Here is a 72,089-nt window from a genome sequence, read left to right as displayed (position 1 = left end):
ATTCTTTCAGACATGGCTCATGATGAGAGGGACCACTCTCATTTCACCCTCAGAAGCAGACAAGAGCACTGCAAAGGACTCAGGTGTCGTCCCTGCTGACTGAAGAGGACTCCCATTTCCCCACGAACCCAAAGACACAGCAAAAGTAGCTTTCTCTTTGAAGAGCACACAACTTTTTCAAAATACACAGCTAAAACATGTCTAGCATTCAAAGCACGGACAGTTTTAGCTGTGTATTTTCAAAAAGTTGTCTCTAACTGCCATAGCTCATGAAGTCAAAACGAGTGAGCTGTGTCCCCTTGATTTGAGCATTCTTTTAGTAAGAAAGGATTAAGTTCAATTTGAATTTTGGAAAACTGCTTCTCATCTTGTCAATCAGCTCTCAGTTTTGTGTGTTAATTTCTAGGAGAGGTAATAGAGTCAATCCAAAACCAAAGGTGTATTCAAGTCCAGATTTACAAGTCAAACCAAGAAAGCAGGCACTGAGCTGGCAGAGGGATCTTTTCCCAGTGGGCGTTAAGGCCCACATAAATCCCTGTAAAGGAATCGGTAATCAGAGACAGAAAGGGACTCGCCTAAGGCTTGTCACATGAAAGTGCCTGGCAGACTGACTGGCAGAGGGCTGGAAATCAAATCCAAATCTTCGGACGTGTAATTTCACAGGGTGCACCGCCTCCCCCAGGCCCAATGTGACACTTCAATGGCTTAACGAGGGCTTGACGGGATGGATGTCAACATGAAAAGACATTCGATTCCATCGGACCTGTCTTTGGCCCATTGTCTCTAAGGAGAATGTGCCTGGTTCAAATTCTCACTTTGCTTCTCACCTGAGAGATGTGACCTCAGTGGTCAATGGGAAATGAGCTGGTTTCAGTCACCAACCTCTCACTCATCGCCAAGAAAATTTCCTTCAACCATGCATGGATTGTGTTTTGAGGAGTGCTGGGCTTCATCCACAGTTGTGAGTAACAGGCTAAAAGAGGAAAAAAGATTTGCTGCTCAGGAATGGAGACAGAAATACAGACACACACACACACAGACACACACACACACACACACACACACACACACATGACACAAAAATCACCCAAACACAGGCCGCACACACAACTGCTCGTGTTCAGCAAAATACTTAGTGATATGAGGTGGGCTTTGAACCCGTCCATGCTCCAAGGGAAGACACACCTTTTGCTATTTCACCCGTCTATTCTCGTAGGGAATGTGAATAATTCTTTCAGACATGGCTCATCATGACAGGGACCACTCTCATTTCACCCTCAGAGGCAGACAAGAGGACTGCAAAGGACTCAGGTGTCGTCCCTGCTGACTGAAGAGGACTCCCATTTCCCCTCGAACCCAAAGACACAGCAAAAGTAGCTTTCTCTTTGAAGAGCACACAAGTTTTTCAAAATACACAGCTAAAACGGTCCCCGCTTTAAGTGCTTTAGCACTTAAAGCGGGGACCGTTGTAGCTGTGTATTCTGAAAAACATGTCTAGCATTCAAAGCACGGACAGTTTTAGCTGTGTATTTTCAGAAAGTTGTCTCTACCTGCCATAGCTCATGAAGTCAAAACGAGTGAGCTGTGTCCCCTTGATTTGAGCATTCTTTTAGTAAGAACGGATTAAGTTCAATTTGAATTTTGGAAAACTGCTTCTCATCTTGTCAATCAGCTGTCAGTTTTGTGTGTTAATTTCTAGGAGAGGTAATAGAGTCAATCCAAAACCAAAGGTGTATTCAAGTCCAGATTGACAAGTCAAACCAAGAAAGCAGGCACTGAGCTGGCAGAGGGATCTTTTCCCAGTGGGCGTTAAGGCCCACATAAATCCCTGTGAAGGAATCGGGAATCAGAGACAGAAAGGGACTCGCCTAAGGCTTGTCACATGAAAGTGCCTGGCAGACTGACTGGCAGAGGGCTGGAAATCAAATCCAAATCTTCGGACGTGTAATTTCACAGGGTGCACCGCCTCCCCCAGGCCCAATGTGACACTTCAATGGCTTAACGAGGGCTTGAAGGGATGGATGTCAACATGAAAAGACATTCGATTCCATCGGACCTGTCTTTGGCCCATTGTCTCAAAGGAGAATGTGCCTGGTTCAAATTCTCACTTTGCTTCTCACCTGAGAGATGTGACCTCAGTGGTCAATGGGAAATGAGCTGGTTTCAGTCACCAACCTCTCACTCATCACCAAGAAAATTTCCTTCAACCATACATGGATTGTGTTTTCAGGAGTCCTGGGCTTCATCCACAGTTGTGAGTAACATGCTAAAAGAGGAAAAAAGATTTGCTGCTCAGGAATGGAGACAGAAATACAGACACACACACACACACACACACACACACACACACACACACACAAACACACGACACAAAAATCACCCAAACACAGGCCGCACACACAACTGCTCGTGTTCAGCAAAATACTTAGTGGTATGAGGTGTGCTTTGAACCCGTTCATGCTCCAAAGGAAGACACACCTTTTGCTATTTCACCTGTCTATTCTCGTAGGGAATGTGAATAATTCTTTCAGACATGGCTCATGATGACAGGGACCACTCTCATTTCACCCTCAGAGGCAGACAAGAGGACTGCAAAGGACTCAGGTGTCGTCCCTGCTGACTGAAGAGGACTCCCATTTCCCCTCGAACCCAAAGACACAGCAAAAGTAGCTTTCTCTTTGAAGAGCACACAACTTTTTCAAAATACACAGCTAAAACGGTCCCCGCTTTAAGTGCTTTAGCACTTAAAGCGGGGACCGTTTTAGCTGTGTATTCTGAAAAACATGTCTAGCATTCAAAGCACGGACAGTTTTACCTGTGTATTTTCAAAAAGTTGTCTCTACCTGCCAGAGCTCATGAAGTCAAAACGAGTGAGCTGTGTCCCCTTGATTTGAGCATTCTTTTAGTCAGAAAGGATTAAGTTCAATTTGAATTTTGGAAAACTGCTTCTCATCTTGTCAATCAGCTGTCAGTTTTGTGTGTTAATTTCTCGGAGAGGTAATAGAGTCAATCCAAAACCAAAGGTGTATTCAAGTCCAGATTGACAAGTCAAACCAAGAAAGCAGGCACTGAGCTGGCTGAGGGATCTTTTCCAAGTGGGCGTTAAGGCCCACATAAATCCCTGTGAAGGAATCGGGAATCAGAGACAGAAAGGGACTCGCCTAAGGCTTGTCACATGAAAGTGCCTGGCAGACTGACTGGCAGAGGGCTGGAAATCAAATCCAAATCTTCGGACGTGTAATTTCACAGGGTGCACCGCCTCCCCCAGGCCCAATGTGACACTTCAATGGCTTAACGAGGGCTTGACTGGATGGATGTCAACATGAAAAGACACTCGATTCCATCGGACCTGTCTTTGGCCCATTGTCTCTAAGGAGAATGTGCCTGGTTCTAATTCTGACTTTGCTTCTCACCTGAGAGATGTGTCCTCAGTGGTCAATGGGAAATGAGCTGGTTTCAGTCACCAACCTCTCACTCATCACCAAGAAAATTTCCTTCAACAATACATGGATTGTGTTTTCAGGAGTGCTGGGCTTCATCCACAGTTGTGAGTAACATGCTAAAAGAGAAAAAAAGATTTGAGTCTCAGGAATGGAGACAGAAATACAGACACACACACACACACACACACACACACACACACACAAACACACATGACACAAAAATCACCCAAACACAGGCCGCACACACAACTGCTCGTTTTCAGCAAAATACTTAGTGGTATGAGGTGGGCTTTGAACCCGTCCATGCTCCAAAGGAAGACACACCTTTTGCTATTTCACCCGTCTGTTCTCATAGGGAATGTGAATAATTCTTTCAGACATGGCTCATGATGACAGGGACCACTCTCATTTCACCCTCAGAGGCAGACAAGACGACTGCAAAGGACTCAGGTGTCATCCCTGCTGACTGAAGAGGACTCCCATTTCCCCTCGAACCCAAAGACACAGCAAAAGTAGCTTTCTCTTTGAAGAGCACACAACTTTTTCAAAATACACAGCTAAAACGGTCTTCGCTTTAAGTGCTTTAGCCCTTAAAGCGGGGACCGTTTTAGCTGTGTATTCTGAAAAACATGTCTAGCATTCAAAGCACGGACAGTTTTAGCTGTGTATTTTCAAAAAGTTGTCTCTACCTGCCATAGCTCATGAAGTCAAAACGAGTGAGCTGTGTCCCCTTGATTTGAGCATTCTTTTAGTAAGAAACGATTAAGTTCAATTTGAATTTTGGAAAACTGCTTCTCATCTTGTCAATCAGCGGTCAGTTTTGTGTGTTAATTTCTAGGAGAGGTAATAGAGTCAATCCAAAACCAAAGGTGTATTCAAGTCCAGAGTGACAAGTCAAACCAAGAAAGCAGGCACTGAGCTGGCAGAGGGATCTTTTCCCAGTGGGCGTTAAGGCCCACATAAATCCCTGTGAAGGAATCGGGAATCAGAGACAGAAAGGGACTCGCCTAAGGCTTGTCACATGAAAGTGCCTGGCAGACTGACTGGCAGAGGGCTGGAAATCAAATCCAAATCTTCGGACGTGTAATTTCACAGGGTGCACCGCCTCCCCCAGGCCCAATGAGACACTTCAATGGCTTAACGAGGGCTTGACGGGATGGATGTCAACATGAAAAGACATTCGATTCCATCGGACCTGTCTTTGGCCCATTGTCTTTAAGGAGTATGTGCCTGGTTCAAATTCTCACTTTGCTTCTCACCTGGAGATGTGACCTCAGTGGTCAATGGGAAATGAGCTGGTTTCATTCACCAAACTCTCACTCATCACCAAGAAAATTTCCTCCAACCATACATGGATTGTGTTTTCAGGAGTGCTGGGCTTCATCCACAGTTGTGAGTAACATGCTAAAAGAGGAAAAAAGATTTGCTGCTCAGGAATGGAGACAGAAATACAGACACACACACACAGACACACACACACACAAACACACACACACACACGCACATGACACAAAAATCACCCAAACACAGGCCGCACACACAAATGCTCGTGTTCAGCAAAATATTTAGTGGTATGAGGTGGGCTTTGAACCCGTCCATGCTCCAAAGGAAGACACACCTTTTGCTATTTCACCCGTCTATTCTCGTAGGGAATGTGAATAATTCTTTCAGACATGGCTCATGATGACAGGGACCACTCTCATTTCACCCTCAGAGGCAGATAGGAGGACTGCAAAGGACTCAGGTGTCGTCCCTGCTGACTGAAGAGGACTCCCATTTCCCCTCGAACCGAAAGACACAGCAAAAGTAGCTTTCTCCTTGAAGAGCACACAACTTTTTCAAAATACACAGCTAATAAAGCACTTAAAGCGGGGACCGTTTTAGCTTTGTATTCTGAAAAACATGTCTAGCATTCAAAGCACGGACAGTTTTAGCTGTGTATTTTCAAAAAGTTGTCTCTACCTGCCATAGCTCATGAAGTCAAAACGAGTGAGCTGTGTCCCCTTGATTTGAGCATTCTTTTAGTAAGAAAGGATTAAGTTCAATTTGAATTTTGGAAAACTGCTTCTCATCTTGTCAATCAGCTGTCAGTTTTGTGTGTTAATTTCTAGGAGAGGTAATAGAGTCAATCCAAAACCAAAGGTGTATTCAAGTCCAGATTGACAAGTCAAACCAAGAAAGCAGGCACTGAGCTGGCAGAGGGATCTTTTCCCAGTGGGCGTTAAGGCCCACATAAATCCCTGTGAAGGAATCGGTAATCAGAGACAGAAAGGGACTCGCCTAAGGCTTGTCACATGAAAGTGCCTGGCAGACTGACTGGCAGAGGGCTGGAAATCAAATCCAAATCTTCGGACGTGTAATTTCACAGGGTGCACCGCCTCCCCCAGGCCCAATGTGACACTTCAATGGCTTAACGAGGGCTTGACGGGATGGATGTCAACATGAAAAGACATTCGATTCCATCGGACCTTTCTTTGGCCCATTGTCTCTAAGGAGAATGTGCCTGGTTCAAATTCCCACTTTGCTTCTCACCTGAGAGATGTGACCTCAGTGGTCAATGGGAAATGAGCTGGTTTCAGTCACCAACCTCTTACTCATCACCAAGAAAATTTCCTTCAACCATACATGGATTGTGTTTTCAGGAGTGCTGGGCTTCATCCACAGTTGTGAGTAACATGCTAAAAGAGGAAAAAAGATTTGCTGCTCAGGAATGGAGACAGAAATACAGACACACACACACAGACACACACACACACACACACACACATGACACAAAAATCACCCAAACACAGGCCGCACACACAACTGCTCGTATTCAGCAAAATACTTAGTGGTATGAGGTGGGCTTTGAACCCGTCCATGCTCCAAAGGAAGACACACCTTTTGCTATTTCACCCGTCTATTCTCGTAGGGAATGTGAATAATTCTTTCAGACATGGCTCATGATGACAGGGACCACTCTCATTTCACCCTCAGAGGCAGACAAGAGGACTGCAGAGGACTCAGGTGTCGTCCCTGCTGACTGAAGAGGACTCCCATTTCCCCTCGAACCCAAAGACACAGCAAAAGTAGCTTTCTCTTTGAAGAGCACACAACTTTTTCAAAATACACAGCTAATAAAGCACTTAAAGCGGGGACCATTTTAGCTGTGTATTCTGAAAAACATGTCTAGCATTCAAAGCACGGACAGTTTTAGCTGTGTATTTTCAAAAACTTGTCTCTACCTGCCATAGCTCATGAAGTCAAAACGAGTTAGCTGTGTCCCCTTGATTTGAGCATTCTTTTAGGAAGAAAGGATTAAGTTCAATTTGAATTTTGGAAAACTGCTTCTCATCTTGTCAATCAGCGGTCAGTTTTGTGTGTTAATTTCTAGGAGAGGTAATAGAGTCAATCCAAAACCAAAGGTGTATTCAAGTCCAGAGTGACAAGTCAAACCAAGAAAGCAGGCACTGAGCTGGCAGAGGGATCTTTTCCCAGTGGGCGTTAAGGCCCACATAAATCCCTGTGAAGGAATCGGGAATCAGAGACAGAAAGGGACTCGCCTAAGGCTTGTCCCATGAAAGTGCCTGGCAGACTGACTGGCAGAGGGCTGGAAATCAAATCCAAATCTTCGGACGTGTAATTTCACAGGGTGCACCGCCTCCCCCATGCCCAATGTGTCACTTCAATGGCTTAACGAGGGCTTGACGGGATGGATGTCAACATGAAAAGACATTCGATTCCATCGGACCTGTCTTTGGCCCATTGTCTCTAAGGAGAATGTGCCTGGTTCAAATTCTCACTTTGCTTCTCACCTGGAGATGTGACCTCAGTGGTCAATGGGAAATGAGCTGGTTTCATTCACCAACCTCTCACTCATCACCAAGAAACTTTCCTCCAACCATACATGGATTGTGTTTTCAGGAGTGCTGGGCTTCATCCACAGTTGTGAGTAACATGCTAAAAGAGGAAAAAAGATTTGCTGCTCAGGAATGGAGACAGAAATACAGACACACACACACAGACACACACACACACAAACACACACACACACACGCACATGACACAAAAATCACCCAAACACAGGCCGCACACACAACTGCTCGTGTTCAGCAATATATTTAGTGGTATGAGGTGGGCTTTGAACCCGTCCATGCTCCAAAGGAAGACACACCTTTTGCTATTTCACCCGTCTATTCTCGTAGGGAATGTGAATAATTCTTTCAGACATGGCTCATGATGACAGGGACCACTCTCATTTCACCCTCAGAGGCAGATAGGAGGACTGCAAAGGACTCAGGTGTCGTCCCTGCTGACTGAAGAGGACTCCCATTTCCCCTCGAACCGAAAGACACAGCAAAAGTAGCTTTCTCCTTGAAGAGCACACAACTTTTTCAAAATACACAGCTAATAAAGCACTTAAAGCGGGGACCGTTTTAGCTTTGTATTCTGAAAAACATGTCTAGCATTCAAAGCACGGACAGTTTTAGCTGTGTATTTTCAAAAAGTTGTCTCTACCTGCCATAGCTCATGAAGTCAAAACGAGTGAGCTGTGTCCCCTTGATTTGAGCATTCTTTTAGTAAGAAAGGATTAAGTTCAATTTGAATTTTGGAAAACTGCTTCTCATCTTGTCAATCAGCTGTCAGTTTTGTGTGTTAATTTCTAGGAGAGGTAATAGAGTCAATCCAAAACCAAAGGTGTATTCAAGTCCAGATTGACAAGTCAAACCAAGAAAGCAGGCACTGAGCTGGCAGAGGGATCTTTTCCCAGTGGGCGTTAAGGCCCACATAAATCCCTGTGAAGGAATCGGTAATCAGAGACAGAAAGGGACTCGCCTAAGGCTTGTCACATGAAAGTGCCTGGCAGACTGACTGGCAGAGGGCTGGAAATCAAATCCAAATCTTCGGACGTGTAATTTCACAGGGTGCACCGCCTCCCCCAGGCCCAATGTGACACTTCAATGGCTTAACGAGGGCTTGACGGGATGGATGTCAACATGAAAAGACATTCGATTCCATCGGACCTTTCTTTGGCCCATTGTCTCTAAGGAGAATGTGCCTGGTTCAAATTCCCACTTTGCTTCTCACCTGAGAGATGTGACCTCAGTGGTCAATGGGAAATGAGCTGGTTTCAGTCACCAACCTCTTACTCATCACCAAGAAAATTTCCTTCAACCATACATGGATTGTGTTTTCAGGAGTGCTGGGCTTCATCCACAGTTGTGAGTAACATGCTAAAAGAGGAAAAAAGATTTGCTGCTCAGGAATGGAGACAGAAATACAGACACACACACACAGACACACACACACACACACACACACATGACACAAAAATCACCCAAACACAGGCCGCACACACAACTGCTCGTATTCAGCAAAATACTTAGTGGTATGAGGTGGGCTTTGAACCCGTCCATGCTCCAAAGGAAGACACACCTTTTGCTATTTCACCCGTCTATTCTCGTAGGGAATGTGAATAATTCTTTCAGACATGGCTCATGATGACAGGGACCACTCTCATTTCACCCTCAGAGGCAGACAAGAGGACTGCAAAGGACTCAGGTGTCGTCCCTGCTGACTGAAGAGGACTCCCATTTCCCCTCGAACCCAAAGACACAGCAAAAGTAGCTTTCTCTTTGAAGAGCACACAACTTTTTCAAAATACACAGCTAATAAAGCACTTAAAGCGGGGACCATTTTAGCTGTGTATTCTGAAAAACATGTCTAGCATTCAAAGCACGGACAGTTTTAGCTGTGTATTTTCAAAAACTTGTCTCTACCTGCCATAGCTCATGAAGTCAAAACGAGTTAGCTGTGTCCCCTTGATTTGAGCATTCTTTTAGTAAGAAAGGATTAAGTTCAATTTGAATTTTGGAAAACTGCTTCTCATCTTGTCAATCAGCGGTCAGTTTTGTGTGTTAATTTCTAGGAGAGGTAATAGAGTCAATCCAAAACCAAAGGTGTATTCAAGTCCAGAGTGACAAGTCAAACCAAGAAAGCAGGCACTGAGCTGGCAGAGGGATCTTTTCCCAGTGGGCGTTAAGGCCCACATAAATCCCTGTGAAGGAATCGGGAATCAGAGACAGAAAGGGACTCGCCTAAGGCTTGTCCCATGAAAGTGCCTGGCAGACTGACTGGCAGAGGGCTGGAAATCAAATCCAAATCTTCGGACGTGTAATTTCACAGGGTGCACCGCCTCCCCCAGGCCCAATGTGACACTTCAATGGCTTAACGAGGGCTTGACGGGATGGATGTCAACATGAAAAGACATTCGATTCCATCGGACCTGTCTTTGGCCCATTGTCTCTAAGGAGAATGTGCCTGGTTCAAATTCTCACTTTGCTTCTCACCTGGAGATGTGACCTCAGTGGTCAATGGGAAATGAGCTGGTTTCATTCACCAACCTCTCACTCATCACCAAGAAACTTTCCTCCAACCATACATGGATTGTGTTTTCAGGAGTGCTGGGCTTCATCCACAGTTGTGAGTAACATGCTAAAAGAGGAAAAAAGATTTGCTGCTCAGGAATGGAGACAGAAATACAGACACACACACACAGACACACACACACACAAACACACACACACACACGCACATGACACAAAAATCACCCAAACACAGGCCGCACACACAACTGCTCGTGTTCAGCAATATATTTAGTGGTATGAGGTGGGCTTTGAACCCGTCCATGCTCCAAAGGAAGACACACCTTTTGCTATTTCACCCGTCTATTCTCGTAGGGAATGTGAATAATTCTTTCAGACATGGCTCATGATGACAGGGACCACTCTCATTTCACCCTCAGAGGCAGATAGGAGGACTGCAAAGGACTCAGGTGTCGTCCCTGCTGACTGAAGAGGACTCCCATTTCCCCTCGAACCGAAAGACACAGCAAAAGTAGCTTTCTCCTTGAAGAGCACACAACTTTTTCAAAATACACAGCTAATAAAGCCCTTAAAGCGGGGACCGTTTTAGCTTTGTATTCTGAAAAACATGTCTAGCATTCAAAGCACGGACAGTTTTAGCTGTGTATTTTCAAAAAGTTGTCTCTACCTGAAATAGCTCATGAAGTCAAAACGAGTGAGCTGTGTCCCCTTGATTTGAGCATTCTTTTAGTAAGAAAGGATTAAGTTCAATTTGAATTTTGGAAAACTGCTTCTCATCTTGTCAATCAGCTGTCAGTTTTGTGTGTTAATTTCTAGGAGAGGTAATAGAGTCAATCCAAAACCAAAGGTGTATTCAAGTCCAGATTGACAAGTCAAACCAAGAAAGCAGGCACTGAGCTGGCAGAGGGATCTTTTCCCAGTGGGCGTTAAGGCCCACCTAAATCCCTGTGAAGGAATCGGGAATCAGAGACAGAAAGGGACTCGCCTAAGGCTTGTCACATGAAAGTGCCTGGCAGACTGACTGGCAGAGGGCTGGAAATCAAATCCAAATCTTCGGACGTGTAATTTCACAGGGTGCACCGCCTCCCCCAGGTCCAATGTGACACTTCAATGGCTTAACGAGGGCTTGACGGGATGGATGTCAACATGAAAAGACATTCGATTCCATCGGACCTTTCTTTGGCCCATTGTCTCTAAGGAGAATATACCTGGTTCAAATTCCCACTTTGCTTCTCACCTGAGAGATGTGACCTCAGTGGTCAATGGGAAATGAGCTGGTTTCAGTCACCAACCTCTCACTCATCACCAAGAAAATTTCCTTCAACCATACATGGATTGTGTTTTCAGGAGTGCTGGGCTTCATCCACAGTTGTGAGTAACATGCTAAAAGAGGAAAAAAGATTTGCTGCTCAGGAATGGAGACAGAAATAAAGACACACACACACAGACACACACACACACACACACACACACACACGCACATGACACAAAAATCACCCAAACACAGGCCGAACACACAACTGCTCGTGTTCAGCAAAATACTTAGTGGTATGAGGTGGGCTTTGAACCCGTCCATGCTCCAAAGGAAGACACACCTTTTGCTATTTCACCCGTCTATTCTCGTAGGGAATGTGAATAATTCTTTCAGACATGGCTCATGATGACAGGGACCACTCACATTTCACCCTCAGAGGCAGACAAGAGGACTGCAAAGGACTCAGGTGTTGTCCCTGCTGACTGAAGAGGACTCCCATTTCCCCTCGAACCCAAAGACACAGCAAAAGTAGCTTTCTCTTTGAAGAGCACACAACTTTTTCAAAATACACAGCTAAAACGGTCCCCGCTTTAGCTCCGTATCCTGAAAAACATGTCTAGCATTCAAAGCACGGACAGTTTTAGCTGTGTATTTTCAAAAAGTTGTCTCTACCTGCCATAGCTCATGAAGTCAAAACGAGTGAGTTGTGTCCCCTTGATTTGAGCATTCTTTTAGTAAGAAAGGATTAAGTTCAATTTGAATTTTGGAAAACTGCTTCTCATCTTGTCAATCAGCTGTCAGTTTTGTGTGTTAATTTCTAGGAGAGGTAATAGAGTCAATCCAAAACCAAAGGTGTATTCAAGTCCAGAGTGACAAATCAAACCAAGAAAGCAGGCACTGAGCTGGCAGAGGGATCTTTTCCCAGTGGGCGTTAAGGCCCACATAAATCCCTGTGAAGGAATCGGGAATCAGAGACAGAAAGGGACTCGCCTAAGGCTTGTCACATGAAAGTGCCTGGCAGACTGACTGGCAGAGGGCTGGAAATCAAATCCAAATCTTCGGACGTGTAATTTCACAGGGTGCACCGCCTCCCCCAGGCCCAATGTGACACTTCAATGGCTTAACGAGGGCTTGACGGGATGGATGTCAACATGAAAAGACATTCGATTCCATCGGACCAGTCTTTGGCCCATTGTCTCTAAGGAGAATGTGCCTGGTTCAAATTCTCACTTTGCTTCTCACCTGGAGATGTGACCTCAGTGGTCAATGGGAAACGAGCTGGTTTCAGTCACCAACCTCTCACTCATCACCAAGAAAATTTCCTTCAACCATACATGGATTGTGTTTTCAGGAGTGCTGGGCTTCATTCACAGTTGTGAGTAACATGCTAAAAGAGGAAAAAAGATTTGCTGCTCAGGAATGGAGACAGAAATACAGACACACACACACAGACACACACACACACACACACACACACACACACACACGTCACAAAAATCACCCAAACACAGGCCGCACACACAACTGCTCGTGTTCAGCAAAATACTTAGTGGTATGAGGTGGGCTTTGAACCCGTCCATGCTCCAAAGGAAGACACACCTTTTGCTATTTCACCCGTCTATTCTCGTAGGGAATGTGAATAATTCTTTCAGACATGGCTCATGATGACAGGGACCACTCTCATTTCACCCTCAGAGGCAGACAAGAGGACTGCAGAGGACTCAGGTGTCGTCCCTGCTGACTGAAGAGGACTCTCATTTCCCCTCGAACCCAAAGACACAGCAAAAGTAGCTTTCTCTTTGAAGAGCACACAACTTTTTCAAAATACACAGCTAAAACGGTCCCCTCTTTAGCTGTGTATTCTGAAAAACATGTCTAGCATTCAAAGCACGGACAGTTTTAGCTGTGTATTTTCAAAAAGTTGTCTCTACCTTCCATAGCTCTTGAAGTCAAAACGAGTGAGCTGTGTCGCCTTGATTTGAGCATTCTTTTAGTAAGAAAGGATTAAGTTCAATTTTAATTTTGGAAAACTGCTTCTCATCTTGTCAATCAGCTGTCAGTTTTGTGTCTTAATTTCTAGGAGAGGTAATAGAGTCAATATAAAACCAAAGTTGTATTCAAGTCCAGATTGACAAGTCAAACCAAGAAATCAGGCACTGAGCTGGCAGAGGGATCTTTCCCCAGTGGGCGTTAAGGCCCACGTAAATCCCTGTGAAGGAATCGGGAATCAGAGACAGAAAGGGACTCGCCTAAGGCTTGTCACATGAAAGTGCCTGGCAGACTGACTGGCAGAGGGCTGGAAATCAAATCCAAATCTTCGGACGTGTAATTTCACAGGGTGCACCGCCTCCCCCAGGCCCAATGTGACACTTCAATGGCTTAACGAGGGCTTGACGGGATGGATGTCAACATGAAAAGACATTCGATTCCATCGGACCTGTTTTTGGCCCATTGTCTCCAAGGAGAATGTGCCTGATTCAAATTCTCACTTTGCTTCTCACCTGAGAGATGTGACCTCAGTGGTCAATGGGAAATGAGCTGGTTTCAGTCACCAACCTCTCACTCATCGCCAAGAAAATTTCCTTCAACCATACATGGATTGTGTTTTCAGGAGTGCTGGGCTTCATCCACAGTTGTGAGTAACATGCTAAAAGAGGAAAAAAGATTTGCTGCTCAGGAATGGAGACAGAAATACAGACACACACACAAACACACACACACACACACACACACACACACACATGACACAAAAATCACCCAAACACAGGCCGCACACACAACAGCTCCTGTTCAGCAAAATACTTAGTGGTATGAGGTGGGCTTTGAACCCGTCCGTGCTCCAAAGGAAGACACACCTTTTGCTATTTCACCCGTCTATTCTCGTAGGGAATGTGAATAATTCTTTCAGACCTGGCTCATGATGACAGGGACCACTCTCATTTCACCCTCAGAGGCAGACAAGAGGACTGCAAAGGACTCAGGTGTCGTCCCTGCTGACTGAAGAGGACTCCCATTTCCCCTCGAACCCAAAGACACAGCAAAAGTAGCTTTCTCTTTGAAGAGCACACAACTTTTTCAAAATACACAGCTAAAACGGTCCACGCTTTAGCTGTGTATTCTGAAAAACATGTCTAGCATTCAAAGCACGGACAGTTTTAGCTGTGTATTTTCACAAAGTTGTCTCTACCTGCCATAGCTCTTGAAGTCACAACGAGTGAGCTGTGTCCCCTTGATTTGAGCATTCTTTTCAGAAGAAAGGATTAAGTTCAATTTGAATTTTGGAAAACTGCTTCTCATCTTGTCAATCAGCTCTCAGTTTTGTGTGTTAATTTCTAGGAGAGGTAATAGAGTCAATCCAAAACCAAAGGTGTATTCAAGTCCAGATTGACAAGTCAAACCAAGAAAGCAGGCACTGAGCTGGCAGAGGGATCTTTTCCCAGTGGGCGTTAAGGCCCACATAAATCCCTGTGAAGGAATCGGGAATCAGAGACAGAAAGGGACTCGCCTAAGGCTTGTCACATGAAAGTGCCTGGCAGACTGACTGGCAGAGGGCTGGAAATCAAATCCAAATCTTCGGACGTGTAATTTCACAGGGTGCACCGCCTCCCCCAGGCCCAATGTGACACTTCAATGGCTTAACGAGGGCTTGACGGGATGGATGTCAACATGAAAAGACATTCGATTCCATCGGACCTGTCTTTGGCCCATTGTCTCTAAGGAGAATGTGCCTGGTTCAAATTCTCACTTTTCTTCTCACCTGGAGATGTGACCTCAGTGGTCAATGGGAAACGAGCTGGTTTCAGTCACCAACCTCTCACTCATCACCAAGAAAATTTCCTTCAACCATACATGGATTGTGTTTTCAGGAGTGCTGGGCTTCATTCACAGTTGTGAGTAACATGCTAAAAGAGGAAAAAAGATTTGCTGCTCAGGAATGGAGACAGAAATACAGACACACACACACAGACACACACACACACACACACACACACACACACGTCACAAAAATCACCCAAACACAGGCCGCACACACAACTGCTCGTGTTCAGCAAAATACTTAGTGGTATGAGGTGGGCTTTGAAACCGTCCATGCTCCAAAGGAAGACACACCTTTTGCTATTTCACCCGTCTATTCTCGTAGGGAATGTGAATAATTCTTTCAGACATGGCTCATGATGACAGGGACCACTCTCATTTCACCCTCAGAGGCAGACAAGAGGACTGCAGAGGACTCAGGTGTCGTCCCTGCTGACTGAAGAGGACTCCCATTTCCCCTCGAACCCAAAGACACAGCAAAAGTAGCTTTCTCTTTGAAGAGCACACAACTTTTTCAAAATACACAGCTAAAACGGTCCCCTCTTTAGCTGTGTATTCTGAAAAACATGTCTAGCGTTCAAAGCACGGACAGTTTTAGCTGTGTATTTTCAAAAAGTTGTCTCTACCTGCCATAGCTCATGAAGTCAAAACGAGTGAGCTGTGTCCCCTTGATTTGAGCATTCTTTTAGTAAGAAAGGATTAAGTTCAATTTGAATTTTGGAAAACTGCTTCTCATCTTGTCAATCAGCTGTCAGTTTTGTGTGTTAATTTCTAGGAGAGGTAATAGAGTCAATCCAAAACCAAAGGTGTATTCAAGTCCAGATTGACAAGTCAAACCAAGAAAGCAGGCACTGAGCTGGCAGAGGGATCTTTTCCCAGTGGGCGTTAAGGCCCACATAAATCCCTGTGAAGGAATCGGTAATCAGAGACAGAAAGGGACTCGCCTAAGGCTTGTCACATGAAAGTGCCTGGCAGACTGACTGGCAGAGGGCTGGAAATCAAATCCAAATCTTCGGACGTGTAATTTCACAGGGTGCACCGCCTCCCCCAGGCCCAATGTGACACTTCAATGGCTTAACGAGGGCTTGACGGGATGGATGTCAACATGAAAAGACATTCGATTCCATCGGACCTTTCTTTGGCCCATTGTCTCTAAGGAGAATGTGCCTGGTTCAAATTCCCACTTTGCTTCTCACCTGAGAGATGTGACCTCAGTGGTCAATGGGAAATGAGCTGGTTTCATTCACCAACCTCTCACTCATCACCAAGAAAATTTCCTTCAACCATACAGGGATTGTGTTTTCAGGAGTGCTGGGCTTCATCCACAGTTGTGAGTAACATGCTAAAAGAGGCAAAAAGATTTGCTGCTCAGGAATGGAGACAGAAAAACAGACACACACACACAGATACACACACACACAAACACACACACACACACACGCACATGACACAAAAATCACCCAAACACAGGCCGCACACACAACTGCTCGTGTTCAGCAAAATACTTAGTGGTATGAGGTGGGCTTTGAACCCGTCCATGCTCCAAAGGAAGACACACCTTTTGCTATTTCACCCGTCTATTCTCGTAGGGAATGTGAATAATTCTTTCAGACATGGCTCATGATGACAGGGACCACTCTCATTTCACCCTCAGAGGCAGACAAGAGGACTGCAAAGGACTCAGGTGTCGTCCCTTCTGACTGAAGAGGACTCCCATTTCCCCTCGAACCCAAAGACACAGCAAAAGTAGCTTTCTCTTTGAAGAGCACCCAACTTTTTCAAAATACACAGCTAATAAAGCACTTAAAGCGGGGACCGTTTTAGCTGTGTATTCTGAAAAACTTGTCTAGCATTCAAAGCACGGACAATTTTAGCTGTGTATTTTCAAAAAGTTGTCTCTACCTGCCATAGCTCATGAAGTCAAAACGAGTGAGCTGTGTCCCCTTGATTTGAGCATTCTTTTAGTAAGAAACGATTAAGTTCAATTTGAATTTTGGAAAACTGCTTCTCATCTTGTCAATCAGCTGTCAGTTTTGTGTGTTAATTTCTAGGAGAGGTAATAGAGTCAATCCAAATCCAAAGGTGTATTCAAGTCCAGATTGACAAGTCAAACCAAGAAAGCAGGCACTGAGCTGGCAGAGGGATCTTTTCCCAGTGGGCGTTAAGGCCCACATAAATCCCTGTGAAGGAATCGGGAATCAGAGACAGAAAGGGACTCGCCTAAGGCTTGTCACATGAAAGTGCCTGGCAGACCAACAGGCAGAGGCCTGGAAATCAAATCCAAATCTTCGGACGTGTAATTTCACAGGGTGCACCGCCTCCCCCAGGCCCAATGTGACACTTCAATGGCTTAACGAGGGCTTGACGGGATGGATGTCAACATGAAAAGACATTCGATTCCATCGGACCTGTCTTTGGCCCACTGTCTCTAAGGAGAATGTGCCTGGTTCAAATTCTCACTTTGCTTTTCACCTGAGAGATGTGACCTCAGTGGTCAATGGGAAATGAGCTGGTTTCAGTCACCAACCTCTCACTCATCACCAAGAAAATTTCCTTCAACCATACATGGATTGTGTTTTCAGGAGTGCTGGGCTTCATCCACAGTTGTGAGTAACATGCTAAAAGAGGAAAAAAGATTTGCTGCTCAGGAATGGAGACAGAAATACAGACACAAACACACAGACACACACACACACACACACACACACACACACACACATGACACAAAAATCACCCAAACACAGGCCGCACACACAACTGCTCGTGTTCAGCAAAATACTTAGTGGTATGAGGTGGGCTTTGAACCCGTCCATGCTCCAAAGGAAGACACACCTTTTGCTATTTCACCCGTCTATTCTCGTAGGGAATGTGAATAATTCTTTCAGACATGGCTCATGATGACAGGGACCACTCTCATTTCACCCTCAGAGGCAGACAAGAGTACTGCAAAGGACTCAGGTGTCGTCCCTGCTGACTGAAGAGGACTCCCATTTCCCCTCGAACCCAAAGACACAGCAAAAGTAGCTTTCTCTTTGAAGAGCACACAACTTTTTCAAAATACACAGCTAATAAAGCACTTAAAGCGGGGACCATTTTAGCTGTGTATTCTGAAAAACATGTCTAGCATTCAAAGCACGGACAGTTTTAGCTGTGTATTTTCAAAAAGTTGTCTCTACCTGCCATAGCTCATGAAGTCAAAACGAGTGAGCTGTGTCCCCTTGATTTGAGCATTCTTTTAGTAAGAAACGATTAAGTTCAATTTGAATTTTGGAAAACTGCTTCTCATCTTGTCAATCAGCGGTCAGTTTTGTGTGTTAATTTCTAGGAGAGGTAATAGAGTCAATCCAAAACCAAAGGTGTATTCAAGTCCAGAGTGACAAGTCAAACCAAGAAAGCAGGCACTGAGCTGGCAGAGGGATCTTTTCCCAGTGGGCGTTAAGGCCCACATAAATCCCTGTGAAGGAATCGGGAATCAGAGACAGAAAGGGACTCGCCTAAGGCTTGTCACATGAAAGTGCCTGGCAGACTGACTGGCAGAGGGCTGGAAATCAAATCCAAATCTTCGGACGTGTAATTTCACAGGGTGCACCGCCTCCCCCAGGCCCAATGAGACACTTCAATGGCTTAACGAGGGCTTGACAGGATGGATGTCAACATGAAAAGACATTCGATTCCATCGGACCTGTCTTTGGCCCATTGTCTTTAAGGAGTATGTGCCTGGTTCAAATTCTCACTTTGCTTCTCACCTGGAGATGTGACCTCAGTGGTCAATGGGAAATGAGCTGGTTTCATTCACCAAACTCTCACTCATCACCAAGAAAATTTCCTCCAACCATACATGGATTGTGTTTTCAGGAGTGCTGGGCTTCATCCACAGTTGTGAGTAACATGCTAAAAGAGGAAAAAAGATTTGCTGCTCAGGAATGGAGACAGAAATACAGACACACACACACAGACACACACACACACAAACACACACACACACACGCACATGACACAAAAATCACCCAAACACAGGCCGCACACACAAATGCTCGTGTTCAGCAAAATATTTAGTGGTATGAGGTGGGCTTTGAACCCGTCCATGCTCCAAAGTAAGACACACCTTTTGCTATTTCACCCGTCTATTCTCGTAGGGAATGTGAATAATTCTTTCAGACATGGCTCATGATGACAGGGACCACTCTCATTTCACCCTCAGAGGCAGATAGGAGGACTGCAAAGGACTCAGGTGTCGTCCCTGCTGACTGAAGAGGACTCCCATTTCCCCTCGAACCGAAAGACACAGCAAAAGTAGCTTTCTCCTTGAAGAGCACACAACTTTTTCAAAATACACAGCTAATAAAGCACTTAAAGCGGGGACCGTTTTAGCTTTGTATTCTGAAAAACATGTCTAGCATTCAAAGCACGGACAGTTTTAGCTGTGTATTTTCAAAAAGTTGTCTCTACCTGCCATAGCTCATGAAGTCAAAACGAGTGAGCTGTGTCCCCTTGATTTGAGCATTCTTTTAGTAAGAAAGGATTAAGTTCAATTTGAATTTTGGAAAACTGCTTCTCATCTTGTCAATCAACTGTCAGTTTTGTGTGTTAATTTCTAGGAGAGGTAATAGAGTCAATCCAAAACCAAAGGTGTATTCAAGTCCAGATTGACAAGTCAAACCAAGAAAGCAGGCACTGAGCTGGCAGAGGGATCTTTTCCCAGTGGGCGTTAAGGCCCACATAAATCCCTGTGAAGGAATCGGTAATCAGAGACAGAAAGGGACTCGCCTAAGGCTTGTCACATGAAAGTGCCTGGCAGACTGACTGGCAGAGGGCTGGAAATCAAATCCAAATCTTCGGACGTGTAATTTCAAAGGGTGCACCGCCTCCCCCAGGCCCAATGTGACACTTCAATGGCTTAACGAGGGCTTGACGGGATGGATGTCAACATGAAAAGACATTCGATTCCATCGGACCTTTCTTTGGCCCATTGTCTCTAAGGAGAATGTGCCTGGTTCAAATTCCCACTTTGCTTCTCACCTGAGAGATGTGACCTCAGTGGTCAATGGGAAATGAGCTGGTTTCAGTCACCAACCTCTCACTCATCACCAAGAAAATTTCCTTCAACCATACATGGATTGTGTTTTCAGGAGTGCTGGGCTTCATCCACAGTTGTGAGTAACATGCTAAAAGAGGAAAAAAGATTTGCTGCTCAGGAATGGAGACAGAAATACAGACACACACACACAGACACACAAACACACACACACACACACATGACACAAAAATCACCCAAACACAGGCCGCACACACAACTGCTCGTATTCAGCAAAATACTTAGTGGTATGAGGTGGGCTTTGAACCCGTCCATGCTCCAAAGGAAGACACACCTTTTGCTATTTCACCCGTCTATTCTCGTAGGGAATGTGAATAATTCTTTCAGACATGGCTCATGATGACAGGGACCACTCTCATTTCACCCTCAGAGGCAGACAAGAGGACTGCAAAGGACTCAGGTGTTGTCCCTGCTGACTGAAGAGGACTCCCATTTCCCCTCGAACCCAAAGACACAGCAAAAGTAGCTTTCTCTTTGAAGAGCACACAACTTTTTCAAAATACACAGCTAATAAAGCACTTAAAGCGGGGACCATTTTAGCTGTGTATTCTGAAAAACATGTCTAGCATTCAAAGCACGGACAGTTTTAGCTGTGTATTTTCAAAAAGTTGTCTCTACCTGCCATAGCTCATGAAGTCAAAACGAGTTAGCTGTGTCCCCTTGATTTGAGCATTCTTTTAGTAAGAAAGGATTAAGTTCAATTTGAATTTTGGAAAACTGCTTCTCATCTTGTCAATCAGCGGTCAGTTTTGTGTGTTAATTTCTAGGAGAGGTAATAGAGTCAATCCAAAACCAAAGGTGTATTCAAGTCCAGAGTGACAAGTCAAACCAAGAAAGCAGGCACTGAGCTGGCAGAGGGATCTTTTCCCAGTGGGCGTTAAGGCCCACATAAATCCCTGTGAAGGAATCGGGAATCAGAGACAGAAAGGGACTCGCCTAAGGCTTGTCCCATGAAAGTGCCTGGCAGACTGACTGGCAGAGGGCTGGAAATCAAATCCAAATCTTCGGACGTGTAATTTCACAGGGTGCACCGCCTCCCCCAGGCCCAATGTGACACTTCAATGGCTTAACGAGGGCTTGACGGGATGGATGTCAACATGAAAAGACATTCGATTCCATCGGACCTGTCTTTGGCCCATTGTCTCTAAGGAGAATGTGCCTGGTTCAAATTCTCTCTTTGCTTCTCACCTGGAGATGTGACCTCAGTGGTCAATGGGAAATGAGCTGGTTTCATTCACCAACCTCTCACTCATCACCAAGAAACTTTCCTCCAACCATACATGGATTGTGTTTTCAGGAGTGCTGGGCTTCATCCACAGTTGTGAGTAACATGCTAAAAGAGGAAAAAAGATTTGCTGCTCAGGAATGGAGACAGAAATACAGACACACACACACAGACACACACACACACAAACACACACACACACACGCACATGACACAAAAATCACCCAAACACAGGCCGCACACACAACTGCTCGTGTTCAGCAATATATTTAGTGGTATGAGGTGGGCTTTGAACCCGTCCATGCTCCAAAGGAAGACACACCTTTTGCTATTTCACCCGTCTATTCTCGTAGGGAATGTGAATAATTCTTTCAGACATGGCTCATGATGACAGGGACCACTCTCATTTCACCCTCAGAGGCAGATAGGAGGACTGCAAAGGACTCAGGTGTCGTCCCTGCTGACTGAAGAGGACTCCCATTTCCCCTCGAACCGAAAGACACAGCAAAAGTAGCTTTCTCCTTGAAGAGCACACAACTTTTTCAAAATACACAGCTAATAAAGCACTTAAAGCGGGGACCGTTTTAGCTTTGTATTCTGAAAAACATGTCTAGCATTCAAAGCACGGACAGTTTTAGCTGTGTATTTTCAAAAAGTTGTCTCTACCTGCCATAGCTCATGAAGTCAAAACGAGTGAGCTGTGTCCCCTTGATTTGAGCATTCTTTTAGTAAGAAAGGATTAAGTTCAATTTGAATTTTGGAAAACTGCTTCTCATCTTGTCAATCAGCTGTCAGTTTTGTGTGTTAATTTCTAGGAGAGGTAATAGAGTCAATCCAAAACCAAAGGTGTATTCAAGTCCAGATTGACAAGTCAAACCAAGAAAGCAGGCACTGAGCTGGCAGAGGGATCTTTTCCCAGTGGGCGTTAAGGCCCACCTAAATCCCTGTGAAGGAATCGGGAATCAGAGACAGAAAGGGACTCGCCTAAGGCTTGTCACATGAAAGTGCCTGGCAGACTGACTGGCAGAGGGCTGGAAATCAAATCCAAATCTTCGGACGTGTAATTTCACAGGGTGCACCGCCTCCCCCAGGTCCAATGTGACACTTCAATGGCTTAACGAGGGCTTGACGGGATGGATGTCAACATGAAAAGACATTCGATTCCATCGGACCTTTCTTTGGCCCATTGTCTCTAAGGAGAATATGCCTGGTTCAAATTCCCACTTTGCTTCTCACCTGAGAGATGTGACCTCAGTGGTCAATGGGAAATGAGCTGGTTTCAGTCACCAACCTCTCACTCATCACCAAGAAAATTTCCTTCAACCATACATGGATTGTGTTTTCAGGAGTGCTGGGCTTCATCCACAGTTGTGAGTAACATGCTAAAAGAGGAAAAAAGATTTGCTGCTCAGGAATGGAGACAGAAATAAAGACACACACACACAGACACACACACACACACACACACACACACGCACATGACACAAAAATCACCCAAACACAGGCCGAACACACAACTGCTCGTGTTCAGCAAAATACTTAGTGGTATGAGGTGGGCTTTGAACCCGTCCATGCTCCAAAGGAAGACACACCTTTTGCTATTTCACCCGTCTATTCTCGTAGGGAATGTGAATAATTCTTTCAGACATGGCTCATGATGACAGGGACCACTCACATTTCACCCTCAGAGGCAGACAAGAGGACTGCAAAGGACTCAGGTGTTGTCCCTGCTGACTGAAGAGGACTCCCATTTCCCCTCGAACCCAAAGACACAGCAAAAGTAGCTTTCTCTTTGAAGAGCACACAACTTTTTCAAAATACACAGCTAAAACGGTCCCCGCTTTAGCTCCGTATCCTGAAAAACATGTCTAGCATTCAAAGCACGGACAGTTTTAGCTGTGTATTTTCAAAAAGTTGTCTCTACCTGCCATAGCTCATGAAGTCAAAACGAGTGAGTTGTGTCCCCTTGATTTGAGCATTCTTTTAGTAAGAAAGGATTAAGTTCAATTTGAATTTTGGAAAACTGCTTCTCATCTTGTCAATCAGCTGTCAGTTTTGTGTGTTAATTTCTAGGAGAGGTAATAGAGTCAATCCAAAACCAAAGGTGTATTCAAGTCCAGAGTGACAAATCAAACCAAGAAAGAAGGCACTGAGCTGGCAGAGGGATCTTTTCCCAGTGGGCGTTAAGGCCCACATAAATCCCTGTGAAGGAATCGGGAATCAGAGACAGAAAGGGACTCGCCTAAGGCTTGTCACATGAAAGTGCCTGGCAGACTGACTGGCAGAGGGCTGGAAATCAAATCCAAATCTTCGGACGTGTAATTTCACAGGGTGCACCGCCTCCCCCAGGCCCAATGTGACACTTCAATGGCTTAACGAGGGCTTGACGGGATGGATGTCAACATGAAAAGACATTCGATTCCATCGGACCAGTCTTTGGCCCATTGTCTCTAAGGAGAATGTGCCTGGTTCAAATTCTCACTTTGCTTCTCACCTGGAGATGTGACCTCAGTGGTCAATGGGAAACGAGCTGGTTTCAGTCACCAACCTCTCACTCATCACCAAGAAAATTTCCTTCAACCATACATGGATTGTGTTTTCAGGAGTGCTGGGCTTCATTCACAGTTGTGAGTAACATGCTAAAAGAGGAAAAAAGATTTGCTGCTCAGGAATGGAGACAGAAATACAGACACACACACACAGACACACACACACACACACACACACACACACACACACGTCACAAAAATCACCCAAACACAGGCCGCACACACAACTGCTCGTGTTCAGCAAAATACTTAGTGGTATGAGGTGGGCTTTGAAACCGTCCATGCTCCAATGGAAGACACACCTTTTGCTATTTCACCCGTCTATTCTCGTAGGGAATGTGAATAATTCTTTCAGACATGGCTCATGATGACAGGGACCACTCTCATTTCACCCTCAGAGGCAGACAAGAGGACTGCAGAGGACTCAGGTGTCGTCCCTGCTGACTGAAGAGGACTCCCATTTCCCCTCGAACCCAAAGACACAGCAAAAGTAGCTTTCTCTTTGAAGAGCACACAACTTTTTCAAAATACACAGCTAAAACGGTCCCCTCTTTAGCTGTGTATTCTGAAAAGCATGTCTAGCATTCAAAGCACGGACAGTTTTAGCTGTGTATTTTCAAAAAGTTGTCTCTACCTGCCATAGCTCTTGAAGTCAAAACGAGTGAGCTGTGTCGCCTTGATTTGAGCATTCTTTTAGTAAGAAAGGATTAAGTTCAATTTTAATTTTGGAAAACTGCTTCTCATCTTGTCAATCAGCTGTCAGTTTTGTGTCTTAATTTCTAGGAGAGGTAATAGAGTCAATATAAAACCAAAGTTGTATTCAAGTCCAGATTGACAAGTCAAACCAAGAAATCAGGCACTGAGCTGGCAGAGGGATCTTTCCCCAGTGGGCGTTAAGGCCCACGTAAATCCCTGTGAAGGAATCGGGAATCAGAGACAGAAAGGGACTCGCCTAAGGCTTGTCACATGAAAGTGCCTGGCAGACTGACTGGCAGAGGGCTGGAAATCAAATCCAAATCTTCGGACGTGTAATTTCACAGGGTGCACCGCCTCCCCCAGGCCCAATGTGACACTTCAATGGCTTAACGAGGGCTTGACGGGATGGATGTCAACATGAAAAGACATTCGATTCCATCGGACCTGTTTTTGGCCCATTGTCTCCAAGGAGAATGTGCCTGATTCAAATTCTCACTTTGCTTCTCACCTGAGAGATGTGACCTCAGTGGTCAATGGGAAATGAGCTGGTTTCAGTCACCAACCTCTCACTCATCGCCAAGAAAATTTCCTTCAACCATACATGGATTGTGTTTTCAGGAGTGCTGGGCTTCATCCACAGTTGTGAGTAACATGCTAAAAGAGGAAAAAAGATTTGCTGCTCAGGAATGGAGACAGAAATACAGACACACACACAAACACACACACACACACACACACACACACACACATGACACAAAAATCACCCAAACACAGGCCGCACACACAACAGCTCCTGTTCAGCAAAATACTTAGTGGTATGAGGTGGGCTTTGAACCCGTCCGTGCTCCAAAGGAAGACACACCTTTTGCTATTTCACCCGTCTATTCTCGTAGGGAATGTGAATAATTCTTTCAGACCTGGCTCATGATGACAGGGACCACTCTCATTTCACCCTCAGAGGCAGACAAGAGGACTGCAAAGGACTCAGGTGTCGTCCCTGCTGACTGAAGAGGACTCCCATTTCCCCTCGAACCCAAAGACACAGCAAAAGTAGCTTTCTCTTTGAAGAGCACACAACTTTTTCAAAATACACAGCTAAAACGGTCCACGCTTTAGCTGTGTATTCTGAAAAACATGTCTAGCATTCAAAGCACGGACAGTTTTAGCTGTGTATTTTCACAAAGTTGTCTCTACCTGCCATAGCTCTTGAAGTCACAACGAGTGAGCTGTGTCCCCTTGATTTGAGCATTCTTTTCAGAAGAAAGGATTAAGTTCAATTTGAATTTTGGAAAAATGCTTCTCATCTTGTCAATCAGCTCTCAGTTTTGTGTGTTAATTTCTAGGAGAGGTAATAGAGTCAATCCAAAACCAAAGGTGTATTCAAGTCCAGATTGACAAGTCAAACCAAGAAAGCAGGCACTGAGCTGGCAGAGGGATCTTTTCCCAGTGGGCGTTAAGGCCCACATAAATCCCTGTGAAGGAATCGGGAATCAGAGACAGAAAGGGACTCGCCTAAGGCTTGTCACATGAAAGTGCCTGGCAGACTGACTGGCAGAGGGCTGGAAATCAAATCCAAATCTTCGGACGTGTAATTTCACAGGGTGCACCGCCTCCCCCAGGCCCAATGTGACACTTCAATGGCTTAACGAGGGCTTGACGGGATGGATGTCAACATGAAAAGACATTCGATTCCATCGGACCTGTCTTTGGCCCATTGTCTCTAAGGAGAATGTGCCTGGTTCAAATTCTCACTTTTCTTCTCACCTGGAGATGTGACCTCAGTGGTCAATGGGAAACGAGCTGGTTTCAGTCACCAACCTCTCACTCATCACCAAGAAAATTTCCTTCAACCATACATGGATTGTGTTTTCAGGAGTGCTGGGCTTCATTCACAGTTGTGAGTAACATCCTAAAAGAGGAAAAAAGATTTGCTGCTCAGGAATGGAGACAGAAATACAGACACACACACACAGACACACACACACACACACACACACACACACACACACGTCACAAAAATCACCCAAACACAGGCCGCACACACAACTGCTCGTGTTCAGCAAAATACTTAGTGGTATGAGGTGGGCTTTGAAACCGTCCATGCTCCAAAGGAAGACACACCTTTTGCTATTTCACCCGTCTATTCTCGTAGGGAATGTGAATAATTCTTTCAGACATGGCTCATGATGACAGGGACCACTCTCATTTCACCCTCAGAGGCAGACAAGAGGACTGCAGAGGACTCAGGTGTCGTCCCTGTTGACTGAAGAGGACTCCCATTTCCCCTCGAACCCAAAGACACAGCAAAAGTAGCTTTCTCTTTGAAGAGCACACAACTTTTTCAAAATACACAGCTAAAACGGTCCCCTCTTTAGCTGTGTATTCTGAAAAACATGTCTAGCATTCAAAGCACGGACAGTTTTAGCTGTGTATTTTCAAAAAGTTGTCTCTACCTGCCATAGCTCTTGAAGTCAAAACGAGTGAGCTGTGTCGCCTTGATTTGAGCATTCTTTTAGTAAGAAAGGATTAAGTTCAATTTTAATTTTGGAAAACTGCTTCTCATCTTGTCAATCAGCTGTCAGTTTTGTGTCTTAATTTCTAGGAGAGGTAATAGAGTCAATATAAAACCAAAGTTGTATTCAAGTCCAGATTGACAAGTCAAACCAAGAAATCAGGCACTGAGCTGGCAGAGGGATCTTTCCCCAGTGGGCGTTAAGGCCCACGTAAATCCCTGTGAAGGAATCGGGAATCAGAGACAGAAAGGGACTCGCCTAAGGCTTGTCACATGAAAGTGCCTGGCAGACTGACTGGCAGAGGGCTGGAAATCAAATCCAAATCTTCGGACGTGTAATTTCACAGGGTGCACCGCCTCCCCCAGGCCCAATTTGTCACTTCAATGGCTTAACGAGGGCTTGACGGGATGGATGTCAACATGAAAAGACATTCGATTCCATCGGACTTGTTTTTGGCCCATTGTCTCCAAGGAGAATGTGCCTGATTCAAATTCTCACTTTGCTTCTCACCTGAGAGATGTGACCTCAGTGGTCAATGGGAAATGAGCTGGTTTCAGTCACCAACCTCTCACTCATCGCCAAGAAAATTTCCTTCAACCATACATGGATTGTGTTTTCAGGAGTGCTGGGCTTCATCCACAGTTGTGAGTAACATGCTAAAAGAGGAAAAAAGATTTGCTGCTCAGGAATGGAGACAGAAATACAGACACACACACAAACAAACACACACACACACACACACACACACACATGACACAAAAATCACCCAAACACAGGCCGCACACACAACAGCTCCTGTTCAGCAAAATACTTAGTGGTATGAGGTGGGCTTTGAACCCGTCCGTGTTCCAAAGGAAGACACACCTTTTGCTATTTCACCCGTCTATTCTCGTAGGGAATGTGAATAATTCTTTCAGACCTGGCTCATGATGACAGGGACCACTCTCATTTCACCCTCAGAGGCAGACAAGAGGACTGCAAAGGACTCAGGTGTCGTCCCTGCTGACTGAAGAGGACTCCCATTTCCCCTCGAACCCAAAGACACAGCAAAAGTAGCTTTCTCTTTGAAGAGCACACAACTTTTTCAAAATACACAGCTAAAACGGTCCACGCTTTAGCTGTGTATTCTGAAAAACATGTCTAGCATTCAAAGCACGGACAGTTTTAGCTGTGTATTTTCACAAAGTTGTCTCTACCTGCCATAGCTCTTGAAGTCACAACGAGTGAGCTGTGTCCCCTTGATTTGAGCATTCTTTTCAGAAGAAAGGATTAAGTTCAATTTGAATTTTGGAAAACTGCTTCTCATCTTGTCAATCAGCTCTCAGTTTTGTGTGTTAATTTCTAGGAGAGGTAATAGAGTCAATCCAAAACCAAAGGTGTATTCAAGTCCAGATTGACAAGTCAAACCAAGAAAGCAGGCACTGAGCTGGCAGAGGGATCTTCTCCCAGTGGGCGTTAAGGCCCACATAAATCCCTGTGAAGGAATCGGGAATCAGAGACAGAAAGGGACTCGCCTAAGGCTTGTCACATGAAAGTGCCTGGCAGACTGACTGGCAGAGGGCTGGAAATCAAATACAAATCTTCGGACGTGTAATTTCACAGGGTGCACCGCCTCCCCCAGGCCCAATGTGACACTTCAATGGCTTAACGAGGGCTTGACGGGATGGATGTCAACATGAAAAGACATTCGATTCCATCGGACCTGTCTTTGGCCCATTGTCTCTAAGGAGAATGTGCCTGGTTCAAATTCTCACTTTGCTTCTCACCTGAGAGATGTGACCTCAGTGGTCAATGGGAAATGAGCTGGTTTCAGTCACCAACCTCTCACTCATCACCAAGAAAATTTCCTTCAACCATACATGGATTGTGTTTTCAGGAGTGCTGGGCTTCATCCACAGTTGTGAGTAACATGCTAAAAGAGGAAAAAAGATTTGCTGCTCAGGAATGGAGACAGAAATACAGACACACACACACAGACACACACACACACACACATACACACACACACACGACACAAAAATCACCCAAACACAGGCCGCACACACAACTGCTCGTGTTCAGCAAAATACTTAGTGGTATGAGGTGGGCTTTGAACCCGTCCATGCTCCAAAGGAAGACACACCTTTTGCTATTTCACCCGTCTATTCTCGTAGGGAATGTGAATAATTCTTTCAGACACGGCTCATGATGACAGGGACCACTCGCATTTCACCCTCAGAGGCAGACAAGAGGACTGCAAAGGACTCAGGTGTCGTCCCTGCTGACTGAAGAGGACTCCCATTTCCCCTCGAACCCAAAGACACAGCAAAAGTAGCTTTCTCTTTGAAGAGCACACAACTTTTTCAAAATACACAGCTAATAAAGCCCCTAAAGCGGGGACCGTTTTAGCTGTGTATTCTGAAAGACATGTCTAGCATTCAAAGCACGGACAGTTTTAGCTGTGTATTTTCAAAAAGTTGTCTCTACCTGCCATAGCTCATGAAGTCAAAACGAGTGAGCTGTGTCCCCTTGATTTGAGCATTCTTTTCGGAAGAAAGGATTAAGTTCAATTTGAATTTTGGAAAACTGCTTCTCATCTTGTCAATCAGCTGTCAGTTTTGTGTGTTAATTTCTAGGAGAGGTAATAGAGTCAATCCAAACCAAAGGTGTATTCAAGTCCAGATTGACAAGTCAAATCAAGAAAGCAGGCACTGAGCTGGCAGAGGGATCTTTTCCCAGTGGGCGTTAAGGCCCACATAAATCCCTGTGCAGGAATCGGGAATCAGAGACAGAAAGGGACTCGACTAAGGCTTGTCACATGAAAGTGCCTGGCAGACTGACTGGCAGAGTGCTGGAAATCAAATGCAAATTTTCGGACGTGTAATTTCACAGGGGGCACCGCCTCTCCCAGGATCAATGTGACACTTCAATGGCTTAACGAGGGCTTGACGGGATGGATGTCAACATGAAAAGACATTCGATTCCATCGGACCAGTCTTTGGCCCATTGTCTCTAAGGAGAATGTGCCTGGTTCAAATTCTCACTTTGCTTCTCACCTGAGAGATGTGACCTCAGTGGTCAATGGGAAATGAGCTGGTTTCAGTCACCAACCTCTCACTCATCACCAAGAAAATTTCCTTCAACCATACATGGATTGTGTTTTCAGGAGTGCTGGGCTTCATCCACAGTTGTGAGTAACATGCTAAAAGAGGAAAAAAGATTTGCTGCTCAGGAATGGAGACAGAAATACAGACACACACACACAGACACACACACACACACACACACACACACACACACACACGACACAAAAATCACCCAAACACAGGCCGCACACACAACTGCTCGTGTTCAGCAAAATACTTAGTGGTATGAAGTGGGCTTTGAACCCGTCCATGCTCCAAAGGAAGACACACCTTTTGCTATTTCACCCGTCTATTCTCGTAGGGAATGTGAATAATTCTTTCAGACATGGCTCATGATGACAGGGACCACTCTCATTTCACCCTCAGAGGCAGACAAGAGGACTGCAAAGGACTCAGGTGTCGTCCCTGCTGACTGAAGAGGACTCCCATTTCCCCTCGAACCCAAAGACACAGCAAAAGTAGCTTTCTCTTTGAAGAGCACACAACTTTTTCAAAATACACAGCTAAAACGGTCCCTGCTTTAGCTGTGTATGCTGAAAAACATGTCTAGCATTCAAAGCACGGACAGTTTTAGCTGTGTATTTTCAGAAAGTTGTCTCTACCTGCCAAAGCTCATGAAGTCAAAACGAGTGAGCTGTGTCCCCTTGATTCGAGCATTCTTTTAGTAAGAAAGGATTAAGTTCAATTTGAATTTTGGAAAACTGCTTCTCATCTTGTCAATCAGCTGTCAGTTTTGTGTGTTAATTTCTAGGAGAGGTAATAGAGTCAATCCAAAACCAAAGGTGTATTCAAGTCCAGATTGACAAGTCAAACCAAGAAAGCAGGCACTGAGCTGGCAGAGGGATCTTTTCCCAGTGGGCGTTAAGTCCCACATAAATCCCTGTGAAGGAATCGGGAATCAGAGACAGAAAGGGACTCGCCTAAGGCTTGTCACATGAAAGTGCCTGGCAGACTGACTGGCAGAGGGCTGGAAATCAAATCCAAATCTTCGGACGTGTAATTTCACAGGGTGCACCGCCTCCCCCAGGCCCAATGTGACACTTCAATGGCTTAACGAGGGCTTGACGGGATGGATGTCAACATGAAAAGACATTCGATTCCATCGGACCTGTCTTTGGCCCATTGTCTCTAAGGAGAATGTGCCTGGTTCAAATTCTCACTTTGCTTCTCACCTGAGAGATGTGACCTCAGTGGTCAATGGGAAATGAGCTGGTTTCAGTCACCAACCTCTCACTCATCACCAAGAAAATTTCCTTCAACCATACATGGATTGTGTTTTCAGGAGTGCTGGGCTTCATCCACAGTTGTGAGTAACATGCTAAAAGAGGAAAAAAGGTTTGCTGCTCAGGAATGGAGACAGAAATACAGACACACACACAGAGACACACACACACACACACATACACACACACACACGACACAAAAATCACCCAAACACAGGCCGCACACACAACTGCTCGTGTTCAGCAAAATACTTAGTGGTATGAGGTGGGCTTTGAACCCGTCCATGCTCCAAAGGAAGACACACCTTTTGCTATTTCACCCGTCTATTCTCGTAGGGAATGTGAATAATTCTTTCAGACACGGCTCATGATGACAGGGACCACTCTCATTTCACCCTCAGAGGCAGACAACAGGACTGCAAAGGACTCAGGTGTCGTCCCTGCTGACTGAAGAGGACTCCCATTTCCCCTCGAACCCAAAGACACAACAAAAGTAGCTTTCTCTTTGAAGAGCACACAATTTTTCAAAATACACAGCTAAAACGGTACCCGCTTTAAGTGCTAAAGCACTTATGTGGGGACCGTTTTAGCTGTGTATTCTGAAAATCATGTCTAGCATTCAAAGCACGGACAGTTTTAGCTGTGTATTTTCAAAAAGTTGTCTCTACCTGCCATAGCTCATGAAGTCAAAACGAGTGAGCTGTGTCCCATTGATTTGAGCATTCTTTTAGTAAGAAAGGATTAAGTTCAATTTGAATTTTGGAAAACTGTTTCTCATCTTGTCAATCAGCTGTCAGTTTTGTGTGTTAATTTCTTGGAGAGGTAATAGAGTCAATCCAAAACCAAAGGTGTATTCAAGTACAGATTGACAAGTCAAACCAAGAAAGCAGGCACTGAGCTGGCAGAGGGATCTTTTCCCAGTGGGCGTTAAGGTCCACATAAATCCCTGTGAAGGAATCGGGAATCAGAGACAGAAAGGGACTCGCCTAATTCTTGTCACATGAAAGTGCCTGGCAGACTGACTGGCAGAGGGCTGGAAATCAAATCCAAATCTTCGGACGTGTAATATCTCAGGGTGCACGGCCTCCCCTAGGCCCAATGTGACACTTCAATGGCTTAACGAGGGCTTGACGAGATGGATGTCAACATGAAAAGACATTCGATTCCATCGGACCTGTCTTTGGCTCATTGTCTCTAAGGAGAATGTGCCTGGTTCAAATTCTCACTTTGCTTCTCACCTGAGAGATGTGACCTCAGTGGTCAATGGGAAATGAGCTGGTTTCAGTCACCAACCTCTCACTCATCACCAAGAAAATTTCCTTCAACCATACATGGATTGTGTTTTCATGAGTGCTGGGCTTCATCCACAGTTGTGAGTAACATGCTAAAAGAGGAAAAAGGATTTGCTGCTCAGGAATGGAGACAGAAATACAGACACACACACACAGACACACACACACACACACACACACACACACGACACAAAAATCACCCAAACACAGGCCGCACACACAACTGCTCGTGTTCAGCAAAATACTTAGTGGTATGAGGTGGGCTTTGAACCCGTCCATGCTCCAAAGGAAGACACACCTGTTGCTATTTCACCCGTCTATTCTCGTAGGGAATGTGAATAATTCTTTCAGACATGGCTCATGATGACAGGGACCACTCTCATTTCACCCTCAGAGGCAGACAAGAGGACTGCAAAGGACTCAGGTGTCGTCCCTGTTGACTGAAGAGGACTCCCATTTCCCCTCGAACCCAAAGACACAGCAAAAGTAGCTTTCTCTTTGAAGAGCACACAACTTTTTCAAAATACACAGCAAAAACTGTCCCCGCTTTAAGTGATTTAGCACTTAAAGCGGGGACCGTTTTAGCTGTGTATTCTGAAAAACATGTCTAGCATTCAAAGCACGGACAGTTTTAGCTGTGTATTTTCAAAAAGTTGTCTCTACCTGCCATAGCTCATGAAGTCAAAACGAGTGAGCTGTGTCCCCTTGATTTGAGCATTCTTTTAGGAAGAAAGGATTAAGTTCAATTTGAATTTTGGAAAACTGCTTCTCATCTTGTCAATCAGCTGTCAGTTTTGTGTGTTAATTTCTAGGAGAGGTAATAGAGTCAATCCAAAACCAAAGGTGTATTCAAGTCCAGATTGACAAGTCAAACCAAGAAAGCAGGCACTGAGCTGGCAGAGGGATCTTTTCCCAGTGGGCGTTAAGGCCCACATAAATCCCTGTGAAGGAATCGGGAATCAGAGACAGAAAGGGACTCGCCTAAGGCTTGTCACATGAAAGTGCCTGGCAGACTGACTGGCAGAGGGCTGGAAATCAAATCCAAATCTTCGGACGTGTAATTTCACAGGGTGCACCGCTTCCCCAGGCCCAATGTGACACTTCAATGGCTTAACGAGGGCTTGACGGGATTTATGTCAACATAAAAAGACATTTGATTCCATCTGACCAGTCTTTGGGCCATTGTCTCTAAGGAGAATGTGTCTGGTTCAAATTCTCACTTTGCTTCTCACCTGAGAGATGTGACCTCAGTGGTCAATGGGAAATGAGCTGGTTTCAGTCACCAACCTCTCACTCATCACCAAGAAAATTTCCTTCAACCATACATGGATTGTGTTTTCAGGAGTGCTGGGCTTCATCCACAGTTGTGAGTAACATGCTAAAAGAGGAAAAAGGATTTGCTGCTCAGGAATGGAGACAGAAATACAGACACACACGCACAGACACACACACACACACACACACACACACACGACACAAAAATCACCCAAACACAGGCCGCACACACAACTGCTCGTGTTCAGCAAAATACCTAGTGGTATGAGGTGGGCTTTGAACCCGTCCATGCTCCAAAAAAAGACACACCTGTTGCTATTTCACCCGTCTATTCTCGTAGGGAATGTGAATAATTCTTTCAGACATGGCTCATGATGACAGGGACCACTCTCATTTCACCCTCAGAGGCAGACAAGAGGACTGCAAAGGACTCAGGTGTCGTCCCTGCTGACTGAAGAGGACTCCCATTTCCCCTCGAACCCAAAGACACAGCAAAAGTAGCTTTCTCTTTGAAGAGCACACAACTTTTTCAAAATACACAGCAAAAACTGTCCCCGCTTTAAGTGATTTAGCACTTAAAGCGGGGACCGTTTTAGCTGTGTATTCTGAAAAACATGTCTAGCATTGAAAGCACGGACAGTTTTAGCTGTGTATTTTCAAAAAGTTGTCTCTACCTGCCATAGCTCATGAAGTCAAAACGAGTGAGCTGTGTCCCCTTGATTTGAGCATTCTTTTAGGAAGAAAGGATTAAGTTCAATTTGAATTTTGGAAAACTGCTTCTCATCTTGTCAATCAGCTGTCAGTTTTGTGTGTTAATTTCTAGGAGAGGTAATAGAGTCAATCCAAAACCAAAGGTGTATTCAAGTCCAGATTGACAAGTCAAACCAAGAAAGCAGGCACTGAGCTGGCAGAGGGATCTTTTCCCAGTGGGCGTTAAGGCCCACCTAAATCCCTGTGAAGGAATCGGGAATCAGAGACAGAAAGGGACTCGCCTAAGGCTTGTCACATGAAAGTGCCTGGCAGACTGACTGGCAGAGGCCTGGAAATCAAATCCAAATCTTCGGACGTGTAATTTCACAGGGTGCACCGCTTCCCCAGGCCCAATGTGACACTTCAATGGCTTAACGAGGGCTTGACGGGATGGATGTCAACATAAAAAGACATTTGATTCCATCTGACCAGTCTTTGGGCCATTGTCTCTAAGGAGAATGTGTCTGGTTCAAATTCTCACTTTGCTTCTCACCTGAGAGATGTGACCTCAGTGGTCAATGGGAAATGAGCTGGTTTCAGTCACCAACCTCTCACTCATCACCAAGAAAATTTCCTTCAACCATACATGGATTGTGTTTTCAGGAGTGCTGGGCTTCATCCACAGTTGTGAGTAACATGCTAAAAGAGGAAAAAAGATTTGCTGCTCAGGAATGGAGACAGAAATACAGACACACACACACAGACACACAGACACACACACACACACAGACACACACACACAAACATCACACAAAAATCACCCAAACACAGGCCGCACACACAACTGCTCGTGTTCAGCAAAATACTTAGTGGTATGAGGTGGGCTTTGAACCCGTCCCTGCTCCAAAGGAAGACACACCTTTTGCTATTTCACCCGTCTATTCTCGTAGGGAATGTGAATAATTCTTTCAGACCTGGCTCATGATGACAGGGACCACTCTCATTTCACCCTCAGAGGCAGAAAAGAGGACTGCAAAGGACTCAGGTGTCGTCCCAGCTGACTGAAGAGGACTCCCATTTCCCCTCGAACCCAAAGACACAGCAAAAGTAGCTTTCTCTTTGAAGAGCACACAACTTTTTCAAAATACACAGCTAAAACGGTCCCCACTTTAAGTGATTTAGCACTTAAGGCGGGGACCGTTTTAGCTGTGTATTCTGAAAAACTTGTCTAGCATTCAAAGCACGGACAATTTTAGCTGTGTATTTTCAAAAAGTTGTCTCTACCTGCCATAGCTCCTGACGTCAAAACGAGTGAGCTGTGTCCCCTTGATTTGAGCATTCTTTTAGTAAGAAAGGATTAAGTTCAATTTGAATTTTGGAAAACTGCTTCTCATCTTGTCAATCAGCTGTCAGTTTTGTGTGTTAATTTCTAGGAGAGGTAATAGAGTCAATCCAAAACCAAAGGTGTATTCAAGTCCAGAGTGACAAGTCAAACCAAGAAAGCAGGCACTGAGCTGGCAGAGGGATCTTTTCCCAGTGGGCGTTAAGGCCCACATAAATCCCTGTGAAGGAATCGGGAATCAGAGACAGAAAGGGACTCGCCTAAGGCTTGTCACATGAAAGTGCCTGGCAGACTGACTGGCAGAGGGCCGGAAATCAAATCCAAATCTTCGGACGTGTAATTTCACAGGGTGCACCGCCTCCCCCAGGCCCAATGTGACACTTCAATGGCTTATCGAGGGCTTGATGGGATGTATGTCAACATGAAAAGACATTCGATTCCATCGGACCTGTCTTTGGCCCATTGTCTCTAAGGAGAATGTGCCTGGTTCAAATTCTCACTTTGCTTCTCACCTGAGAGATGTGACCTCAGTGGTCAATGTGAAATGAGCTGGTTTCATTCACCAACCTCTCACTCATCACCAAGAAAATTTCCTCCAACCATACATGGATTGTGTTTTCAGGAGTGCTGGGCTTCATCCACAGTTGTGAGTAACATGCTAAAAGAGGAAAAAAGATTTGCTGCTCAGGAATGGAGACAGAAATACAGACACACACACACAGACACACACACACACAAACACACACACACACACACGCACATGACACAAAAATCACCCAAACACAGGCCGCACACACAACTGCTCTTGTTCAGCAAAATATTTAGTGGTATGAGGTGGGCTTTGAACCCGTCCATGCTCCAAAGGAAGACACACCTTTTGCTATTTCACCCGTCTATTCTCGTAGGGAATGTGAATAATTCTTTCAGACATGGCTCATGATGACAGGGACCACTCTCATTTCACCCTCATAGGCAGATAGGAGGACTGCAAAGGACTCAGGTGTCGTCCCTGCTGACTGAAGAGGACTCCCATTTCCCCTCGAACCGAAAGACACAGCAAAAGTAGCTTTCTCTTTGAAGAGCACACACCTTTTTCAAAATACACAGCTAATAAAGCACTTAAAGCGGGGACCGTTTTAGCTTTGTATTCTGAAAAACATGTCTAGCATTCAAAGCACGGACAGTTTTAGCTGTGTATTTTCAAAAAGTTGTCTCTACCTGCCATAGCTCATGAAGTCAAAACGAGTGAGCTGTGTCCCCTTGATTTGAGCATTCTTTTAGTAAGAAAGGATTAAGTTCAATTTGAATTTTGGAAAACTGCTTCTCATCGTGTAAATCAGCTGTCAGTTTTGTGTGTTAATTTCTAGGAGAGGTAATAGAGTCAATCCAAAACCAAAGGTGTATTCAAGTCCAGAGTGACAAGTCAAACCAAGAAAGCAGGCACTGAGCTGGCAGAGGGATCTTTTCCCAGTGGGCGTTAAGGCCCACATAAATCCCTGTGAAGGAATCGGGAATCAGAGACAGAAAGGGACTCGCCTAAGGCTTGTCACATGAAAGTGCCTGGCAGACTGACTGGCAGAGGGCTGGAAATCAAATCCAAATCTTCGGACGTGTAATTTCACAGGGTGCACCGCCTCCCCCAGGCCCAATGTGACACTTCAATGGCTTAACGAGGGCTTGACGGGATGGATGTCAACATGAAAAGACATTCGATTCCATCGGACCTGTCTTTGGCCCATTGTCTCTAAGGAGAATGTGCCTGGTTCAAATTCTCACTTTGCTTCTCACCTGAGAGATGTGACCTCAGTGGTCAATGGGAAATGAGCTGGTTTCAGTCACCAACCTCTCACTCATCACCAAGAAAATTTCCTTCAACCATACATGGACTGTGTTTTCAGGAGTGCTGGGCTTAATCCACAGTTGTGAGTAACATGCTAAAAGAGGAAAAAAGATTTGCTGCTCAGGAATGGAGACAGAAATACAGACACACACACACAGACACACACACACACATACACACACACACACACACACACAAACATGACACAAAAATCACCCAGACACAGGCCGCACACACAACTGCTCGTGTTCAGCAAAATACATAGTGGTATGAGGTGGGCTTTGAACCCGTCCATGCTCCAAAGGAAGACACACCTTTTGCTATTTCACCCGTCTATTCTCGTAGGGAATGTGAAAAATTCTTTCAGACATGGCTCATGATGACAGGGACCTCTCTCGTTTCACCCTCAGAGGCAGACAAGTGGACTGCAAAAGACTCAGGTGTCGTCCCTGCTGACTGAAGAGGACTCCCATTTCCCCTCGAACTTAAAGACACAGCAAAAGTAGCTTTCTCTTTGAAGAGCACACAACTTTTTCAAAATACACAGCTAAAACGGTCCCCGCTTTAAGTGCTTTAGCACATAAAGCTTGGACCCTTTTAGCTGTGTATTCTGAAAAACATGTCTAGCATTCAAAGCACGGACAGTTTTAGCTGTGTATTTTCAAAAAGCTTTCTCTACCTGCCATAGCTCGTGAAGTCAAAACGAGTGAGCTGTGTCCCCTTGATTTGAGCATTCTTTTAGTAAGAAAGGATTAAGTTCAATTTGAATTTTGGAAAACTGCTTCTCATCTTGTCAATCAGCTGTCAGTTTTGTGTGTTAATTTCTAGGAGAGGTAATAGAGTCAATCCAAAACCAAAGGTGTATTCAAGTCCAGATTGACAAGTCAAACCAAGAAAGCAGGCACTGAGCTGGCAGAGAGATCTTTTCCCAGTGGGCGTTAAGGCCCACATAAATCCCTGTGAAGGAATCGGGAATCAGACACAGAAAGGGACTCGCCTAAGGCTTGTCACATGAAATTGCCTGGAAGACTGACTGGCAGAGGGCTGGAAATCAAATCCAAACCTTCGGACGTGTAATTTCACAGGGTGCACCGCCTACCCCAGGCCCAATGTGACACTTCAATGGCTTAACGAGGGCTTGACGGGATGGATGTCAACATGAAAAGACATTCGATTCCATCGGACTTGTCTTTGGCCCATTGTCTCTAAGGAGAATGTGCCTGGTTCAAATTCTCACTTTGCTTCTCACCTGAGAGATGTGACCTCAGTGGTCAATGGGAAATGAGCTGGTTTCAGTCACCAACCACTCACTCATCACCAAGAAAATTTCCTTCAACCATACATGGATTGTGTTTTCAGGAGTGCTGGGCTTCATCCACAGTTGTGAGTAACATGCTAAAAGAGGAAAAAATATTTGCTGCTCAGGAATGGAGACAGAAATACAGACACACACACACAGACACACAGACACACACACACAGACACACACACACAAACATCACACAAAAATCACCCAAACACAGGCCGCACACACAACTGCTCGTGTTCAGCAAAATACTTAGTGGTATGAGCTGGGCTTTGAACCCGTCCATGCTCCAAAGGAAGACACACCTTTTGCTATTTCACCCGTCTATTCTCGTAGGGAATGTGAATAATTCTTTCAGACATGGCTCATGATGACAGGGACCACTCTCATTTCACCCTCAGAGGCAGACAAGAGGACTGCAAAGGACTCAGGTGTCGTCCCTGCTGACTGAAGAGGACTCCCATTTCGCCTCGAACCGAAAGACACCTCAAAAGTAGCTTTCTCTTTGAAGAGCACACAACTTTTTCAAAATACACTGCTAAAACGGTCCTCGCTTTAAGTGCTAAGCACTAAAGCGGGGAACGTTTTAGCTGTGTATTCTGAAAAACATGTCTAGCATTCAAAGCACGGACAGTTTTAGCTGTGTATTTTCAAAAAGTTCTCTCTACCTGCCATAGCTCATGAAGTCAAAACGAGTGAGCTGTGTCCCCTTGATTTGAGCATTCTTTTAGTAAGAAAGGATTAAGTTCAATTTGAATTTTGGAAAACTGTTTCTAATCTTGTCAATCAGCTGTCAGTTTTCTGTGTTAATTTCTAGGAGAGGTAATAGAGTCAATCCAAAACCAAAGGTGTATTCAAGTCCAGATTGACAAGTCAAACCAAGAAAGCAGGCACTGAGCTGGCAGAGGGATCTTTTCCCAGTGGGCGTTAAGGCCCACATAAATCCCTATGAAGGAATCGGGAATCAGAGACAGAAAGGGACTCGCCTAAGGCTTGTCACATGAAAGTGCCTGGCAGACTGACTAACAGAGGGCTGGAAATCAAATCCAAATCTTCGGACGTGTAATTTCACAGGGTGCACCGCCTCCCCCAGGCCCAATGTGACACTTCAATGGCTTAACGAGGGCTTGACGGGATGGATGTCGACATGAAAAGACATTCGATTCCATCGGACCAGTCTTTGGCCCATTGTCTCTAAGGAGAATGTGCCTGGTTCAAATTCTCACTTTTCTTCTCACCTGAGAGATGTGACCTCAGTGGTCAATGGGAAATGAGCTGGTTTCAGTCATCAACCTCTCTTTCATCACCAAGAAAATTTCCTTCAACCATACATGGATTGTGTTTTCAGGAGTGCTGGGCTTCATCCACAGTTGTGAGTAACATGCTAAAAGAGGAAAAAAGATTTGCTACTCAGGAATGGAGACAGAAATACAGACACACACACACAGACACACACACACACACACACACACACACACACACACAAACATGAAACAAAAATCACCCAAACACAGGCCGCACACACAAATGCTCGTGTTCAGCAAAATACTTAGTGGTATGAGGTGGGCTTTGAACCTGTCCATGCTCTAAAGGAAGACACACCTTTTGCTATTTCACCCGTCTATTCTCGTAGGGAATGTGAATAATTCTTTCAGACATGGCTCATGATGACAGGGACCACTCTCATTTCACTCTCAGAGGCAGACAAGAGGACTGCAAAGGACTCAGGTGTCGTCCCTGCTGACTGATGAGGACTCCCATTTCCCCTCGAACCCAAAGACACAGCAAAAGTAGCTTTCTGTTTGAAGAGCACACAATTTTTCAAAATACACAGCTAAAACGGTATCCGCTTTAAGTGCTAAAGCACTTATGCGGGGACCGTTTAAGCTGTGTATTCTGAAAAACATGTCTAGCATTCAAAGCACGGACAGTTTTAGCTGTGTATTTTCAAAAAGTTGCCTCTACCTGCCATAGCTCATGAAGTCAAAACGAGTGAGCTGTGTCCCCTTGATTTGAGCATTCTTTTAGTAAGAAAGGATTAAGTTCAATTTGAATTTTGGAAAACTGCTTCTCATCTTGTCAATCAGCTGTCAGTTTTCTGTGTTAATTTCTAGGAGAGGTAATAGAGTCAATCCAAAACCAAAGGTGTATTCAAGTCCAGATTGACAAGTCAAAGCAAGAAAGCAGGCACTGAGCTGGCAGAGGGATCTTTTCCCAGTGGGCGTTAAGGCCCACATAAATCCCTGTGAAGGAATCGGGAATCAGAGAAAGAAAGGGACTCGCCTAAGGCTTGTCACATGAAATTGCCTGGCAGACTGACTGGCAGAGGGCTTGAAATCAAATCCAAATCTTCGGACGTGTAATTTCAAAGGGTGCACCGCCTCCCCCAGGCCCAATGTGACACTTCAATGGCTTGACGAGGGCTTGACGGGATGGATGTCAACATGAAAAGACATTCGATTCCATCGGACTTGTCTTTGGCCCATTGTCTCTAAGGAGAATGTGCCTGGTTCAAATTCTCACTTTGCTTCTCACCTGAGAGATGCGACCTCAGTGGTCAATGGGAAATGAGCTGGTTTCAGTCACCAAACTCTCACTCATCACCAAGAAAATTTCCTTCAACCATACATGGATTGTGTTTTCAGGAGTGCTGGGCTTCATCCACAGTTGTGAGTAACATGCTAAAAGAGGAAAAAAGATTTGCTGCTCAGGAATGGAGACAGAAATACAGACACACACACACAGACACACACACACAGACACACACACACACACACACACATGACACAAAAATCAACCAAACACAGGCCGCACACACAACTGCTCGTGTTCAGCAAAATACTTAGTGGTATGAGGTGGGCTTTGGACCCGTCCATGCTCCAAAGGAAGACACACCTTTTGCTATTTCACCCGTCTATTCTCGTAGGGAATGGGAATAATTCTTTCAGACATGGCTCATGATGACAGGGACCACACTCATTTCAACCTCAGAGGCAGACAAGAGGACTGCAAAGGAATCAGGTGTCGTCCCTGCTAACTGAAGAGGACTCCCATTTCGCCTCGAACCCAAAGACACAGCAAAAGTAGCTTTCTCTTTGAAGAGCACACAACTTTTTCAAAATACACAGCTAAAACGGTCCCCGCTTTAAGTGCTTTAGCACTTAAACCGGGGACCGTTTTAGCTGTGTATTCTGAAAAACATGTCTAGCATTCAAAGCACGGACAGTTTTAGCTGTGTATTTTCAAAAAGTTGTCTCTACCTGCCATAGCTCATGAAGTCAAAACGAGTGAGCTGTGTCCCCTTGATTTGAGCATTCTTTTAGTAAGAAAGGATTAAGTTCAATTTGAATTTTGGAAAACTGCTTCTCATCTTGTCAATCAGCTGTCAGTTTTGTGTGTTAATTTCTCAGAGAGGTAATAGAGTCAATCCAAAACCAAAGGTGTATTCAAGTCCAGATTGACAAGTCAAACCAAGAAAGCAGGCACTGAGCTGGCAGAGGGATCTTTTCCCAGTGGGCGTTAAGGCCCACATAAATCCCTGTGAAGGAATCGGGAATCAGAGACAGAAAGGGACTTGCCTTAGGCTTGTCACATGAAAGTGCCTGGCAGACTGACTGGCAGAGGGCTGGAAATCAAATCCAAATCTTCGGACGTGTAATTTCACAGGGTGCACCGCCTCCCCCAGGCCCAAAGTGACACTTCAATGGCTTAACGAGGGCTTTACGGGATGCATGTCAACATGAAAAGACATTCGATTCCATCGGACCTGTCTTTGGCCCATTGTCTCTAAGGAGAATGTGCCTGGTTCAAATTCTCACTTTGCTTCTCACCTGAGAGATGTGACCTCAGTGGTCAATGGGAAATTAGCTGGTTTCAGTCACCAACCTCTCACTCATCACCAAGAAAATTTCCTTCAACCATACATGGATTGTGTTTTCAGGAGTGCTGGGCTTCATCCACAGTTGTGAGTAACATGCTAAAAGAGGAAAAAAGATTTGCTGCTCAGGAATGGAGACAGAAATACAGACGCACACACACAGACACACACACACACACACACACACACACACGACACAAAAATCACCCAAACACAGGCCGCACACACAAATGCTCGTGTTCAGCAAAATACTTAGTGGTATGAGGTGGGCTTTGAACCCGTCCATGCTCCAAAGGAAGACACACCTTTTGCTATTTCACCCGTCTATTCTCGTAGGGAATGTGAATAATTCTTTCAGACATGGCTCATGATGACAGGGACCACTCTCATTTCACCCTCAGAGGCAGACAAGAGGACTGCAAAGGACTCAGGTGTCGTCCCTGCTGACTGAAGAGGACTCCCATTTCCCCTCGAACCCAAAGACAGAGCAAAAGTAGCTTTCTCTTTGAAGAGCACACAACTTTTTCAAAATACACAGCTAAACGGTCCCGCTTTAAGTGCTAAAGCACTTAAAACTGAAAAACATGTCTAGCATTCAAAGCACGGACAGTTTTAGCTGTGTATTTTCAAAAAGTTGTCTCTACCTGCCATAGCTGATGAAGTCAAAACGAGTGAGCTCTGTCCCCTTGATTTGAGCATTCTTTTAGTAAGAAAGGATTAAGTTCAATTTGAATTTTGGAAAACTGCTTCTCATCTTGTCAATCAGCTGTCAGTTTTGTGTGTTAATTTCTAGGAGAGGTAATAGAGTCAATCCAAAACCAAAGGTGTATTCAAGTCCAGATTGACAAGTCAAACCAAGAAAGCAGGCACTGAGCTGGCAGAGGGATCTTTTCCCAGTGGGCGTTAAGGCCCACATAAATCCCTGTGAAGGAATCGGGAATCAGAGACAGAAAGGGACTCGCCTAAGGCTTGTCACATGAAAGTGCCTGGCAGACTGACTGGCAGAGGGCTGGAAATCAAATCCAAATCTTCGGACGTGTAATTTCACAGGGTGCACCGCCTCCCCCAGGCCGAATGTGACACTTCAATGGTTTAACGAGGGCTTGACGGGATGGATGTCAACATGAAAAGACATTCGATTCCATCGGACCTGTCTTTGGCTCATTGTCTCTAAGGAGAATGTGCCTGGTTCAAATTCTCACTTTGCTTCTCACCTGAGAGATGTGACCTCAGTGGTCAATGGGAAATGAGCTGGTTTCAGTCACCAACCTCTCACTCATCACCAAGAAAATTTCCTTCAACCATACATGGATTGTGTTTTCAGGAGTGCTGGGCTTCATCCACATTTGTGAGTAACATGCTAAAAGACGAAAAAAGATTTGCTGCTCAGGAATGGAGACAGAAATACAGACACACACACACAGACACACAGACACACACACACACACAGACACACACACACAAACATCACACAAAAATCACCCAAAGACAGGCCGCACACACAACTGCTCGTGTTCAGCAAAATACTTAGTGGTATGAGGTGGGCTTTGAACCCGTCCATGCTCCAAAGGAAGACACACCTTTTGCTATTTCACCTGTCTATTCTCGTAGGGAATGTGAATAATTCTTTCAGACATGGCTCATGATGACAGGGACCACTCTCATTTCACCCTCAGAGGCAGAAAAGAGGACTGCAAAGGACGCAGGTGTCATCCCTGCTGACTGAAGAGGACTCCCATTTCCCCTCGAACCCAAAGACACAGCAAAAGTAGCTTTCTCTTTGAAGAGCACACAACTTTTTCAAAATACAGAGCTAAAACGGTCCCCGCTTTAAGTGCTTTAGCACTTAAAGTGGGGACCGTTTTAGCTGTGTATTCTGAAAAACATGTCTAGCATTCAAAGCACGGAGAGTTTTAGCTGTGTATTTTCAAAAAGTTGTCTCTACCTGCCATAGCTCATGAAGTCAAAACGAGTGAGCTGTGTCCGCTTGATTTGAGCATTCTTTTAGGAAGAAAGGATTAAGTTCAATTTGAATTTTGGAAAGCTGCTTCTCATCTTGTCAATCAGCTGTCAGTTTTGTGTGTTAATTTCTAGGAGAGGTAATAGAGTCAATCCAAAACCAAAGGTGTATTCAAGTCTAGATTGACAAGTCAAACCAAGAAAGCATTCACTGAGCTGGCAGAGGGATCTATTCCCAGTGGGCGTTAAGGCCCACATAAATCCCTGTGAAGGAATCGGGAATCAGAGACAGAAAGGGACTCGCCTAAGGCTTGTCACATGAAAGTGCCTGGCAGACTGACTGGCAGAGGGCTGGAAATCAAATCCAAATCTTCGGACGTGTAATTTCACAGGGTGCACCGCCTCCCCCAGGCCCAATGTGACACTTCAATGGCTTAACGAGGGCTTGACGGGATGGATGTCGACATGAAAAGACATTCGATTCCATCGGACCTGTCTTTGGCACATTGTCTCTAAGGAGAATGTGCCTGGTTCAAATTCTCACTTTGCTTCTCACTTGAGAGATGTGACCTCAGTGGTCAATGGGAAATGAGCTGGTTTCAGTCACCAACTTCTCACTCATCACCAAGAAAATTTCCTTCAACCATACATGGATTGTGTTTTCAGGAGTGCTGGGCTTCATCCACAGTTGTGAGTAACATGCTAAAAGAGGAAAAAAGATTTGCTGCTCAGGAATGGAGACAGAAATACAGACACACACACACAGACACACACACACACACACTCACACACACACGACACAAAAATCACCCAAACACAGGCCGCACACACAACTGCTCGTGTTCAGCAAAATACTTAGTGGTATGAGGTGGGCTTTGAACCCGTCCACGCTCCAAAGGAAGACACACCTTTTGCTATTTCACCCGTCTCTTCTCGTAGGGAATGTGAGTAATTCTTTCAGACATGGCACATGATGACAGGGACCACTCTCATTTCACCCTCAGAGGCAGACAAGAGGACTGCAAAGGACTCAGGTGTCGTCCCTGCTGACTGAAGAGGACTCCCATTTCCCCTCGAACCCAAAACACAGCAAAAGTAGCTTTCTCTTTGAAGAGCACACAAATTTTTCAAAATACACAGCTAAAACGGTCCCCGCTTTAAGTGATTTAGCACTTAAAGCGGGGACCGTTTTAGCTGTGTATTCTGAAAAACATGTCTAGCATTCAAAGCACGGACAGTTTTAGCTGTGTATTTTCAAAAAGTTGTCTCTACCTTCCATAGCTCATGAAGTCAAAACGAGTGAGCTGTGTCCCCTTGATTTGAGCATTCTTTAGTAAGAAAGGATTAGGTTCAATTTGAATTTTGGAAAACTGCTTCTCATCTTGTCAATCAGCTGTCAGTTTTGTGTGTTAATTTCTAGGAGAGGTAATAGAGTCAATCAAAAACCAAAGGTGTATTCAAGTCCAGATTGACAAGTCAAACGAAGAAAGCAGGCACTGAGCTGGCAGAGGGATCTTTTCCCAGTGGGCGTTAAGGCCCACATAAATCCATGTGAAGGAATCGGGAATCAGAGACAGAAAGGGACTCGCCTAAGGCTTGTCACATGAAAGTGCCTGGCAGACTGACTGGCAGAGGGCTGGAAATCAAATCCAAATCTTCGGACGTATAATTTCACAGGGTGCACCGCCTCCACCAGGCCCAATGTGACACTTCAATGGCTTAACGAGGGCTTGACGGGATGGATGTCAACATGAAAAGACATTCGATTCCATCGGACCTGTCTTTGGCCCATTGTCTCTAAGGAGAATGTGCCTGGTTCAAATTCTCACTTTGCTTCTCACCTGAGAGATGTGACCTCAGTGGTCAATGGGAAATGAGCTGGTTTCAGTCACCAACCTCTCACTCATCACCAAGAAAATTTCCTTCAACCATACATGGATTGTGTTTTCAGGAGTGCTGGGCTTCATCCACAGTTGTGAGTAACATGCTAAAAGAGGAAAAAAGATTTGCTGCTCAGGAATGGAGACAGAAATACAGACACACACACACAGACACACACACACACACACACACACACACACACAAACATGACACAAAAATCACCCAAACACAGGCCGCACACACAACTGCTCGTGTTCAGCAAAATACTTAGTGGTATGAGGGTGGGCTTTGAACCTGTCCATGCTCCAAAGGAAGACACACCTTTTGCTATTTCACCCGTCTATTCTCGTACGGAATGTGAATAATTCTTTCAGACATGGCTCATGATGACAGGGACCACTCTCATTTCACCCTCAGAGGCAGACAAGAGGACTGCAAAGGACTCAGGTGTCGTCCCTGCTGACTGATGAGGACTCCCATTTCCCATCGAACCCAAAGACACAGCAAAAGTAGCTTTCTCTTTGAAGAGCACACGATTTTTCAAAATACACATCTAAAACGGTGCCCGCATTAAGTGCTAAAGCACTTACGCGGGGACCGTTTTAGCTGTGTATTCTGAAAAACATGTCTAGCATTCAAAGCACGGACAGTTTTAGCTGTGTATTTTCAAAAAGTTGTCTCTACCTGCCATAGCTCATGAAGTCAAAACGAGTGAGCTGTGTCCGCTTGATTTGAGCATTCTTTTAGGAAGAAAGGATTAAGTTCAATTTCAATTTTGGAAAGCTGCTTCTCATCTTGTCAATCAGCTGTCAGTTTTGTGTGTTAATTTCTAGGAGAGGTAATAGAGTCAATCCAAAACCAAAGGTGTATTCAAGTCCAGATTGACAAGTCAAACCAAGAAAGCATTCACTGAGCTGGCAGAGGGATCTATTCCCAGTGGGCGTTAAGGCCCACATAAATCCCTGTGAAGGAATCGGGAATCAGAGACAGAAAGGGACTCGCCTAAGGCTTGTCACATGAAAGTGCCTGGCAGACTGACTGGCAGAGGGCTGGAAATCAAATCCAAATCTTCGGACGTGTAATTTCACAGGGTGCACCGCCTCCCCCAGGCCCAATGTGACACTTCAATGGCTTAACGAGGGCTTGACGGGATGGATGTCAACATGAAAAGACATTCGATTCCATCGGACTTGTCTTTGGCCCATTGTCTCTAAGGAGAATGTGCCTGGTTCAAATTCTCACTTTGCTTCTCACCTGAGAGATGCGACCTCAGTGGTCAATGGGAAATGAGCTGGTTTCAGTCACCAAACTCTCACACATCACCAAGAAAATTTCCTTCAACCATACATGGATTGTGTTTTCAGGAGTGCTGGGCTTCATCCACAGTTGTGAGTAACATGCTAAAAGAGGAAAAAAGATTTGCTGCTCAGGAATGGAGACAGAAATACAGACACACACACACAGACACACACACACAGACACACACACACAAACACACACATGACACAAAAATCAACCAAACACAGGCCGCACACACAACTGCTCGTGTTCAGCAAAATACTTAGTGGTATGAGGTGGGCTTTGAACCCGTCCATGCTCCAAAGGAAGACACACCTTTTGCTATTTCACCCGTCTATTCTCGTAGGGAATGTGAGTAATTCTTTCAGACATGGCTCATGATGACAGGGACCACTCTCATTTCACCCTCAGAGGCAGACAAGAGGACTGCAAAGGACTCAGGTGTCGTCCCTGCTGACTGAAGAGGACTCCCATTTCCCCTCGAACCCAAAGACAGAGCAAAAGTAGCTTTCTCTTTGAAGAGCACACAACTTTTTCAAAATACACAGCTAAAACGGTCCCGCTTTAAGTGCTAAAGCACTTAAAACTGAAAAACATGTCTAGCATTCAAAGCACGGACAGTTTTAGCTGTGTATTTTCAAAAAGTTGTCTCTACCTGCCATAGCTCATGAAGTCAAAACGAGTGAGCTGTGTCCCCTTGATTTGAGCATTCTTTTAGTAAGAAAGGATTAAGTTCAATTTGAATTTTGGAAAGCTGCTTCTCATCTTGTCAATCAGCTGTCAGTTTTGTGTGTTAATTTCTAGGAGAGGTAATAGAGTCAATCCAAAACCAAAGGTGTATTCAAGTCCAGATTGACAAGTCAAACCAAGAAAGCAGGCACTGAGCTGGCAGAGGGATCTATTCCCAGTGGGCGTTAAGGCCCACATAAATCCCTGTGAAGGAATCGGGAATCAGAGACAGAAAGGGACTCGCCTAAGGCTTGTCACATGAAAGTGCCTGGCAGACTGACTGGCAGAGGGCTGGAAATCAAATCCAAATCTTCGGACGTGTAATTTCACAGGGTGCACCGCCTCCCCCAGGCCCAATGTGACACTTCAATGGCTTAACGAGGGCTTGACGGGATGGATGTCGACATGAAAAGACATTCGATTCCATCGGACCTGTCTTTGGCCCATTGTCTCTAAGGAGAATGTGCCTGGTTCAAATTCTCACTTTGCTTCTCACTTGAGAGATGTGATCTCAGTGGTCAATGGGAAATGAGCTGGTTTCAGTCACCAACTTCTCACTCATCACCAAGAAAATTTCCTTCAACCATACATGGATTGTGTTTTCAGGAGTGCTGGGCTTCATCCACAGTTGTGAGTAACATGCTAAAAGAGGAAAAAAGATTTGCTGCTCAGGAATGGAGACAGAAATACAGACACACACACACAGACACACACACACACACACACACACACACACGACACAAAAATCACCCAAACACAGGCCGCACACACAACTGCTCGTGTTCAGCAAAATACTTAGTGGTATGAGGTGGGCTTTGAACCCGTCCATGCTCCAAAGGAAGACACACCTTTTGCTATTTCACCCGTCTATTCTCGTAGGGAATGTGAATAATTCTTTCAGACATGGCACATGATGACAGGGACCACTCTCATTTCACCCTCAGAGGCAGACAAGAGGACTGCAAAGGACTCAGGTGTCGTCCCTGCTGACTGTAGAGGACTCCCATTTCCCCTCGAACCCAAAGACACAGCAAAAGTAGCTTTCTCTTTGAAGAGCACACAACTTTTTCAAAATACACAGCTAAAACGGTCCCCGCTTTAAGTGATTTAGCACTTAAAGCGGGGACCGTTTTAGCTGTGTATTCTGAAAAACATGTCTAGCATTCAAAGCACGGACAGTTTTAGCTGTGTATTTTCAAAAAGTTGTCTCTACCTGCCATAGCTCATGAAGTCAAAACGAGTGAGCTGTGTCCCCTTGATTTGAGCATTCTTTTAGTAAGAAAGGATTAGGTTCAATTTGAATTTTGGAAAAATGCTTATCATCTTGTGAATCAGCTGTCACTTTTGTGTGTTAATTTCTAGGAGAGGTAATAGAGTCAATCCAAAACCAAAGGTGTATTCAAGTCCAGATTGACAAGTCAAACCAAGAAAGCAGGCACTGAGCTGGCAGAGGGATCTTTTCCCAGTGGGCGTTAAGGCCCACATAAATCCTTGTGAAGGAATCGGGAATCAGAGACAGAAAGGGACTCGCCTAAGGCTTGTCACATGAAAGTGCCTGGCAGACTGACTGGCAGAGGGCTGGAAATCAAATCCAAATCTTCGGACGTGTAATTTCACAGGTTGCACCGCCTCCACCAGGCCCAATGTGACACTTCAATGGCTTAACGAGGGCTTGATGGGATGGATGTCAACATGAAAAGACATTCGATTCCATCGGACCAGTCTTTGGCCCATTGTCTCTAAGGAGAATGTGCCTGGTTCAAATTCTCACTTTTCTTCTCACCTGAGAGATGTGACCTCAGTGGTCAATGGGAAATGAGCTGGTTTCAGTCACCAACCTCTCTTTCATCACCAAGAAAATTTCCTTCAACCATACATGGATTGTGTTTTCAGGAGTGCTGGGCTTCATCCACAGTTGTGAGTAACATGCTAAAAGAGGAAAAAAGATTTGCTGCTCAGGAATGGAGACAGAAATACAGACACACACACACAGACACACACACACACACACACACACACAAACATGACACAAAAATCACCCAAACACAGGCCGCACACACAACTGCTCGTGTTCAGCAAAATACTTAGTGGTATGAGGTGGGCTTTGAACCTGTCCATGCTCTAAAGGAAGACACACCTTTTGCTATTTCACCCGTCTATTCTCGTACGGAATGTGAATAATTCTTTCAGACATGGCTCATGATGACAGGGACCACTCTCATTTCACCCTCAGAGGCAGACAAGAGGACTGCAAAGGACTCAGGTGTCGTCCCTGCTGACTGATGAGGACTCCCATTTCCCCTCGAACCCAAAGACACAGCAAAAGTAGCTTTCTCTTTGAAGAGCACACAATTTTTCAAAATACACAGCTAAAACGGTCCCCGCTTTAAGTGCTAAAGCACTTATGCGGGGACCGTTTAAGCTGTGTATTCTGAAAAACATGTCTAGCATTCAAAGCACGGACAGTTTTAGCTGTGTATTTTCAAAAAATTGTCTCTAACTACCATAGCTCATGAAGTCAAAACGAGTGAGCTGTGTCCCCTTGATTTGAGCATTCTTTTAGTAAGAAAGGATTAAGTTCAATTTGAATTTTGGAAAACTGCTTCTCATCTTGTCAATCAGCTGTCAGTTTTGTGTGTTAATTTCTAGGAGAGGTAATAGAGTCAATCCAAAACCAAAGGTGTATTCAAGTCCAGATTGACAAGTCAAACCAAGAAAGCAGGCACTGAGCTGGCAGAGGGATCTTTTCCCAGTGGGCGTTAAGGCCCACATAAATCCCTGTGAAGGAATCGGGAATCAGAGACAGAAAGGGACTCGCCTAAGGCTTGTCACATGAAAGTGCCTGGCAGACTGACTGGCAGAGTGCTGGATATCAAATCCAAATCTTCGGACGTGTAATTTCACAGGGTGCACCGCCTCCCCAGGCACAATGTGACACTTCAATGGCTTAACGAGGGCTTGACGGGATGGATGTCAACATGAAAAGACATTCGATTCCATCGGACCTGTCTTTGGCCCATTGTCTCTAAGGAGAATGTGCCTGGTTCAAATTCTCACTTTGCTTCTCACCTAAGAGATGTGACCTCAGTGGTCAATGGGAAATGAGCTGGTTTCAGTCACCAACCTCTCACTCATCACCAAGAAAATTTCCTTCAACCATACATGGATTGTGTTTTCTGGAGTGCTGGGCTTCATCCACAGCTGTGAGTAACATGCTAAAAGAGGAAAAAAGATTTGCTGCTCCATAATGGAGACAGAAATACAGACACACACACACAGACACACACACACACACACACACACACACTCACACACACACACATGACACAAAAATCACCCAAACTCAGGCCGCACACACAACTGCTCGTGTTCAGCAAAATACTTAGTGGTATGAGGTGGGCTTTGAACCCGTCCATGCTCCAAAGGAAGACACAAATTTCGCGATTTCACCCGTCTATTCTCGTAGGGAATGTGAATAATTCTTTCAGACATGGCTCATGATGACAGGGACCACTCTCATTTCACCTTCAGAGGCAGACAAGAGGACTGCAAAGGACTCAGGTGTCGTCCCTGCTGACTGAAGAGGACTCCTATTTCCCCTCGAACCCAAAGACACAGCAAAAGTAGCTTTCTCTTTGAAGAGCACACAACTTTTTCAAAATACACAGCTAAAACGGTCCCGCTTTAAGTGCTAAAGCACTTAAAACTGAAAAACATGTCTAGCATTCAAAGCACGGACAGTTTTATCTGTGTATTTTCAAAAAGTTGTCTCTACCTGCCATAGCTCATGAAGTCAAAACGAGTGAGCTGTGTCCGCTTGATTTGAGCATTCTTTTAGGAAGAAAGAATTAAGTTCAATTTGAATTTTGGAAAACTGCTTCTCATCTTGTCAATCAGCTGTCAGTTTTGTGTGTTAATTTCTAGCAGAGGTAATAGAGTCAATCCAAAACCAAAGGTGTATTCAAGTCCAGATTGACAAGTCAAACCAAGAAAGCAGGCACTGAGCTGGCAGAGGGATCTTTTCCCAGTGGGCGTTAAGGCCCACATAAATCCCTGTGAAGGAATCGGGAATCAGAGACAGAAAGGGACTCGCCTAAGGCTTGTCACATGAAAGTGCCTGGCAGATTGACTGGCAGAGGGCTGGAAATCAAATCCAAATCTTCAGACGTGTAATTTCACAGGGGGCACCGCCTCCCCCAGGCCCAATGTGACACTTCAATGACTTAACGAGGGCTTGACGGGATGGATGTCAACATGAAAAGACATTCGATTCCATCGGAACTGTCTTTGGCCCATTGTCTCTAAGGAGAATGTGCCTGGTTCAAATTCTCACTTTGCTTCTCACCTGAGAGATGTGACCTCAGTGGTCAATGTGAAATGAGCTGGTTTCAGTCACCAAACTCTCACTCATCACCAAGAAAATTTCCTTCAACCATACATGGATTGTGTTTTCAGGAGTGCTGGGCTTCATCCACAGTTGTGAGTAACATGCTAAAAGAGGAAAAAAGATTTGCTGCTCCGGAATGGAGACAGAAATACAGACACACACACACAGACACTCACACACAGACACACACACACACACACACACACACACACACAAACATGACACAAAAATCACCCAAACACAGGCCGCACACACAACTGCTCGTGTTCAGCAAAATGCTTAGTGGTATGAGGTGGGCTTTGAACCTGTCCATGCTCCAAAGGAAGACACACCTTTTGCTATTTCACCCGTCTATTCTCGTACGGAATGTGAATAATTCTTTCAGACATGGCTCATGATGACAGGGACCACTCTCATTTCACCCTCAGAGGCAGACAAGAGGACTGCAAAGGACTCAGGTGTCGTCCCTGCTGACTGAAGAGGACTCCCATTTCCCCTCGAACCCAAAGACACAGCAAAAGTAGCTTTCTCTTTGAAGAGCACACAACTTTTTCAAAATACGCAGCTAAAACGGTCCCCGCTTTAAGTGCTAAGCACTAAAGCGGGGAACGTTTTAGCTGTGTATTCTGAAAAACATGTCTAGCATTCAAAGCACGGACAGTTTTAGCTGTGTATTTTCAAAAAGTTGTCTCTACCTGCCATAGCTCATGAAGTCAAAACGAGTGAGCTGTGTCCCCTTGATTTGAGCATTCCTTTAGTAAGAAAGGATTAAGTTCAATTTGAATTTTGGAAAACTGTTTCTCATCTTGTCAATCATCTGTCAGTTTTGTGTGTTAATTTCTAGGAGAGGTAATAGAGTCAATCCAAAACCAAAGGTGTATTCAAGTCCAGATTGACAAGTCAAACCAAGAAAGCAGGCACTGAGCTGGCAGAGGGATCTTTTCCCAGTGGGCGTTAAGGCCCACATAAATCCCTGTGAAGGAATCGTTAATCAGAGACAGAAAGGGACTCGCCTAAGGCTTGTCACATGAAAGTGCCTGGCAGACTGACTGGCAGAGGGCTGGAAATCAAATCCAAATCTTCGGACGTGTAATTTCACAGGGTGCACCGCCTCCCCCAGGCCCAATGTGACACTTCAATGGCTTAACGAGGGCTAGACGGGATGGATGTCAACATGAAAAGACATTCGATTCCATCGGACCTGTCTTTGGCCCATTGTCTCTAAGGAGAATGTGCCTGGTTCAAATTCTCACTTTGCTTCTCACCTGAGAGATGTGACCTCAGTGGTCAATGGGAAATGAGCTGGTTTCAGTCACCAACCTCTCACTCATCACCAAGAAAATTTCCTTCAACCATACATGGATTGTGTTTTCAGGAGTGCTGGGCTTCATCCACAGTTGTGAGTAACATGCTAAAAGAGGAAAAAAGATTTGCTGCTCAGGAATGGAGACAGAAATACAGACACACACACACAGACACACACACACAGACACACACACACACACACACACATGACACAAAAATCACCCAAACACAGGCCGCACACACAACTGCTCGTGTTCAGCAAAATACTTAGTGGTATGAGGTGGGCTTTGAACCCGTCCATGCTCCAAAGGAAGACACACCTTTTGCTATTTCACCCGTCTATTCTCGTACGGAATGTGAATAATTCTTTCAGACATGGCTCATGATGACAGGGACCACTCTCATTTCACCCTCAGAGGCAGACAAGAGGACTGCAAAGGACTCAGGTGTCGTCCCTGCTGACTGAAGAGGACTCCCATTTCCCCTCGAACCCAAAGACACAGCAAAAGTAGCTTTCTCTTTGAAGAGCACACAACTTTTTCAAAATACACAGCTAAAACGGTCCCCGCTTTAAGTGCTAAGCACTAAAGCGGGGAACGTTTTAGCTGTGTATTCTGAAAAACATGTTTGGCATTCAAAGCACGGACAGTTTTAGCTGTGTATTTTCAAAAAGTTGTCTCTACCTGCCATAGCTCATGAAGTCAAAACGAGTGAGCTGTGTCCCCTTGATTTGAGCATTCCTTTAGTAAGAAAGGATTAAGTTCAATTTGAATTTTGGAAAACTGTTTCTCATCTTGTCAATCATCTGTCAGTTTTGTGTGTTAATTTCTAGGAGAGGTAATAGAGTCAATCCAAAACCAAAGGTGTATTCAAGTCCAGATTGACAAGTCAAACCAAGAAAGCAGGCACTGAGCTGGCAGAGGGATCTTTTCCCAGTGGGCGTTAAGGCCCACCTAAATCCCTGTGAAGGAATCGGGAATCAGAGACAGAAAGGGACTCGCCTAAGGCTTGTCACATGAACGTGCCTGGCAGACTGACTGGCAGAGGGCTGGAAATCAAATCCAAATCTTCGGACGTGTAATTTCACAGGGTGCACCGCCTTCCCCAGGCCCAATGTGACACTTCAGTGGCTTAACGAGGGCTAGACGGGATGGATGTCAACATGAAAAGACATTCGATTCCATCGGACCTGTCTTTGGCCCATTGTCTGTAAGGAGAATGTGCCTGGTTCAAATTCTCACTTTGCTTCTCACCTGAGAGATGTGACCTCAGTGGTCAATGGGAAATGAGCTGGTTTCAGTCACCAACCTCTCACTCATCACCAAGAAAATTTCCTTCAACCATACATGGATTGTGTTTTCAGGAGTGCTGGGCTTCATCCACAGTTGTGAGTAACATGCTAAAAGAGGAAAAAAGATTTGCTGCTCAGGAATGGAGACAGAAATACAGACACACACACACAGACACACACACAGAGACACACACACACACACACACATGACACAAAAATCACCCAAACACAGGCCGCACACTCAACTGCTCGTGTTCAGCAAAATACTTAGTGGTATGAGGTGGGCTTTGAACCCGTCCATGCTCCAAAGGAAGACACACCTTTTGCTATTTCACCCGTCTATTCTCGTAGGGAATGTGAATAATTCTTTCAGACATGGCTCATGATGACAGGGACCACACTCATTGCACCCTCAGAGGCAGACAAGAGGACTGGAAAGGAATCAGGTGTCGTCCCTGCTGACTGAAGAGGACTCCCATTTCCCCTCGAACCCAAAGACACAGCAAAAGTAGCTTTCTCTTTGAAGAGCACACAACTTTTTCAAAATACACAGCTAAAACGGTCCCCGCTTTAGCTGTGTATTCTGAAAAACATGTCTAGCATTCAAAGCACGGACAGTTTTAGCTGTGTATTTTCAAAAAGTTGTCTCTACCTGCCATAGCTCATGAAGTCAAAACGAGTGAGCTGTGTCCCCTTGATTTGAGCATTCTTTTCGGAAGAAAGGATTAAGTTCAATTTGAATTTTGGAAAACAGCTTCTCATCTTGTCAATCAGCTGTCAGTTTTGTGTGTTAATTTCTAGGAGAGGTAATAGAGTCAATCCAAAACCAAAGGTGTGTTCAAGTCCAGATTGACAAGTCAAACCAAGAAAGCAGGCACTGAGCTGGCAGAGGGATCTTTTCCCAGTGGGCGTTAAGGCCCACACAAATCCCTGTGAAGGAATTGGGAATCAGAGACAGAAAGGGACTCGCCTAAGGCTTGTCACATGAAAGTGCCTGGCAGACTGACTGGCAGAGGGCTGGAAATCAAATCCAAATCTTCGGACGTGTAATTTCACAGGGTGCACCGCCTCCCCCAGTCCAATGTGACACTTCAATGGCTTAACGAGGGCTTGACGGGATGGATGTCAACATGAAAAGACATTCGATTCCATCGGACCTGTCTTTGGCCCATTGTCTCTAAGGAGAATGTGCCTGGTTCAAATTCTCACTTTGCTTCTTACCTGAGAGATGTGACCTCAGTGGTCAATGGGAAATGAGCTGGTTTCAGTCACCAACCTCTCACTCATCACCAAGAAAATTTCTTTCAACCATACATGGATTGTGTTTTCAGGAGTGCTGGGCTTCATCCACAGTTGTGAGTAACATGCTAAAAGAGGAAAAAAGATTTGCTGCTCAGGAATGGAGACAGAAATACAGACACACACACACACACACACACACACACACACACACACACACACGCGACACAAAAATCACCCAAACACAGGCCGCACACACAACTGCTCGTGTTCAGCAAAATACGTAGTGGTATGAGGTGGGCTTTGAACCCGTCCATGCTCCAAAGGAAGACGCACCTTTTGCTATTTCACCCGTCTATTCTCGTAGGGAATGTGAATAATTCTTTCAGACATGGCTCATGATGACAGGGACCACTCTCATTTCACCCTCAGAGGCAGACAAGAGGACTGCAAAGGACTCAGGTGTTGTCCCTGCTGACTGAAGAGGACTCCCATTTCCCCTCGAACCCAAAGACACAGCAAAAGTAGCTTTCTCTTTGAAGAGAACACAACTTTTTCAAAATACACAGCTAAAACGGTCCCCGCTTTAAGTGCTTTAGCACTTAAAACTGAAAAACATGTCTAGCATTCAAAGCACGAAAAGTTTTAGCTGTGTATTTTCAAAAAGTTTTCTCTACCTGCCATAGCTCATGAAGTCAAAACGAGTGAGCTGTGTCCCCTTGATTTGAGCATTCTTTTAGTTAGAAAGGATTAAGTTCAATTTGAATTTTGGAAAACTGTTTCTCATCTTGTCAATCAGCTGTCAGTTTTGTGTGTTAATTTCTAGGAGAGGTAATAGAGTCAATCCAAATCCAAAGGTGTATTCAAGTCCAGATTGACAAGTCAAACCAAGAGAGCAGGCCCTGAGCTGGCAGAGGGATCTTTTCCCAGTGGGCGTTAAGGCCCACATAAATCCCTGTGAAGGAATCGGGAATCAGAGACAGAAAGGGACTCGCCTAAGGCTTGTCACATGAACGTGCCTGGCAGACTGACTGGCAGAGGGCTGGAAATCAAATCCAAATCTTCGGACGTGTAATTTCACAGGGTGCACCGCCTCCCCCAGGCCCAATGTGACACTTCAATGGCTTAACGAGGGCTTGACGGGATGGATGTCAACATGAAAAGACATTCGATTCCATCGGACCTGTCTTTGGCCCATTGTCTCTAAGGAGAATGTGCCTGGTTCAAATTCTCACTTTGCTTCTCACCTGAGAGATGTGACCTCAGTGGTCAATGGGAAATGAGCTGTTTTCAGTCACCAACCTCTCACTCATCACCAAGAAAATTTCCTTCAACCATACATGGATTGTGTTTTCAAGAGTGCTGGGCTTCATCCAGAGTTGTGAGTAACATGCTAAAAGAGGAAAAAAGATTTGCTGCTCTGGAATGGAGACAGAAATACAGACACACACACACAGACACACACACACACACACACACACACACACACACACACACGACACAAAAATCACCCAAACGCAGGCCGCACAAACAACTGCTCGTGTTCAGCAAAATACTTAGTGGTATGAGGTGGGCTTTGAACCCGTCCATGATCCAAAGGAAGACACACCTTTTGCTATTTCACCCGTCTATTCTCGTAGGGAATGTGAATAATTCTTTCAGACATGGGTCATGATGACAGGGACCACTCTCATTTCACCCTCAGAGGCAGACAAGAGGACTGCAAAGGACTCAGGTGTCGTCCCTGCTGACTGAAGAGGACTCCCATTTCCCCTCGAACCCAAAGACACAGCAAAAGTAGCTTTCTCTTTGAAGAGCACACAAATTATTCAAAATACACAGCTAAAACGGTCCCCGCTTTAAGTGCCAAAGCACTTAAAGCGGGGACCGTTTTAGCTGTGTATTCTGAAAAACATGTCTAGCATTCAAAGCACGGACAGTTTTAGCTGTGTATTTTCAAAAAGTTGTCTCTACCTGCCATAGCTCATGAAGTCAAAACGAGTGAGCTGTGTCCCCTTGATTTGAGCATTCTTTTAGTAAGAAAGGATTAAGTTCAATTTGAATTTTGGAAAACTGCTTCTCATCTTGTCAATCAGCTGTCAGTTTTGTGTGTTAATTTCTAGGAGAGGTAATAGAGTCAATCCAAAACCAAAGGTGTATTCAAGTCCAGATTGACAAGTCAAACCAAGAAAGCAGGCACTGAGCTGGCAGAGGGATCTTTTCCCAATGGGCGTTAAGGCCCACATAAATCCCTGTGAAGGAATCGGTAATCAGAGACAGAAAGGGACTCGCCTAAGGCTTGTCACATGAACGTGCCTGGCAGACTGACTGGCAGAGGGCTGGAAATCAAATCCAAATCTTCGGACGTGTAATTTCACAGGGTGCACCGCCTCCCCCAGGCCCAATGTGACACTTCAATGGCTTAACGAGGGCTTGACGGGATGGATGTCAACATGAAAAGATATTCGATTCCATCGGACCTGTCTTTGGCCCATTGTCTCTAAGGAGAATGTGCCTGGTTCAAATTCTCACTTTGCTTCTCACCTGAGAGATGTGACCTCAGTGGTCAATGGGAAATGAGCTGGTTTCAGTCACCAACCTCTCACTCATCACCAAGAAAATTTCCTTCAACCATACATGGATTGTGTTTTCTGGAGTGCTGGGCTTCATCCACAGTTGTCAGTAACATGCTAAAAGAGGAAAAAAGATTTGCTGCTCCGGAATGGAGACAGAAATACAGACACACACACACAGACACACACACACACACACACACACACTCACACACACACACATGACACAAAAATCACCCAAACACAGGCCGCACACACAACTGCTCGTGTTCAGCAAAATACTTAGTGGTATGAGGTGGGATTTGAACCCGTCCATGCTCCAAAGGAAGACCCAACTTTTGCTATTTCACCCGTCTATTCTCGTAGGGAATGTGAATAACTCTTTCAGACATGGCTCATGATGACAGGGACCACTCTCATTTCACCCTCAGAGGCAGACAAGAGGACTGCAAAGGACTCAGGTGTCATCCCTGCTGACTGAAGAGGACTCCCATTTCCCCTCGAACCCAAAGACACAGCAAAAGTAGCTTTCTCTTTGAAGAGCACACAACTTTTTCAAAATACACAGCTAAAAAGGTCCCGCTTTAAGTGCTAAAGCACTTAAAACTGAAAAACATGTCTAGCATTCAAAGCACGAAAAGTTTTAGCTGTGTATTTTCAAAAAGTTTTCTCTACCTGCCATAGCTCATGAAGTCAAAACGAGTGAGCTGTGTCCCCTTGATTTGAGCATTCTTTTAGTAAGAAAGGATTAAGTTCAATTTGAATTTTGGAAAACTGCTTCTCATCTTGTCAATCAGCTGTCAGTTTTGTGTGTTAATTTCTAGGAGAGGTTATAGAGTCAATCCAAAACCAAAGGTGTATTCAAGTCCAGATTGACAAGTCAAACCAAGAAAGCAGGCACTGAGCTGGCAGAGGGATCTTTCCCCAGTGGGCGTTAAGGCCCACATAAATCCCTGTGAAGGAATCGGGAATCAGAGACAGAAAGGGACTCGCCTAAGGCTTGTCACATGAAAGTGCCTGGCAGACTGACTGGCAGAGGGCTGGAAATCAAATCCAAATCTTCGGACGTGTAATTTCACAGGGGGCACCGCCTCCCCCAGGCCCAATGTGACACTTCAATGGATAACGAGGGCTTGACGGGATGGATGTCAACATGAAAAGACATTCGATTCCATCGGACCTGTCTTTGGCCCATTGACTCTAAGGAGAATATGCCGGGTTCAAATTCTCACTTTGCTTCTCACCTGAGAGATGTGATCTCATTGGTCAATGGGAAATGAGCTGGTTTCTGTCACCAACCTCTCACTCATCACCAAGAAAATTTCCTTCAACCATACATGGATTGTGTTTTCAGGAGTGCTGGGCTTCATCCAGAGTTGTGAGTAACATGCTAAAAGAGGAAAAAAGATTTGCTGCTCAGGAATGGAGACAGAAATACAGACACACACACACAGACACACACACACACACACACACACACATGACACAAAAATCACCCAAACACAGGCCGCACACACAACTGCTCGTGTTCAGCAAAATACTTAGTGGTATGAGGTGGGCTTTGAACCCGTCCATGATCCAAAGGAAGACACACCTTTTGCTATTTCACCCTTCTATTCTCGTAGGGAATGTGAATAACTCTTTCAGACATGGCTCATGATGACAGGGACCACTCTCATTTCACCCTCAGAGGCAGACAAGAGGACTGAAAAGGACTCAGGTGTCGTCCCTGCTGACTGAAGAGGACTCCCATTTCCCCTCGAACCCAAAGACACAGCAAAAGTAGCTTTCTCTTTGAAGAGCACACAACTTTTTCAAAATACACAGCTAAAAAGGTCCCGCTTTAAGTGCTAAAGCACTTAAAACTGAAAAACATGTCTAGCATTCAAAGCACGAAAAGTTTTAGCTGTGTATTTTCAAAAAGTTTTCTCTACCTGCCATAGCTCATGAAGTCAAAACGAGTGAGCTGTGTCCCCTTGATTTGAGCATTCTTTTAGTAAGAAAGGATTAAGTTCAATTTGAATTTTGGAAAACTGCTTCTCATCTTGTCAATCAGCTGTCAGTTTTGTGTGTTAATTTCTAGGAGAGGTAATAGAGTCAATCCAAATCCAAAGGTGTATTCAAGTCCAGATTGACAAGTCAAACCAAGAATGCAGGCCCTGAGCTGGCAGAGGGATCTTTTCCCAGTGGGCGTTAAGGCCCACATAAATCCCTGTGAAGGAATCGGGAATCAGAGACAGAAAGGGACTCGCCTAAGGCTTGTCACATGAACGTGCCTGGCAGACTGACTGGCAGAGGGCTGGAAATCAAATCCAAATCTTCGCACGTGTAATTTCACAGGGTGCACCGCCTCCCCCAGGCCCAATGTGACACTTCAATGGCTTAACGAGGGCTTGACGGGATGGATGTCAACATGAAAAGACATTCGATTCCATCGGACCTGTCTTTGGCCCATTGTCTCTAAGGAGAATGTGCCTGGTTCAAATTCTCACTTTGCTTCTCACCTGAGAGATGTGACCTCAGTGGTCAATGGGAAATGAGCTGGTTTCAGTCACCAACCTCTCACTCATCACCAAGAAAATTTCCTTCAACCATACATGGATTGTGTTTTCAGGAGTGCTGGGCTTCATCCACAGTTGTGAGTAACATGCTAAAAGAGGAAAAAAGATTTGCTGCTCAGGAATGGAGACAGAAATACAGACACACACACACAGAAACACACACACACACACACACACACGACACAAAAATCACCCAAACACAGGCCGCACACACAACTGCTCGTGTTCAGCAAAATACTTAGTGGTATGAGGTGGGCTTTGAACCCGTCCATGATCCAAAGGAAGACACACCTTTTGCTATTTCACCCGTCTATTCTCGTAGGGAATGTGAATAATTCTTACAGACATGGCTCATGATGACAGGGACCACTCTCATTTCAACCTCAGAGGCAGACAAGAGGACTGCAAAGGACTCAGGTGTCGTCCCTGCTGACTGAAGAGGACTCCCATTTCCCCTCGAACCCAAAGACACAGCAAAAGTAGCTTTCTCTTTGAAGAGCACACAACTTTTTCAAAATACACAGCTAAAACGGTCCCCGCTTTAAGTGCTTTAGCACATAAAGCGGGGACCGTTTTAGCTGTGTATTCTGAAAAACATGTCTAGCATTCAAATCACGGACAGTTTTAGCTGTGTATTTTCAAAAAGTTGTCTCTACCTGCCATAGCTCATGAAGTCAAAACGAGTGAGCTGTGTCCCCTTGATTTGAGCATTCTTTTAGTAAGAAAGGATTAAGTTCAATTTGAATTTTGGAAAACTGCTTCTCATCTTGTCAATCAGCTGTCAGTTTTGTGTGTTAATTTCTAGGAGAGGTAATAGAGTCAATCCAAAACCAAAGGTGTATTCAAGTCCAGATTGACAAGTCAAACCAAGAAAGCAGGCACTGAGCTGGCAGAGGGATCTTTTCCCAGTGGGCGTTAAGGCCCACATAAATCCCTGTGAAGGAATCGGGAATCAGAGACAGAAAGGGACTCGCCTAAGGCTTGTCACATGAAAGTGCCTGGCAGATTGACTGGCAGAGGGCTGGAAATCAAATCCAAATCTTCGGACGTGTAATTTCACAGGGTGCACCGCCTCCCCCAGGACCAATGTGACACTTCAATGACTTAACGAGTGCTTGACGGGATGGATGTCAACATGAAAAGACATTCGATTCCATCGGACCTGTCTTTGGCCCATTTTCTCTAAGGAGAATGTGCCTGGTTCAAATTCTCACTTTGCTTCTCACCTGAGAGATGTGACCTCAGTGGTCAATGTGAAATGAGCTGGTTTCAGTCACCAACCTCTCACTCATCACCAAGAAAATTTCCTTCAACCATACATGGATTGTGTTTTCAGGAGTGCTGGGCTTCATCCACAGTTGTGAGTAACATGCTAAAAGAGGAAAAAAGATTTGCTGCTCCGGAATGGAGACAGAAATACAGACACACACACACAGACACACACACACACACACACACTCACACACACACACATGACACAAAAATCACCCAAACACAGGCCGCACACACAACTGCTCGTGTTCAGCAAAATACTTAGTGGTATGAGGTGGGATTTGAACCCGTCCATGTTCCAAAGGAAGACACACCTTTTGCTATTTCACCCGTCAATTCTCGTAGGGAATGTGAATAATTCTTTCAGACATGGCTCATGATGACAGGGACCACTCTCATTTCACCCTCAGAGGCAGACAAGAGGACTGCAAATGACTCAGGTGTCGTCCCTACTGACTGAAGAGGAATCCCATTTCCCCTCGAACCCAAAGACAGAGCAAAAGTAGCTTTCTCTTTGAAGAGCACACAACTTTTTCAAAATACACAGCTAAAACGGTCCCGCTTTAACTGCTAAAGCACTTTAAACTGAAAAACATGTCTAGCATTCAAAGCACGGACAGTTTTAGCTGTGTATTTTCAAAAAGTTTTCTCTACCTGCCATAGCTCATGAAGTCAAAACGAGTGAGCTGTGTCCCCTTGATTTGAGCATTCTTTTAGTAAGAAAGGATTAAGTTCAATTTGAATTTTGGAAAACTGCTTCTCATCTTGTCAATCAGCTGTCAGTTTTGTGTGTTAATTTCTAGGAGAGGTTATAGAGTCAATCCAAAACCAAAGGTGTATTCAAGTCCAGATTGACAAGTCAAACCAAGAAAGCAGGCACTGAGCTGGCAGAGGGATCTTTCCCCAGTGGGCGTTAAGGCCCACATAAATCCCTGTGAAGGAATCGGGAATCAGAGACAGAAAGGGACTCGCCTAAGGCTTGTCACATGAAAGTGCCTGGCAGACTGACTGGCAGAGGGCTGGAAATCAAATCCAAATCTTCGGACGTGTAATTTCACAGGGGGCACCGCCTCCCCCAGGCCCAATGTGACACTTCAATGGATAACGAGGGCTTGACGGGATGGATGTCAACATGAAAAGACATTCGATTCCATCGGACCTGTCTTTGGCCCATTTACTCTAAGGAGAATATGCCGGGTTCAAATTCTCACTTTGCTTCTCACCTGAGAGATGTGATCTCATTGGTCAATGGGAAATGAGCTGGTTTCTGTCACCAACCTCTCACTCATCACCAAGAAAATTTCCTTCAACCATACATGGATTGTGTTTTCAGGAGTGCTGGGCTTCATCCAGAGTTGTGAGTAACATGCTAAAAGAGGAAAAAAGATTTGCTGCTCAGGAATGGAGACAGAAATACAGACACACACACACAGACACACACACACACACACACACACACACACGACACAAAAATCACCCAAACACAGGCCGCACACACAACTGCTCGTGTTCAGCAAAATACTTAGTGGTATGAGGTGGGCTTTGAACCCGTCCATGATCCAAAGGAAGACACACCTTTTGCTATTTCACCCATCTATTCTCGTAGGGAATGTGAATAATTCTTTCAGACATGGCTCATGATGACAGGGACCACTCTCATTTCACCCTCAGAGGCAGACAAGAGGACTGCAAAGGACTCAGGTGTCGTCCCTGCTGACTGAAGAGGACTCCCATTTCCCCTCGAACCCAAAGACACAGCAAAAGTAGCTTTCTCTTTGAAGAGCACACAACTTTTTCAAAATACACAGCTAAAACGGTCCCCGCTTTAAGTGCTTTAGCACTTAAAGCGGGGACCGTTTTAGCTGTGTATTCTAAAAAACATGTCTAGCATTCAAAGCACGGACAGTTTTAGCTGTGTATTTTCAAAAAGTTGTCTCTACCTGCCGTAGCTCATGAATCAAAACGAGTGAGCTGTGTCCCCTTGATTTGAGCATTCTTTTAGTAAGAAAGGATTAAGTTCAATTTGAATTTTGGAAAACTGCTTCTCATCTTGTCAATCAGCTGTCAGTTTTGTGTGTTAATTTCTAGGAGAGGTAATAGAGTCAATCCAAAACCAAAGGTGTATTCAAGTTCAGATTGACAAGTCAAACCAAGAAAGCAGGCACTGAGCTGGCAGAGGGATCTTTTCCCAGTGGGCGTTAAGGCCCACATAAATCCCTGTGAAGGAATCGGGAATCAGAGACAGAAAGGGACTCGCCTAAGGCTTGTCACATGAAAGTGCCTGGCAGACTGACTGGCAGAGTGCTGGAAATCAAATCCAAATCTTCGGACGTCTAATTTCACAGGGTGCACCGCCTCCCCCAGGCCCAATGTGACACTTCAATGGCTTAACGAGGGCTTGACGGGATGGATGTCAACATGAAAAGACATTCGATTCCATCGGACCTGTCTTTGGCCCATTGTCTCTAAGGAGAATGTGCCTGGTTCAAATTCTCACTTTGCTTCTCACCTGAGAGATGTGACCTCAGTGGTCAATGGGAAATGAGCTGGTTTCAGTCACCAACCTCTCACTCATCACCAAGAAAATTTCCTTCAACCATACATGGATTGTGTTTTCTGGAGTGCTGGGCTTCATCCACAGTTGTGAGTAACATGCTAAAAGAGGAAAAAAGATTTGCTGCTCCGGAATGAAGACAGAAATACAGACCCACACACACAGACACACACACACACACACACACACACAGTCACACACACACACATGACACAAAAATCACCCAAACACAGGCCGCACACACAACTGCTCGTGTTCAGCAAAATACTTAGTGGTATGAGGTGGGCTTTGAACCCGTCCATGCTCCAAAGGAAGACACAAATTTCGCTATTTCACCCATCTATTCTCGTAGGGAATGTGAATAATTCTTTCAGACATGGCTCATGATGACAGGGACCACTCTCATTTCACCTTCAGAGGCAGACAAGAGGACTGCAAAGGACTCAGGTGTCGTCCCTGCTGACTGAAGAGGAATCCTATTTCCCCTCGAACCCAAAGACACAGCAAAAGTAGCTTTCTCTTTGAAGAGCACACAACTTTTTCAAAATACACAGCTAAAACGGTCCCGCTTTAAGTGCTAAAGCACTTAAAACTGAAAAACATGTCTAGCATTCAAAGCACGGACAGTTTTAGCTGTGTATTTTCAAAAAGTTGTCTCTACCTGCCATAGCTCATGAAGTCAAAACGAGTGAGCTGTGTCCCCTTGATTTGAGCATTCTTTTAGTAAGAAAGGATTAAGTTCAATTTGAATTTTGGAAAACTGCTTCTCATCTTGTCAATCAGCTGTCAGTTTTGTGTGTTAATTTCTAGGAGAGGTAATAGAGTCAATCCAAAACCAAAGGTGTATTCAAGTCCAGATTGACAAGTCAAACCAAGAAAGCAGGCACTGAGCTGGCAGAGGGATCTTTTCCCAGTTGGCGTTAAGGCCCACATAAATCCCTGTGATGGAATAGGGAATCAGAGACAGAAAGGGACTCGCCTAAGGCTTGTCACATGAAAGTGCCTGGCAGACTGACTGGCAGAGGGCTGGAAATCAAATCCAAATCTTCGGACGTGTAATTTCACAGAGTGCACCACCTCCCCCAGGCCCAATGTGACACTTCAATGGCTTAACGAGGGCTTGACGGGATGGATGTCAACGTGAAAAGACATTCGATTCCATCGGAGTTGTCTTTGGCCCATTGTCTCTAAGGAGAATGTGCCTGGTTCAAATTCTCACTTTGCTTCTCACCTGAGAGATGTGACCTCAGTGGTCAATGGGAAATGAGCTGGTTTCAGTCACCAACCTCTCACTCATCACCAAGAAAATTTCCTTCAACCATACATGGATTGTGTTTTCAGGAGTGCTGGGCTTCATCCACAGTTGTGAGTAACATGCTAAAAGAGGAAAAAAGATTTGCTGCTCAGGAATGGAGACAGAAATACAGACACACACACACAGACAAACACACACACACACACACACACACACACACATGACACAAAAATCACCCAAACACAGGCCACACACACAACTGCTCGTGTTCAGCAAAATACTTAGTGGTATGAGGTGGGCTTTGAACCCGTCCATGCTCCAAAGGAAGACACACCTTTTGCTATTTCACCCGTCTATTCTCGTAGGGAATGTGAATAATTCTTTCAGACATGGCTCATGATGACAGGGACCACTCTCATTTCACCCTCAGAGGCAGACAAGGGGACTGCAAAGGACTCAGGTGTCGTCCCTGCTGACTGAAGAGGACTCCCATTTCCCCTCGAACCCAAAGAAACAGCAAAAGAAGCTTTCTCTTTGAAGAGCACACAATTTTTTCAAAATACACAGCAAATAAAGCACTTAAAGCGGGGACCATTTTAGATGTGTATTCTGAAAAACATGTCTAGCATTCAAAGCACGGACAGTTTTAGCTGTGTATTTTCAAAAAGTTGTCTCTACCTGCCATAGCTCATGAAGTCAAAACGAGTGAGCTGTGTCCCCTTGATTTGAGCATTCTTTTAGTAAGAAAGGATTAAGTTCAATTTGAATTTTGGAAAACTGCTTCTCATCTAGTCAATCAGCTGTCAGTTTTGTGTGTTGATTTCTAGGAGAGGTAATAGAGTCAATCCAAAACCAAAGGTGTATTCAAGTCCAGAGTGACAAGTCAAACCAAGAAAGCAGGCACTGAGCTGGCAGAGGGATCTTTTCCCAGTGGGCGTTAAGTCCCACATAAATCCCTGTGAAGGAATCGGGAATCAGAGACAGAAAGGGACTCGCCTAAGGCTTGTCACATGAAAGTGCCTGGCAGACTGACTGGCAGAGGGCTGGAAATCAAATCCAAATCTTCGGACGTGTAATTTCACAGGGTGCACCGCCTCCCCCAGGCCCAATGTGACACTTCAATGGCTTAACGAGGGCTTGACGGGATGGATGTCAACATGAAAAGACATTCGATTCCATCGGACCTGTCTTTGGCCCATTGTCTCTAAGGAGAATGTGCCTGGTTCAAATTCTCACTTTGCTTCTCACCTGAGAGATGTGACCTCAGTGGTTAATGGGAAATGAGCTGGTTTCATTCACCAACCTCTCACTCATCACCAAGAAAATTTCCTCCAACCATATATGGATTGTGTTTTCAGGAGTCCTGGGCTTCATCCACAGTTGTGAGTAACATGCTAAAAGAGGAAAAAAGATTTGCTGCTCAGGAATGGAGACAGAAATACAGACACACACACACAGACACACACACACACACAAATACACACACACACGCACATGACACAAAAATCACCCAAACACAGGCCGCACACACAACTGCTCGTGTTCAGCAAAATATTTAGTGGTATGAGGTGGGTTTTGAACCCGTCCATGCTCCAAAGGAAGACACACCTTTTGCTATTTCACCCGTCTATTCTCATAGGGAATGTGAATAATTCTTTCAGACATGGCTCATGGTGACAGGGACCACTCTCATTTCACCCTCAGAGGCAGATAGGAGGACTGCAAAGGACTCAGGTGTCGTTCCTGCTGACTGAAGAGGACTCCCATTTCCCCTCGAACCGAAAGACACAGCAAAAGTAGCTTTCTCTTTGAAGAGCACACAACTTTTTCATAATACACAGCTAATAAAGCACTTAAAGCGGGGACCGTTTTAGCTTTGTATTCTGAAAAACATGTCTAGCATTCAAAGCACGGACAGTTTTAGCTGTGTATTTTCAAAAAGTTGTCTCTACCTGCCATAGCTCATGAAGTCAAAACGAGTGAGCTGTGTCCCCTTGATTTGAGCATTCTTTTAGTAAGAAAGGATTAAGTTCAATTTGAATTTTGGAAAACTGCTTCTCATCTTGTCAATCAGCTGTCAGTTTTGTGTGTTAATTTCTAGGAGAGATAATGGAGTCAATCCAAAACCAAAGGTGTATTCAAGTCCAGAGTGACAAGTCAAACCAAGAAAGCAGGCACTGAGCTGGCAGAGGGATCTTTTCCCAGTGGGCGTTAAGGCCCACATAAATCCCTGTGAAGGAATCGGGAATCAGAGACAGAAAGGGACTCGCCTAAGGCTTGTCAAATGAAAGTGCCTGGCAGACTGACTGGCAGAGGGCTGGAAATCAAATCCAAATCTTCGGACGTGTAATTTCACAGGGTGCACCGCCTCCCCCAGGCCCAATGTGACACTTCAATGGCTTAACGAGGGCTTGACGGGATGGATGTCAACATGAAAAGACATTCGATTCCATCGGACCTGTCTTTGGCCCATTGTCTCTAAGGAGAATGTGCCTGGTTCAAATTCTCACTTTGCTTCTCACCTGAGAGATGTGACCTCGTGGTCAATGGGAAATGAGCTGGTTTCAGTCACCAACCTCTCACTCATCACCAAGAAAATTTCCTTCAACCATACATGGATTGTGTTTTCAGGAGTGCTGGGCTTCATCCACAGTTGAGAGTAACATGCTAAAAGAGGAAAAAAGATTTGCTGCTCAGGAATGGAGACCGAAATACAGACACACACACACAGACACACACACACACACACACACACAGACACACACGCACATGACACAAAAATCACCCAAACACAGGCCGCACACACAACTGCTCGTGTTCAGCAAAATACTTAGTGGTATGAGGTGGGCTTTGAACCCGTCCATGCTCCAAAGTAAGACACACCTTTTGCTATTTCACCCGTCTATTCTCGTAGGGAATGTGAATATTTCTTTCAGACATGGCTCATGATGACAGGGACCACTCTCATTTCACCCTCAGAGGCAGACAAGAGGACTGCAAAGGACTCAGGTGTCGTCCCTGCTGACTGAAGAGGACTCCCATTTCCCCTCGAACACAAAGACACAGAAAAAGTAGCTTTCTCTTTGAAGAGCACACAACTTTTTCCAAATACACAGCTAAAACGGTCCCCGCTTTAGCTCTGTATCCTGAAAAACATGTCTAGCATTCAAAGCACGGACAGTTTTAGCTGTGTATTTTCAAAAATTGTCTCTACTTGCCATAGCTCATGAAGTCAAAACGAGTGAGCTGTGTCCCCTTGATTTGAGAATTCTTTTAGGAAGAAAGGATTAAGTTCAATTTGAATTTTGGAAAACTGCTTCTCATCTTGTCAATCAGCTGTCAGTTTTGTGTGTTAATTTCTAGGAGAGGTAATAGAGTCAATCCAAAACCAAAGATGTATTCAAGTCCAGATTGACAAGTCAAACCAAGAAAGCAGGCACTGAGCTGGCAGAGGGATCTTTTCCCAGTGGGCGTTAAGGCCCACATAAATCCCTGTGAAGGAATCGGGAATCAGAGACAGAAAGGGACTCGCCTAAGGCTTGTCACATGACAGTGCCTGGCAGACAGACTGGCAGAGGGCTGGAAATCAAATCCAAATCTTCGGACGTGTAATTTCACAGGGTGCACCGCCTCCCCCAGGCCCAATGTGACACTTCAATGGCTTAACGAGGGCTTGACGGGATGGATGTCAACATGAAAAGACATTCGATTCCATCGGACCTGTCTTTGGCCCATTGTCTCTAAGGAGAATGTGCCTGGTTCAAATTCTCACTTTGCTTCTCACCTGAGAGATGTGACCTCAGTGGTCAATGGGAAATGAGCTGGTTTCAGTCACCAACCTCTCACTCCTCACCAAGAAAATTTCCTTCAACCATACATGGATTGTGTTTTCAGGAGTGCTGGGCTTCATCCACAGTTGTGAGTAACATGCTAAAAGGGGAAAAAAGATTTGCTGCTCAGGAATGGAGACAGAAATACAGACACACACACACACACACAGACACACACACACACACACACACACACACACAAACACACAGGACACAAAAATCACCCAAACACAGACCGCACACACAACTGCTCGTGTTCAGCAAAATACTTAGTGGTATGAGCTGGGCTTTGAACCCGTCCATGCTCCAAAGGAAGACACACGTTTTGCTATTTCACCCGTCTATTCTCGTAGGGAATGTGAATAATTCTTTCAGACATGGCTCATGATGACAGGGACCACTCTCATTTCACCCTCAGAGGCAGACAAGAGGATTGCAAATAATTCAGGTGTCGTCCCTGCTGACTGAAGAGGACTCCCATTTCCCCTCGAACCAAAACACACAGCAAAATTAGCTTTCTCTTTGAAGAGCACACAAGTTTTTCAAAATACACAGCTAAAACGTTCCCCGCTTTAAGTGCTTTAGCACTTTAAGCGGGGACCGTTTTTGCTGTGTATTCTGAAAAAAATGTCTGGCATTCAAAGCACGGACAGTTTTAGCTGTGTATTTTCAAAAAGTTGTCTCTACCTGCCATAGCTCATGAAGTCAAAACGAGTGAGCTGTGTCCCCTTGATTTGAGCATTCTTTTAGTAGGAAAGGATTAAGTTCAAATTGAATTTTGGAAAACTGCTTCTCATCTTGTCAATCAGCTGTCAGTTTTTTGTGTTAATTTCTAGGAGAGGTAATAGAGTCAATCCAAAACCAAAGGTGTATTCAAGTCCAGATTGACAAGTCAAACCAAGAAAGCAGGCACTGAGCTGGCAGAGGGATCTTTTCCCAGTGGGCGTTAAGGCCCACAAAAATCCCTGTGAAGGAATCGGGAATCAGAGACAGAAAGGGACTCGCCTAAGGCTTGTCACATGAAATT

This window comes from Saimiri boliviensis, chromosome 5 (assembly GCF_048565385.1).
Source record: "Saimiri boliviensis isolate mSaiBol1 chromosome 5, mSaiBol1.pri, whole genome shotgun sequence".
Taxonomy (NCBI): Eukaryota; Metazoa; Chordata; class Mammalia; order Primates; family Cebidae; genus Saimiri; species Saimiri boliviensis.
Note: the sequence above shows the minus strand (reverse complement) of the source record.